General features: G+C 34.3%; 2 protein-coding genes and 1 pseudogene across 2 annotated transcripts; 1 reads left to right on the forward strand and 2 right to left on the reverse strand.

The window, feature by feature from the left end:
- Window positions 1–12,608: 12,608 nt before the first annotated feature.
- LOC114378832 (uncharacterized mitochondrial protein AtMg00860-like) lies at window positions 12,609–13,163 on the reverse strand. The gene has a single exon (XM_028337435.1). It carries the CDS (start codon window positions 13,161–13,163, stop codon window positions 12,609–12,611), a length of 555 nt encoding a protein of 184 aa, XP_028193236.1.
- A 3,807-nt stretch (window positions 13,164–16,970) lies between these two features.
- LOC114378833 lies at window positions 16,971–32,314 on the reverse strand. The gene is made up of 14 exons (XM_028337436.1): window positions 30,981–32,314; window positions 30,742–30,864; window positions 30,309–30,454; window positions 30,020–30,230; window positions 29,632–29,869; window positions 29,386–29,536; window positions 29,000–29,302; window positions 18,960–20,271; window positions 18,721–18,843; window positions 18,286–18,431; window positions 17,997–18,207; window positions 17,609–17,846; window positions 17,360–17,510; window positions 16,971–17,276 (listed from the first exon to the last, which is right to left on the reverse strand). Exons 1-14 carry the CDS (start codon window positions 32,284–32,286, stop codon window positions 16,971–16,973), a joined length of 4,965 nt encoding a protein of 1,654 aa, XP_028193237.1. The 5' UTR covers window positions 32,287–32,314.
- Window positions 32,315–34,320: 2,006 nt separating this feature from the next.
- LOC114378834 lies at window positions 34,321–35,988 on the forward strand (annotated as a pseudogene).
- The last annotated feature ends 36,101 nt before the right edge of the window (window positions 35,989–72,089 follow it).

The following is a 72,089-nucleotide window of genomic DNA, read 5'->3' on the forward strand; positions in this document are numbered from 1 at the left end:
CTCCAATGTTTGCAGGAGAACATTATGATTTGTGGAAAATAGTGAAAAATGGAAGCAATCCAGCTCCTTTACCTGACAACCCAACAGCGATGCAGATAAGATTCCACATTGATGAAGTGGTTGAAGAGGGTAGAGCACTTGTCATCATACAAACAGCACTCCATGATAATGTTTTCATCAAGATTGTGAGTCTTGAAACTACAAAAGAGGCTTGGGACAAACTCAATGAGAAGTTCCAAGGTAGTGAAAGAACTAGGAGGATAAGGTGCTAAATTTGAGAAGAGAGTTTGAAGCAATTAAAATGAAAGAAACTGAAACAGTGAAGGAATTTGCAGATAGGCTCTCTAAGGTGGTGACAAATTAATATAAGATATCTAGGTGAAGAACTTAGTGATCAACCGGTTGTGGAGAAAATCTTGTTGTGTCTTTCGAAGGGATTTGAGTAAAAAATCTCCTCTCTTGAAGAAAACAAGAATTTTTCTTAAATACCAGTTGAAGAGCTTGTAAATGCTTTGCACTGAACGTAGAAGATTCTTGAGGATGGAAGAAAATGTTGAAGGTGCTGTTGTGGCTAAGTTAAGATATGTGATATTGTTTTTATTATTATTTCGTTATATTATATTTTATGAGAATTAACAATTGCGCTTGAATAGCTTGGTTGAAAGATCCTAAAGATATTCTAAACACTAAAAATTGTCAAAAAAAAATAAAATATTATATCCCAAATCCATATTCAAACCCCAAAATGATCAGCCCAAATCCAAAATGTTCCTATACACAATTTCAAATCCAGATTGAAACACAAGTTCAAATTCTGTTAATCCCATTAAATAACCCATTCCCTTTTGCTGTGCATCTTCTTCTTTCTTCCGGAGAGAATCTGAGATCAAGTACGACGAAGGAAGGGGGTTTTCTCCGCTTCTTCACATTCCTCTTTTGCTTTCTTTTCGCGATTCTGAAATGGAGCCTGTTTCAGCTTTAACCAAGTACAAGCTCGTGTTCTTGGGTGACCAATCCGTGGGCAATGTATGGATATTTGGTGAGAAGAGGGACATGCATAGTTCGGGTAATGTATGATGGATGTGGCACAATTGCATGGTATTTTCGTGCTGCTATACTGGCTATATAGACTTTGAATCCGTGCACTGGTGTTTTTAAATTATATATATATATATATATATATATATATATATATATATATATATATATATATATATATAATTTTATATTTATTTATTTATTAAATAAATAAAAATAATAATTTTAAAATATTTATTATTATGCTAAACATAATTATATTATTAATGAGAAAGTTGATTAATTATATTTTTAATTGAGTTAGTTTTATCTTAAAAACTAAGTATATTAAAATTTATTATAATTTTATGTTCATTTAAGTAATAATGGTGATATAGTATCTTTTTAAGAATAAATTCACATAAATAAAATTATTCATTTTAATGATTTTAGGAGTGAAATAAATATATAAATATTATACTTTTAATGAATATATATTGTCTTTAAACTTATTGAGTTGGTTGAATTTCATTATAATTTTTTTTCTGAGTAATAATATTAATACAATATCAATGTAAAACATAGAAGATAAAGAATAATAAATGTGTATATATATAATGTAAAATATTTATTTAAATTTCAGTGTATATTTATAATAAAATTTTAAATATTTTTAATTTTTTTGAAATAGTATAAATTCTATTAAATAGATATGATCATTAATTATTTTTAAAATTATAATTTTACTTATTTTAAATGTATTAATTTTGTGTAATATTTTTAAGGTTTTAAAGTTTGAATTAATTAATTTCACTATGACGTAATATAAATTGAATGATATCAATTTAATAATAATAATAATTATTATTATTATTATTATTATTATTATTTATTTTTCCTTTTTTTAATTTTATTTTTATTGCTTACTAATTTTCAAAAGTTATTTACAAAAATAATTATATGTTTCAAATTTTAAATATTATTGTATACATATTTATTAACTTATTAAAAATATCACCAATTATTTATATTTATTATTAATCTTTAATATGTTATCAACTATTACATTCTATTTTTTATTTGTAATAATAATTATATTGTTATATGTTAGCTATTTCAAATTAATGATATTTAATAGATGTTTCTTATTGTAACACTCTGTTTTTGTAAAATAAATAAAAATAATTTTATTTAAAAATTAATAGTGTTTATAAATTAAATAAATGAGAGGAAAGAGTTTTTGTTAATTAAAATAAGGGTTTCATAATATTAGAAAATAAATAGACTAAAATGATGTTTTATAAAATAAAGGGACGTTTCAATTGGTAATTTATTTAATGACAGAGTAAAATAAAGTTCTTTTATATAAAATAAAAAATAAAGTGAATAATATACATAGAATACCCTAGCTATAAATAGAAGCATACTAGGTCATTTTTTATAATTACTATATGTCTTTACGGTCTTTCTTCCTCTTAAATTCGTTCTCTTTTCTTCCTCTCCCGAAACTCTCTGTTTTTCTTGCATATACTCAAACTTTTCCTAGTAAAACTACATCTTAAAATTTGGACACATCTTTCTAAACTCACATTCGCTTATTCCCATCGTTGGGATTTGCAAAATAATGTCTATAGAGAGAGAAATGACCCTCTCATTGAGACAATGAAATTGAGATTTCAATCCTTTCTTCTTCTCTCTAATGCTTGGTAATGGAGCAACCAGAGAAAAAATTTAAGGAATCTCAAGACACCATTAGAGATATCACTATCATTATCGGACTACACACGTGAGCTCACTTAGAGGTAAGAGATGAATTATTCATAGTTGGAGAGTAGTGAGAACATGTATAGGGATCCTTAGAGGATCAATTGGGATGAGTTTTGGGGTGTTTCTGCAATTTTGATTCTATCTTTACAATTATAATTGTGAATTATATATGTTTGACAGACCATTTGATGTTCCGATGCGAAATCGCTATGAAATTGATGTGTTCTTGTGTTAAGTGTGAATCCTAGAAATTGAATTTTTTTTCTTTCTAATTAATGTGAATTTTATTCTAAATAATCTTCTCTTTAATTGTTTTTTTTAATACAAATTGTTTCCTTTTTCTTGTATCTTCCCACGATGATGATCAACATGTTACATATACATTGTAATAATAAAAGTAATAAAATAATAAATTAAAAAAGTTGTAAAGTTAATGCTTAGTAGAAATTTCTTTTGATACAATTTTAATTTTATTGTTGTAGAAACTCTTTTTAATTGAAGATAATATATTTTGATTTAGTATATAAATATGTGTGTGTGTGTGTGTGTGTGTGTGTGTGTGTGTGTGTGTGTGTTTTGTGCCTAGCAAATATTACTATCGTGTGATGTGTATATGATTCATGAAGCGTGAGAAATTGTTATATTATGATTATGAAATTGTGATTGAAATTATGGGTAAGTGATAAATTGATTGTGTTGAATGGTAAGATATATGTGTATTGAGATTTTGTACACATTGAGTTGTGAGCTATGAATTGTACAATCACATAACTGTAACACCCTATAAGGGCGACGAGTTAATGCACGACGAGTATTATGATGGGTCCACTATGGGAACCTAACGAGTTGAATCACTTTGATGCGCGACGAGTTAAAATGATTTTTAAAACAACAGAATAGTTATGTGTAATGCATAGTTCATAGGTAAAATATGTGTTTGTGTCATGTATATATTAATTATGTGTGATGTGTACATGATTCTTGAGGTGTGATAACATGTTTCTTTTGGATTATAACATTGTGGTTGAGATTGAGTATATGTGATAAATTGAGTATGTGTTGAATTGTAAGATACATTTGTATTGAGATTTTGTACGCATCAACCTGTGAGATATGAACTGTATAATCACACAACTATAAGACCCTTTAAGAGCGACGAGTTAATGTGCGACGATTATTGTGAAGGGATTAACTGTGGGAACCCGACCATTTTAATCACTTTGAGGCGCGACGAGTGTAGCAGTGATGAAAGCACCAAGAAAGGCCCCCCAACAAAGGTGTTATGGTATCTTCCGATCATTCCAAGGTTGAAACATCTGTTTGCTAATGCAGATGGAGCAAAAGACCTTACATGGCATATAGATGGGAGAAATTGCAAGGGAATGCTCCACCATCCAACTGATTCCTCTCAGTGGAAAAAGATTAATAGTATGTATCCGGAATTTGGAAAAGAGATAAGAAATCATAGGCTTGGACATTCCAATGATGGAGTGAATCCCTATGACAGTTTAAGCACTCGGCACAGTTCGTGGCATGTTTTGCTAGTAATTTACAACTTGCCTCCTTGGTTGTGCATGAAGCGAAAATACATGATGTTGTCTATAATGATATCAGGCCTAAGACAACCAAGAAATGACATTGATGTTTATCTCAGTCCTTTGATTGAAGACTTGACAAAGTTGTGGGATGAAGGGATTGTTGTGTTTGATGAGTATCGAAATGAGACATTCAAGTTGCATGCAATGTTATTTTGTATGTAGCTTGTTACTTTCCATCGTGCATGTCCTATCTATGAAGAAGACACGAGCTATGTACAACAAAAATATCGAAGAAAAATAGTATACACTCGGCATCAACATTTTCTAAAAGCTTATCACCCTTACCGGTGATTGAAAAAAGCTTTTAATGAAGTCAAGGGCATGATAGTGCACCGATACCATTAACTGGTGAATAGGTTCTTGATCGGGCTAACAACATCAATACTGTATTTGGAAAGACCCAAAAGAAGGAAAAATTAAAACTTCCATAAGGAAGAAGAGGTCAATATTGTTTGATCTTCCATACTGGTCCAATCTAGATGTCAGACATTGTATTGATGTTATGTATGTCGAGAAAAATGTTGGTGATAGAGTCATCGACACGCTTCTTAACATTCAAGGAAAGACAAAGGATGGTTTAAATACTCGCCAAGATCTAGTTGAGATAGGTATACGAGAACAATTACATCCAAGGTCTGATGGTAACAAAATATACTTGTCTCTAGCTTGTCATACTTTATGGAGAAAGGAAAATATAAGTTTTTGCTAGTGTCTGCGTTGTGTCAAAGTGTCACAGAGATACTCTTCAAATATTAAGAGCCTTGTGTAGTTGAAAGATCAAAGTCAATTGTCTTAAAGCCTTATGATAGCCACATCTTGATGCAACAACTGTTAGTTGTGGTGATACGAGACATTTTGCTTAAGAAAGTCAGGCATGCCATAACTCGCTTGTGTTTTTTCTTCCATGTCATATGTAGCAAATTCATTGATCCTCTCAAGTTAGATGAACTAGAAAATGAGGCTGCTATTATCTTGTGTCAGTTGGAGATGTATTTTTCTCCTTCATTTTTTGACATCATGGTTCACTTAGTGTTCATCTGGTGAAGGAAATTAAATGTTGCAGTCTAGTTTATTTGCGATGGATGTACCTGGTTGAGCGATACATGAAGATCTTAAAAGGGTATACAGAGAATCTACACTATCCTAAAGCATCTATTGTTGAAAGGTACATTGTGGAATAAGCTATTGAGTTTTGTTCCGAGTACATAGAAGGCAAAACCTGTTGGGGTTCTAGAGTCTCGGCATGACAAAAGAGTGAGACGTAAGGGTTCAAGAGGACTGCATGTTATCACTCCAAGTCTAGAAGAATTGAAACAAACTCATTTGTATATACTGAGTAACAGTAATGAAGAAGGTTTAGTCAAGGAAAGTAACCCAAAAATGACCAAGAATAGGGTATTGAAAGAGCATAACAAGACTTTCCTAAATTAGTTTAAAGATATAATCTTTGGTGACCATAATACATTTGAAACGTTATGGAAGTTAACAAATGGGCCTAAAAGAAATGTTATAACTTGGCAATCACATGATATCAACAAGTATTCATTCTACACGAAATCACAAGACAACAACAGTATAATGCAAAATAGTGGTGTAAGTCTAAGGGTTGAATCTCAACACTTTGCTATTGTACATGATGACAATCTCTGTGTAGCTTCCATGCCTTACTTTGGAGTCATTGAAGAAATTTGGGAGGTTCATTATGTAAAATTTAGTGTTTGTGTTTTCAAGTGTAAGTGGGTAGATAGCAGTATCGGTGTGTGAACCGATGATTTTGGATTTACGTTGGTGGATCTAAAGAAGCTCGCTTATCAGAATGAGCCTTTCATCATGGTGGAACAAGCTACACAAGTATTTTATGTTCAAGATCCTTGTGATGAAAGATGGTTAGTGGTTCTACACGGAAAAACAATTGGTGTTAATATTGAAGATGATGATACAATCCTTGATACTTGTCTCACTCCTTTCTCCACACAAATGCTGACTAACGTCAAAAGAGAAGAAGAAGTTGATGATGTCCTCCCAAATCATAATGGTCACGGTGAAGGCGAATTAATTAACATCATATAATGTAATTTGTTTTATATTTACTTGCTTTGCTAAGTTCAGTTACACAATGTAATATAGTTTTCATACGTTGTTTAATTAATGTTGTTTTTAGCAGTTACATGGCTACACTGTCTAGTTTACCTCCTTCCCCTCCTGAGTCAGTAGCACCTTCTTCACTGTCTATGTCAAAGAAGACAAGAAAAGCAACACAACTTTGATCTTTGGCTACTAGATCAGTTAGGGTGGAGAGACCAATGGTTTATGTCAATCCTGTCACTGGGAAAGCCGATGGTCCCCACAGAAAGAAATTAAGAACATATTTGGGGATTGTCACTCGTGATATGGTGAATGTTACATAGGATAATTGGAAACAAGTCTTCATCACGCAAAAGGATTTTTTATCTAGGAGGATATTGAAGTATTTCAATTAAATGTTGAAAGTTGTTGTAATATGTTGTACTAAAAATCTTAATTTGTATCAAATGATGAATTTGATATTCTTGAATCATCCAATTTGAGGATAAAGAAAAAATATTTCATATCGTATGAGAGCGGTGGAGGCAATTTAAGTCAGATTTGACCTCCATATGGGTCTTGGCACCCAGCAAGGAGGACAAGGATGATAAAGTATGTGAGAAGTACGACATAAGCAAAAAGAAGTGGACCCAATTTTGTCAGAGCCGTAGAAACCCTTCATGGGACGTTAGTTGATTTTCATTGTTTTTTAAACTTCATATTTATGTATTTTTGTCAACTGTATTAAGTTATCATTATGTGTTATTGTCACATGATGCTTGAAAGAAGACGCAGATCATTCAGAAACAAAACATTACCCCTTATGTGTTGTCTTGTGAGGTTTGTGATTTTCTAGAAAAAAAGTTGATTTAGGAGAACCAAAAGAAACGATTAGAGGAAGCAACCCAATCCAGGAGCACTAACACCATTGTTTATCCTCCTTCTCCCATTAGGCGACACATGAAGTGGAAGATGGCCCGCACAAAAAAATCAGGTCAAATAACGTCTGAGGCAGTAAAGGAAATTGCAGATGTGATTGTAAGTGACTATCATTTGTTAGTGGTCAATTTTTATAATAATTGTTGGATGTGTAAACCAAATTTGTTCAATATGTTGACTATAGGATTCCCTGGAAGAGTAGACCCCACAGGGAAGCTTTGTCGCCCATGGACGTCAGGATGTATTGACAGTTGCTATTGGGTGACCAGAGCACCCTGGTTGTGTCCGTGATGCTGGAGTTAGTGTCACGATCAAAAACTACTTTGGACTAGCTTCAAAGGGCTTCCGCACCTCTTCATCTACGGCTGCTAAAGACTTAGAGTAGCTGACACAATAGATTAGAGACCAATTGGAAGAGTCGATCACACAAAAAGTAACACAACAATTAATGATATTCTTCAGCTAGATGCAGTCGCAGATGCAATCACAGGGACTCGCATAGCCTCTTGAGGTTGAGGTTAGTCATTTTGTTGCTCGTGTTAGCACAAAGGAAAGTTGTGTCAATCCCTCAGGGTATGACCCAAAAATGGGAGACTCAAACAAATGTGAGTTATATGTCGATGACAATCCTCCCTGACTTATTGCTCTTGGAAGATTTTATAAGGGGTCGACGACTGCCCACAACATTCCTTTGGGCGATGATCAAGTGAAGGTCAGAGTTGAGGAAGTTCGAGATGCTGATGCTCGCGTTCCTGTACCCACTCAAGAGGTTTGGTTAATAGGACATGCACTTAACACCTTCCTTGCTTGGCCGACACATCTTGTAAAGCCTTTTTCATAATAGGTATTTCATTTTGTTTTTTTATTCATAATGACTAATAAAGGATTTTTTGCAAATCAATTTTTGACTGTCATTCGCTTAATTTTATTAATTGTGTAGGATAAAATAGGTAGTTGAAGGATCGACGAAACCTGTAGATATGTTAGATCCTAACGTCGATCCCCTCTACTCGATGACATTGATCATCCCACAACTTTTCCTCAAGTCGTTGTAGGTGTCGTGAGATTCTAGCGTGTTTGGGGGATATAATGATAACTTCCCATTGTACATAAAGCATGAAGATTTTTTTGAAAAAGCTCACAGTGGTCAATGTCTGAGCATCTCTGTTATACAATTAGGGATTATGTAAGTCACTTTACATTATTGTATATTACCTAACTGATTGTTTTATATTCATGCATAATTTACTATATTTTAACAGGGATGGAGACAACTATTTGAGCAAGAAATGCCGATGTGTTTGGATTCCTCGAGCCACAGTCTATACAAAGATATGGGCAATCACAATTTGAATTAGAAAATTATATTAAGAAATTAATGGATGTATAATTCATAAAGAGATGTGTACCTAGGAACCTACTTGAATGGGTAAGTTAAACTAAACAAATCAATTTAAATCATGCATGCTTTATAATAACTTAATGTTCTCAAATGCAGTGCACATTGGCAAATGGTCTCATTTTGGCTAAGGACAATGTTGTCATCTATTTTGTTCCTTGTAGAATAGACCCGACAACTACTTCAAATGAATTATTAATTGGTCAGTTGTATTTGATAATACATTTAATTTATGATTACAATTTGACATTAATATTTTGATTGTATAATACGCATGCATGTTTCTCTTAATCAGTGCTTTGAAGGAATTCAATGACAGTCAAGTAAGTAAATCCAAGGTTACTACTAGACGGATTGTAGTTAAAGTAAGTCATTTATTCAACGACAATCAAGGAAGTAAATCCAAGGTTGTTGCTATATGGATTGTAGTTAAAGTAAGTCATTTAAATAGTGTTTCATGTTGTAAAAATTAAATTTTATTACGCTTCTTTAACTTTGAATATCTAATTATCCTATTCAATTTAGTATAATAAGCAAAAAGGAAGCACTGAGTGTGGTACTACGTAATGCATTGGGGGTAAACAATAGTCCTAGGAGGTTTCAAGGATAAATGGGAAACGATAATTGTTTACTTCAAAAATATTCAATTTCTTATAATTGTTATTATTTACACTTATATATTAACTTATGTTTTATTATATCATGCAATATTTGACTGATCAAAGACCATTGGAACCAGAGAGAAGGAAGATAATTCGCATTCAATGGGCAATATATTATCTGAAAGTTAAGATCAAACACTGGGAGTTTAAATAATTTTAGAATTGTAGAGTAGTTATTAAGTTAATTTACATTATGTTACAAATGATTTTATGTATTGACTTTCATATTTCTTATAATTCAGTGTCAATATTCAATTATATATTATGGACAAAATTTAAATTGCTTCATAAAAATTGTATGGTCTAGTTTTGCTTTTCAATTTGTAGGTCAATTGGGGTAATTACAAAAATAGATAGGATATTAAAAAAATACAAAAAACAACATCGACTTTTTAGAAAAATCGATGTTGTCAGTCAGACACAACATCAGTTTTTTGGAAAATGAATGTTTTTAATGACAACATCAGTTAATATTTTTTTTACTAACAACATCAGTTATCTAAAAACCAATGTTGTCAATAAAAAACAATATCGATTTTCATAAAAAATCAATGTGGTTTTCTACATATTTTATATTTTTTTGTTATTTTTTATGATATGACATCGGTTTTGTTCAAAATCAATGTTGTGTAATTTACTTAACATCGATTTTGGAAAACCGATGTTAACATTGAGACTTTTATTGTTGCTAGTTTCAACTTTGATTAATAACCGATGTTGAAAGTCCTTAATAACTGATGTTAAAAGTCTATTTTTTAGTAGTGCTTTAATTATTCATGGGTTTCAAATATTAGAAGAGTTAAATTTTTATATACTATTAACTAAATTAGAAATCCTCCTAAGCATAATTTTTGAAATGATTATTATAAAAATCAATAATATTATTATAGATTCTATAATTTGATCGTACAATAAACATTATTACATTATTAGTGCGTCCAAATTAAATTCTTATTAAAAGATTCAATTTAGTTCTCAATTTCTTAAAAAAATGAGTCAATTTAGTCATTTCTGTCAAATTGGAGATCACGACGTTAAGGTAAAAATTTTGGGGGTTTCATTTGCAAATAGTGGTAGCTAAAAACCATCATTGTATTTTTTTTCCTTTCCTCCTTTCTCTTCTCCTCTCTCCCCATTTCTATTCTCATTCTTGAACCATGCTTTCGTGTCTTTCAAGATTCAACCTTGTCCGCACATCACAACACTCACTCCCTCTTCCCACTCCTTAAATGACTTCTCCTTGAAGCCCTCTCACTCCGAGGAGGATCCGAGGTTGACGATGTGTAACTTGAATTTGGAGAACTCGACAGTGAGCAAAAGGTACTTCTACTCAATGAGGAGAACCCGACAGCGAGCAAAAGGTACTTCTACTCAATGAGGAGCAATTATGCTTGGCGTTGAAGTTGACGGCGTCCGCCTTGATGTGAACGGTGTCAAACTTGTGGAGGACGCCCTAGATGAAGGAGTCTGCCTGAGGTCACGGAGGTGCCGTTGCGAGAACACCGCAGGAACTCCATGTTTTGTGTGATAATCGGTGAGAGTAATAATAAAAGGAAAAAAATATAACTAAGGAAAAAAAAGGAAAGGAAAAGAAAAAAATATAGTAGCAATTTTTAACCGCTGCTATTTGCAAATGAAACCCCCAAAAATTTTACCTTAATGCCATCATCACCAATTTAACGAAGAAAACCAAATTAATTTATTTTTTTAAGAATTCAAGGATTAAATTGAATCTTTTAATAATTCAGGGACAAAATTGATAATTAATCCTATAAAAAACTCAGCAATTTCAAATCATATAACAATCTATAGTTACACGAGAATATAAAATGAAAAACAAACTTTATATTTTAATCATAATAGATGGTTGCATCTATATATATATATATATATATATACAACATTTCAAATGAAAACACAGTTAATCGTCAATTTTTTTTTATATAATCAACACATAACAATGAATATACAACAAATAGCATCTTTATACATATAATTGAATAGTTAATATTAACTTCTCTTGCCTAGTCTAGGACTGTGTTTGTTTATATAAACTTTTTATTATACAAATAAAATTTGAAATATGTTTTTCGTCTTTAATAAATTAGTGAATTTTGTGTTTATTCTCTAATAAAAAAATTCGTTACATTGAGTCTCTAATAAAATAATAATTTTATTTTTGATTCTTGATTTTTTTTAGTTCATAATAAATTAGCAAATTTTTTTTGTCCCTGATAAAATAATAGTTTTTTTGTCCATGATAAAAGGGACTAATAACAAATGAATTAAAGCAACAATTTTGTTTTTGTTCCTTATGTTTTTTTAATCCCTAATAAATTAGCTGATTTTGTTTTGGATCCCTAATAAGATAATTTTATTTTTGATCCCTGAATAAATGGACTAATAACAAATGAATAAAATTTATTAGGGAGCAAAAATAAAATTTACTAATTTATCATGTACTAAAAAAATCAAGTACCAAAAATAAAATTATTGTTTTATTGAGGACTACAAACAAAGAATTTTTTTTATTAGAAAACAAACACAATAATTAGGTATTTATTAGTAATCAAAAGTATATTTTAGCTTAAAATGAATAATATAAAATCGTATTGCTTATGGATTTTCTCCATTTTGGTAGAGAGAACACCAAAAGAAGTGGAAGATGTGGATCTCTCATTGTGTAATCTGCAAGCAATTGATATTGCCTCAAATGACTTCTCAGAGGACATCAGCTTTGAGAAGGTGGTTTTGGACCTGTATATTAAGTAGTTAGTTTTGTCTTTCTACATTTACCTTTTGCTGCGAAGTATACTGGGTAATTCATTATTATTTGAGCATTATTATTACAAGAGAAAAGCAACAAGACAAGTAATAATATTCCACATAGCATTTAGTAACCAATTGTTGCGTTTAGGGATAAGAACAAATACTTGTTTATGAATATGGCCAACAGCTTCCTAGACTTCCTCAATTTTGGTATAGAATATCGAAAAAAAAAGTTTATATTTGGTTGGACTAGAATTTTATTACTTCAATGATATATGAACATCATATTTAGCTTCTATATGTAATTGTTGACCGACATCTTTGCTTTGAATAAACCAGATGACAAAAGGTATTAGATTGACCTCAGCAGTTTCACATAATTCGTGGAGTTGCTCAGGGTTTCACGTATTGATGTGGGTTTATTCTCTGATTTTGATGAGGGTTTAGATTGACCTCAGCAGTTTCCACCGTAAAGGGCTTAGTGAAGTCTGGGAGAGCAAGCACCGGCGTCGTCGTGACTGCATTCTTGAGCCTCTGAAATGCGCTTTCTGCTTCCGGTGACCATACCAGCTCTGCCTTGGTTAATAGTTGAGAGAGTGGGCTAGCTATCGTCGCGTACCCCTTTATAAACCTGCAATAGAATCCTACTAACCCCAGGAAGCCACGCAAAGCTCGCGTTGTCCGTGGTTGAGGCCATGTTTGAATAGCTTGTATCTTCTCAGGCACGGGTTGAACGCCATCGCTGGACATGACGTGACCCAAGTAGTCTATTTGTTTCTGCGCAAATGAACACTTGGTGAATTTAAGAGTAAACTTGCCACTCTTCAATACCTGAAACGCGATTTCCAAGTGGTTTAGATGCTCATCCAAGCTGCGGCTGTAGATCAGTATATCATCGAAGAAGACAATGATATACTTTCGTAAGTGAGGCTGAAACAACCTGTTCATTGTTGCTTGGAACGATGATGGTGCATTACAAAGCCCGAAGGGCATTACACGGAATTCGTAATGCCCATGATGGTTGAGAAAGGCCGTTTTGCATATATCGGACTCTCTCATTAGGATCTGATGATAAACCTTGCATTAGGTTGAGCTTCGAAAACCAAACAGCGCCTCCTAGCTCGTCCAGAAGCTCATCCACCGTCGGAATGGGGAAACGATCACAAACTGTGATCGTGTTAAGCGCCCTGTAATCCACGCAGAAACGCCAAGTTCCATCGCGTTTCTTAACCAATAGTACTGGAGATGAAAACGGGCTCTAACAGTGTTGTATATGGCCTTGCCTGAGCATAGCTGTGACCTGGGTTTCTATTTCTTGCTTTTGAAAGTGTGGGTAACAATAGGGTTTCACGTTAACCGGGGCTAAGTGAGGAAGAAGGGTAATAGCGTGATCTGTTGGTCTCGACGGGGGTAAGGTTGATAATGGTTGGAAGAGAAAGGAGTGTTTGGTGAGGAGTCTTTGTATTGCTGATATCGGGTGGGGAATAGGTAGTGGCGTCTCCGCGAGAGATTCCATTTTAATATGAAAGAAAGTGTTGGTGTTACCTGTGTCAACCAGTCGTCGTAACTGAGAGGGTGAGATCATATGTAGGGACGTGTCACGATCTCCTATGAATTCAATCAACTGTCAGTTGTAGATGAACTTCATTGTAAGCGCAGTGTAGTCTATTAGGACTGGTCCTAACGCCTTGAGCCATTGGACTCCCAATACAACATCAGCCCCTCGAATTGGCAGGACGTGGAAGTCTACCTGAAACTCATGCTTCTGGATTTTCACAGAAATATTTGTGCATACCTGGTTGCACTGCAATTCTCCACCATTACCAACTGTTACTCGTAGCGTGGAGGTCTCGTGTGGCCGTAATTGAAGAGAAGACACCAACTCCTATTGTAGGAAGTTGTGTGTACTTCCTCCATCTATCAGAATTTGAACTCGATGATCGTGGATCAGACCAGTGAGGCGCAAGGTTTCCGGTGCTCCTTGACCTGATAAAGCATGTAAACTAATCTATGCCGATGATGGTTCCTGCGGGGAAGGAGGTAACAGTGAAGGTCCGGGATCCATATCACGGTTATCGTCATCTTCTCCTATGACAAACAAGAATAAAGAGGATGCGCATTTATGTCCTCTCGAATATTTTTCGTCGCAATTGAAACATAAACCTTGTTCACGGCGGAGGGCGAGCTCAGCTGGTGTTAATCTTTTGAAAGGGATGGAGGCAGAGCGAGGTCTGCTCGCAGAGGGCAATAGTGATGATTCTTGTAGAGGTCCATTCAAGGGAGGTGAAGGGCGCGTGGTATTCATCCCCAGAGTTGACGAGGATGGAGGTTTACTCCCCTGCCGACGACTGTCGAGAAGCTTTTCTTCATGGAGACGTGCAAACGAAACTGCCTGGGCCAGTGAATGCGGTTGCATCACTTGTACCTCCCTTTGAATCGCAGGGCCAAGACCAGATATAAAGCAACTCAAGACAAACGGTGCCGGAAGTCCGATAACTCTGTTAACGAGAGCTTAAAATTCCGAGAGGTATGCCGATACCATGGATCTCTGTGTTAGCTTGCACAAGACTCCTGTAGGATCTTCATAAGCTGAAGACGAGAACCTTGCGTGGATGGCATGTAGAAAGGATGACCACAAGGAGAGTTGGTCACTTCGATACATCCATTGGAACCATGCTAAAGTCGGGCCTTCCATATAGAAGGACGCTATCGTCAGGTGATCATGCTCCGGCATCGCGTGATACTCAAAGAACTGTGCCACCTTGAATATCCACCCTTCAGGATCTGATCCATCAAATCGCGGAACCTCCAACTTCAATCTATAAGCTGCGTTGGAGGTGGCCGCCGTTGAAGCAGCAACAAATGACGGAGGAGCATGGGAGTTGGCGTGAGAAGTTTCTAACTGGTTCATGCGACTGAGAAGTTCATCGAACTTCGAAGTCATGGACACGGAGAGCTTTGCGAATGCATCTTCCCAGCGCATGCTGGTTTTCGAACGTGTAGCTTCAGCCATGGCGGAGAGGATTCAATGAAAGCACCAATGTTAGTGGTGACCTCCACGAACGGCCCTAGCTACGCGAGGAAGAAGAAGTAAGAGAGAGAGAGATTAAGGGAGAGAAACTATACGTATTATTCATCATGCTTTCATAAGCTCATTCCCAGCTTTTATACATTCCGTTAGTTGCGTAACAACCTAACAACCTAACGGCCTAACAGCTTTATTACACAAGTACCCCTCAACTTCTAGAGTATCCCAAGCACCATCCTTGCTTCTGCAAATCCTGCGAGAGCTTCTTAGACTTGAAGCTCGTAGTCCCTCAAGTAACTAGGGATGTTACTCCCTCTCCTGGGCCTTCCTGAAGCCATTCTCGGGCTTCCATCTCCATTGGGCCTTGAAGCTTGCGGTTCAGGATTGCTGTTCGTAACACCTTCCAACGGATTTACAGAGATATATAAGCATGGGCACATGCGTTCCTATTAGCTAAGAAACAGAATATAAATCCAAGAGCATCGTAACAGAAATCTAACAGTTCCCTTCCAGAATCTAGCTGAGTCACTCCATTCTAATTTGAACCATAACAAAAGTGCCTATTTGTAAGTTTCTAAATATATATCAATTACCATATTCTTATTATTTTACATATAGATTACTAACTTAAGCTAATGGGTTTTTGTAGTGGGTACATGGCACCTGAATAAGTTGTCGATGAGTTGTTTTAGGTAAAATTTGATGTCTTTAGCTTTGGCTTTTTATTGTTGGACGTAATACATGGCAAGAGAAATAAAACGTATTATTACATAGATACCGCTCTTAATCTTGTTGGTCAAGAAAGAACTTAAAACAATTTTCAATTTATGATGCCAAATATTATTTATGCCAAATTGAAGCATAACAAATAATTTTGATTTTGTGATACAGGAATGGAGAATGCGGAAAGCATACAGAGCTTTAGAATTGATTGACTCCAACATTGGGGACTCATACGTTGTATCAGAGGTATTCGGCTGCATGCATGTTAGTCTCTTGTGTGCGCAGCAGCACCCAGATCATAGGCCTACCATGGACTCTGATTTTAATGTTAGGAGTGAAATGGAATTGGTTGAGCCTAAAGAACCAGATTTCATTTCAGAAAATGTTTCAAGTGAATTGAGTTTGCGTACAAATCACACGTATCAGAGTTTAACCAGCCAAATGGCCATTTCCTTGTTAGATCCACGTTGAAAATCAGTTTGTGAAATAAATTAAGTAAATCATATATGACATGCACTTTATTATTCCTAACTTGAAAGGTGAGTGAGCTTGGTTCATAACAAGGAAATTCTATTACTTTAAGATGTATTGCTATATTTTATGAATTATTTTATACTTTATATGGCATGTACTGTATTACCCAAACAGACCCTTACTCCTTAACATTAATAAAAACTAAGGTCATGGAAGGTCTATTCTTCCAGTACTGTCGCACCATTAAGAGACTAACATAGAATTTGTGGCGATGGTCCTCCCATGTAGTAATGGACTGCGCTTGATGAATGGAGAGTGAAGCATCTACCATGACATGAATCAGTCTTTTTTTCCCAAGAAAAAAGATAATATCACTTTTAAAACCTTTTGTAACCAAATTTTTATACGTAACTATCCAAATACATCAAAACAACTGAACAGGTTTGAAACCAAAATCCTTTGGTACTATTTAATGTACTTGCAAGTCAAATTGTGCTTAAGCGTAATACATTCAAACGATTCAATAATTTTCACCGGCCATTTAACGAGGTAATGGTTAATTCTTCATTCGAAGACATATGATTAGGAATTGTGCTTAAATTTCCTTCATCTGAAAACCTCCTTGGAAAGAAACCAGGCTCTTTTGGCTCAATCAGGTCCGTCTCACTCCCTAACATTTGAATTACCAAGGTCATAGATGGCCTATCCTCTGGGTATTGTTGCACACACAAGAGACTAACATGGATGCATCGCAGTACTTCTGGAATGACACACGAGTCCTTTATGCTTGAGTCAATCAACTGTAAAACATTTTGCTCTTTCCAAAGTGTCCATGCCTGAGCATAAAGGAGGAAAGAAAGAGTTAATTATACATGTTTAAACTCAACATAGATAAACAATGAGTTATTTGAGCGCTTACATAACCAACAAGGTTAAGTGTCTGGTTTCCATGACAGAGAGCTCTATTTTTGTTACCACATATAATCTCCAACAACAAAATACCAAAGCTAAAAACGTCAGATTTGATTGAAAATAGCCCATCAACAGCATACTCTGGGGCCATGTATCCACTGGAAGAAAAATTAGAGAAAAAAAAATTCAGATCACACAAGTTGAATAAATAAATAAACTGATGAATGTGCTGCAGTATAGTTAGTCAAACACTCACTAAGTCCCAACAACTCTATTTGTGTTTCCTTCAGTTTGGTCTCCTCCAAAAGCTCTAGCCATTCCAAAATCTGATATTTTTGGATTTAACTTTTCATCAAGTAAAACGTTACTTGCTTTGAGATCTCTATGGATAATCCTTAATCGAGAATCTTGATGAAGATACAGAAGTCCTCGAGCTATTCCAAATATTATGTGGAAGCGTCGAGGCCAATCCAGAAATTTACCCTTTATTTTATCTGTGTTTTTACAAAGCAAGCTATTCATTCAATATAAGATATTCAAGATTAAAGAGCCGCTAATTGTGACTGGAATTAAAAAGCAAAACAAACAAACAAACATGCAAGTCCACTTAATCGAATTATGAAATCATTCTTCATATTACGTACCAAAAATAAAGGAGTCTAGGCTTCCATTAACCATGTATTCATATACTAGTATTTTTTCTTGTCGTTTAATGCAAAAACCAAGAAGCTTTACAAGATTTCGGTGTTGAAGCTTTGCAATCAATTTTACTTCTGTTACGAACTCCGTTATTCCTTGCCCAGAACTGCTTGAAAGTCTCTTCACAGCAATTTCTTGTCCATCGGCTAATTTTCCCTGTGTGATTGGATTAATATGAGTAGATGTTTTCAAAGCAATTTCGTTTTTGTGATAGGTGCTTAAATTTTAAATTACCTTGTATACAGGTCCAAAACCACCATGTCCAATTTTACTATTTGACGAGAAATTGTAAGTGGCAGCAGTGATTGTTAGCAGATCAAACAATGGCAGATCCAGATCTTTTAGCTGTCTCTCGATGTTCTCTTTTGTCTTGAAGTTATCTGGACAGTGGAACAAATTACTTGAGCATTCAATGATATTATGATAAGTTAGAACGGGTTAGAACTAGTTTTAAATATAGAAATATACAATATTCAATTAGAGACGAAAACATCAAACATATTGTGTGAACTCAATTTCATTAATTTGTAGCGAGTTGAGACTCCTTTTATTAAACCCATGAGATTCATTGCAATGTTAAAATGCCACCTGGCCTTAAATTCTCCAACCCATATATATAGAAAGGAACTGTCATGACTTTAGTGGCAGGAATATGGGTGAACAGTTTACCAGCAATGCTCCTTCGGACTCTGTATATGACAAAAATGCAAAATGAAAGTATCCCACTGATTCCAGCAATTGTTGTAGCAATTATTATCTTCACGCTGTTGTGTCCATGTTCTTCTTGGTTGACTATGATCAAACATAAAAGCATGAAATTAATTCTCAGATCTAAACAATTATCTTGTATTTTGCTACAAAATAATTATGGAAGTATTGAGGAAAAAGATTTGTAATAAATTCTTTACTGGACTCCTTAGCAGGCATCCGGATATATAGATCTTGCTCGCCAGTTGGATACTGTCTGATGTCAATTAGATCGCCAAACCAAAGGACACAACCACTACCTCCTCCTCTTATGTCTGAATTAGCAAAGGCCATGCAAGAGCAATTATTGAAGCATTTAAGTCTGCATTCCTCTAAATTAATATTCTCATCCAGCCAAGTATATGTAGTATCTGGTACCTTAAGTCCTACATATTTAACAAAGTGATCCATGTAGTCGATTTCTTCGCAGCTTAATGGTTTAGGTCGGACACATCCTTGGCTCCAATCCATTGAGCTCCATTCTTGTGGTGACTTTGGTTTGAATCCTTCTAAACAATTGCAAGCAGGCGCGTCTGTAATCCTGCAATTCGCGTTGGCTCCACAGACTGCATACACATCACAGTAATCTCTTGGGGTAGTTTCATAAATCAGCAACTTTTGCCTGACCTCCGACCATACTTGGGTTCGGATGTCAGACATGGTTTCATTTATGTTGACTATCATGACGATAGAACTATTCTTGATGAGGCTAAACGAGTAGAACATCTCAACCTTATTGGAGGCGTAAATGAGATCATTTGTAGTGACATACTTGAACTCATACAGCGGATTTAGAGTTCGGTTTGATGATCCACTGAAATGAAGTCCATTCCATGGTCCAGTGCGGTAGTACTTGTGTGTTCCATTCATCAGATAAAACTCAGGATAATTATGGAGCATTAGACCCCAAGAGAAATCTCCAGCAGATGGATCATCAGGACTCTTCCAAGACGTTAGTTTGCGTTCCAGACCGGTTCTGAGGTCCCATCCCAACTTCATTCCGGGCAAAAGTGTATCTGAAGGATAGTCAAAGCTTTGCCACGAGTACGTTTCTGGATCTGTGTCTCCCTCATTTCTTACCACAAAATTTCCAGTGTCTAAGAGCTCTGCTACTGGATTCTGTGCTTCTTCTTTATAGTTAGCAGACCAAACAACGGAGTCATTTTGTCTGAGCTCAAGATTGCCTGTGGTGCTCAATGTTAAGATGCCTGAGGAATCATTGATAGGGTTTTCCCGGTTTAAAACCCAAACAGCTCTATCACTAGTAATATTTTTATACCAAATCCCCAGGTAACGCTTTGTGGATTTTCCCGGGCTGAAAAAACCAAGCTCAAAAACTCCACTGTTGGACACCAAGGTCTCACCGTCTGTGACATACTGTGACACACTGAGGGTAGCTGCCGAAATTTTGAGAGATGGAACGAGCATATAAGAAACAATAAAAATCAAGAAAGAAAAAATTTCCATTGGATACTACTGATACTGATTCAGCTAACCGTGTCATCATCTATAAGTGTGCACAATTCAAGATGAGCGGAGACTGTTCCTCGTTCCCATTTAGTCAAATGTACCTACATCAAGATTCTTATATTTTTATAAAAATTAATTTAGTTCTTAAACGAAAAAATATGTTAATTTAGTCGTTCCTAATTTTTTAAACTATGATAATTTTTTAAAAAAGAAAGACTAAATCTACATTTTTTTTAGATTTAAAGACATTTTATATAAAAAATAAAACTTTGATCACATTTGATTAAAAATATAAAGACTAAATTCGTATTTTTTTATAATTTAATTTATACTTGCAAAGTATCTTACCCATGGAAAAACACTATGTTACTGTCTTGATCAACCACATCAGCCATGTTTAAGTCAGTCAAAGTCAACACGTCGCGGGTGCTAAAATATTTTACTTTTCATAGCTTTTGTATGCTGAACGGGTCATTTTGCAATGTGTCATGTATAGATTGATTAGGTGCCGGACTTTATAATAACCTGTGATTTAAATTTTATTGCTAATGTGACAGTACGAATACAATGACATTAATTTTTAGTATATGATAGATGATAGAAATTAAAGTTTTTACTCCACGTAGTTGTACTTGTATATTCAAACTTCAAATTTTGCATTATTTTTTTAGTAAAATATGTTTATTATTTGATATATCTTAATAAAATTATTTTTCATTTGTGAGTGAATACATACTTATTAGAGTTATAGAAGGTAATTTGATAATAAATGAGCTCATATATGAAATAAGTTATATTTATTTAATAATAATTTATTAGTTGATCAATAATTTATATTTTTGTAATTATTTAAATTTAATATATGACAGGTCATCAGTAGTTACTCTGTCCAGCACGCCAACGCTGAAATTGGAGGTTGATTTGGACTTTGGTGAGTGGAAGAAAAAAACATGTGCATTTACTTTGGAATTGAGTCGTGTTATGAATATTGCAATGTGCGGTTTTGGGTTTTTGGTGACCTAGGATTTGAAGGTGTGAAAGAGAAAGGGAGGAGATGTTTTTTTCGTGATTTTAATTTTTAAAATAATATAAAATATTGATAATTTTTAGTCATCATTATTTTAAAATTAAAAAATTAACAAAACATTAATATTTTTAACAAAAAATTAGAAAAGAAAATCAAATTAAAATATTTTTGAAAATATTAAAAATCAAAATAAGACATTTTAAATTCAATGTAACAGAACAAAATACACCAAAATAAAATTAAACTTCAAAGAAATGATCGGATTTGTACCTCACTCCAGTCCCCCCTCCAAAAAAAAAAAAAGAGTAAAATTGTGCGTGACAATTGTTTGGTATTAAGAGATGGGACATTGTGTTTTTGCTTCGTGATCCAGTGGCTATGAATTAAGCTTTATTAGGAACGGTTGATTGAGTGACAAAAAATAACAGATTTAAATAACTTAGAATTGGCATAAACAGTTGAGAAAAGTCCTGAAGAATTTAAAAGGAGTCAAGATACGGTAAGTGCAGTATGGATTATGGAAACTAAACGTAAATTTAACTAGGAATTTCAATTTGTTTTTGCATGATTGAAGAACATGGTGAAAGAACTCTATGCAAACATCCTATAGTTCTCAAAGATGATGTAGAAAAGTTTGCTTTAGATTGGAACCATAGAAGATAAGAGTTATTTTTAAACCACGGTTGAGAATATTACTCGTCTATCATTCTACTCATATCTAGGTGTTTAAGAAATGAACCCGAGAATTTTGACTAGTACACAAGTAGTGATATAACGTGGGTGGGTCTTACTTTTAAAAAATTAATAGAAAGTTTAAATATACAGGTACGGCAATGGAGTAAAGACTTTGATTGTCTATCAAATGCTCTACGAAAATAATGTCATTGTATTCCTACCGTCAACCCTAGAGAAAAGTTTAAATTATGCTGTACTATTACGTTAGATATGATTCCAATCAAACAGTAGAGAGATTCTACAAGATAGAGAAAATTGTCACTTGTCATGTGGTGATTGGCTAGAACATGGCTGATGTGGTGCTCCTTGTCATTAATTACACTGGCACTATGTTAGATTTGCACGTCATCTAGTGGTTGTGGTAATAAAATTTGAGGGATATATCAAAAGAAAAATCCAAACATATTTAAGGGATAAAAAAAATTGAAAGTATTTGAGGGACCACTTAAATGGCCCAACGGAATTTTAGGGACAAAATACAAAAAGTTCAAGAAAAATCATGACTCAATAAAAAAAATTATTAGGAACCTAAGATAAAATTTGACAATTTTTCAACGAATAAAAATATATTAACTGAAAAAAAATTATATCAAAGAAAAATCATGTGTTGCTAAACGCGTGTGTAGGTTGACTAAGTGGGAAGGAACATCCTATAATATGCGTTTATGAAGTACGATTGACTTACCTGAAAATGTTTTTCGTCTTGATTATTGTTGGTTACATGTTTGTTCCTTCTCTAAAAATTTCCGCAGTTATCGTCAGCGTGTCACAGTCAATCAGTGACGACAAGACCTTAGAGTTCACCATAGGAATGTTTGATCTTGATTTTGTTTAATATTCTTTACCCCAGCATACATATAATCAAGAAAAATATATTAAAAATTTAGAATTTAATTAAACCAATTTTATTTAAATTACTTAATCCAATTCACATGATTAAAAGAATCACATTCATTTCACTATCAATTAAAACTTATTAATAATATTTTTGACTCAAAATAAAATCGTTCAAGTTTACAAAAGAACTCAAATTAAGTAATATAATAAATTAAAGTAAAATACATGTTTAGAACATCATGCAATTAAAACATAAACTCATGTCTTAATGTCACATTTTATCAGAGCATTGTGTCTCAATATCCTCTAACACGAGATTTTTTAAAGTCATTCACCCAGTAATCTGCTCCCATGAACACAAGATTCAAGATCATCATAAGATTCAAACACAAATAACACGTAAGGAGTGAGTTATCATATTTCTAAATAAAATACACATAAACAAACACAAGCAAAATACATTATAAATATATTTATCACATAACTTAACTTAATACAATTCACGTAAGGAGTGTGTTATTGTCACAGGATGTTCGAAAGAAGGCACGTGCCATTCAGAAAGAAAACACTACCCCTCACATGTTGTTTCATGGGGGATTTTGATTTTCAAGAAAAAAAGTTGATGGAGGAGAACCAAAAGAAACAATTGGAAGAAGCAGCCCAATCCAGGAGCACTAACACTGTTATTTATCCTCCATCTCCCATTAGATGACACATGAAGTGGATGATGACCCGCACAAAAAAATCAGGTTAAATGACGTTGGAGGCAGTATAGGAAATTACAGGTGTGATTGTAAGTGACTATCATTTGTTAGTGGTCAATTTTTATAATAATTGTTGGATGTGTAAACCAAATTTGTTTAATCTGTTGACTACAGGATTCCTTGGAAGAGCAGACCCTACAGGGAAGCTTTGTTGCCTAGGGACGTTAGGATGTACTAACAGTTGCTATTGGGCAACTAGAGCACCCTGGTTGTGTTCGTGATGCTAGAGTCGGTGTCACGATCAAAAACTACTTTGGACTAGCTTCAAGGGGCTCCCACACCTCTTCATCTATGGCTGCTAAAGATCTAGAGTAGCTGACACAAAAGATTAGAGACCAGCTAGAAGAGTCAATCACACAAAAAGTGACTTAACAATTAATGATATTCTTCAGCTAGATGCAGTCGCAGATACAATCACAGGAACTCGCACAACCTCTTGAGGCTGAGGTTAGTTATTCTGCCACTCGTGTTAGCACAAAGGAAAGTTGTGTCAATCCCTCAGGGCATGACCCAAAAATGGGAGACTCGGACAAATGTGAGTTGTATGTCAATGGCAGTCCTCCTCGACTTATTGCTCTTGGAAGAGTTTATGAAGGGTCGATGACTGCCCACAATGTTCCTTTGGGCGATGATCAAGTGAAGGTCAGCGTTAAGAAAGTTTGAGATGCTGATGCTTGCATTCCTATACCCATTCAAGAGGTTCGGTTAATGGGACAGACACTTAACAACTTCCTTGCTTGGTCGACACATCTTGTAAAGCCTTTTTCAGAATAGGTATTTCATTTTGTGTTTTTTTCATAATTACTAATAAAGGATTTGTTACAAAGCAAGTTTTGACTGTCATTCGCTTAATTTTTATTAATTATGTAGGATAAATAGGTAGTTAAAGGACTGTCGAAACCTGTAGATATGTAAAATCCTAACGTTGATCCCCTCTACCCGATGACATTGACCATCCCGCAACTTTTTCTCAAGCCGTTGCAGGTGTCGTGGGATTCTAGCGTGTTTGGGGATTATAATGATAACTTCTCATTGTACATAAAGCATGAAGAGTTTTTTGAAAAAGCTCACAATGGTCAATGTCTGAGCATCTTTGTTACACAATTAGGGATTATGTAAGTCACTTTACATTATTGTATATTACCTAACAAATTGTTTTATATTCGTGCATAATTTACTATATTTTAACAGGGACTGAGACAACTATACGAGCGGGAAATGCCGATGTGTATGGATTCCTCGAGCCATAGTTTGTACAAAGATATTGGCAATCACAATTTGAATTAGAAGAATATATTAAGAAATTAATGGATGTATAATTCATAAAGAGATGTGTACCTAGGAGCCTACTTGAATGGGTAAGTTAAATTGAACAAATCAATTTAAATCATGCATGCTTTATAATAACTTAATATTCTCCAATGCAGTGCACATTGGCAAATGGTCTCATTTTGGCTAAGGACAATGTTGTCATCTGTTTTGTTCCTTGCAGAATAGGCCCGACAACTACTTCAAATAAATTATTAATAGGTCAGTTGTATTTGGTAATACATTTAATTTATGATTACAATTTGACATCAATATTTTGATTGTATAATACGCATGCATGTTTCTTTTAATTAATCAGTTCTTTGTAGGGATTCAACGACAGTTAATGAAGTATATCCAAGGTTACTACGAGATGGATTGTAGTTAAAGTAAGTAATTTATTCAACGACAATCAAGGATGTAAATCCAAGGTTATTGCTATAAGGATTGTAGTTACAGTAAGTCATTTACATAATGTTTCATGTCTAAAAAATTAAATTTTATTATGCTTCTTTAACTTTGAATATCTAATTATCCTATTCAATTTAGTATAATAAGCAAAAAGGAAATACTGAGTGCGGGTGCTACGTAATGCATTGGGAGTCAACAATAGTCCTAGGAGGTTTCAAGGATAAATGGAAAACGGTAATTGTTTACTTCAAAACTAATTTAGTTTCTTACAATTGTTATTATTTACATTTATATATTAACTTATGTTTTATTATATCATGCAATATTTTACTGGTTAAAGATCATTGGAACCAGAGAAAAGGAAGACAATTCACATTAAATGGACAATATATTATCAAGTGAAAATCAAACACTAGGAGTTTAAGTAATTTTAGAATTGTAGAGTAGTTATTATGTTAATTTACATTATGTTACAAATGATTTTATATATTGACTTTTATTTTTCTTATAATTCAGTGTCAATATTCAATTATATATTATGAACAAAATTTAAATTGCTTCATAAAAATTGTATGGTCTGGTTCTACTTTTCAATTTGCAGGTCAATCAAGATAATTACAAAAATAGACAGAATATTAAAAAAAATATAAAAAATAACATTTTAGAAAAATTGATGTTGTCCGTCAAACACAACATTGGTTTGTTGGAAAACTGATGTTTTTGGGGGCTTCTATTTACAAATAAAACCCCCAAAATTTTTACCTTAATGCCATCATCACCAATTTAATGGAAAAAACCAAATTAATTTATTTTTTTTTGGAATTTGAGGATTAAATTTAACCTTTTAATAATTCGGGAACAAAATTGATAATTAAATCCTATAAAAAACTCAGCAATTTCAAATCATATAACAATCTATAATTACACGAGAATATATAATGAAAAACAAACTTTATATTTTAATCATAATAGATGGTTGCATATATATATATATATATATATATATATAAACATTTCAAATGAAAACACAGTTAATCGTCATTTTTTTTATATAATCAACACATAATAATGAATATATAACAAATAGCATCTTTGTACATATAATTGAATATATAATATTAACTTCTCTTGCCTAGTCTAGGACTGTGTTTGTTTATATAAACTTTTTATTATACAAATTAAAATTAAAATATGTTTTTGGTACTTCATATATTAATGAATTTTATGTTTATTTTCTAATAAATTTGTTTTTTTCATGATAAAATGGACTAATAACAAATTAACTAAAACAATAATTTTGTTTTTGTTTTTTGATATTTTTTTAATCCCTATTAAATGAACTGATTTTGTTTTGGATCTCTAATAAAATAATTTTATTTTTGGTCCCCGAATACATGGACTAATAACAAATGAATAAAATTTATTAGAGAGAAAAAATAAAATTTACTAATTTATGATGTAATAAAAAAATCAAGTATAAAAAATAAAATTGTTGTTTTACTAGGGACTATACACAAAGAATTTTTTTTTATTAAAAAACAAACACAATAATCAGGTATTTATTAGGGGTCAAAATTATATTTTAACTTAAAATGAATAATATAAAATCATATTGCTTATGGATTTTCTCCATTTTGGTAGAGAGAACACCAGAAGAAGTGGAAGATCTGGATCTCTCGTTGTGTAATCTGCAAGCAATTGATATTGCCTCAAATGACTTCTCAGAGGACATTAGCTTGGAGAAGGTGGTTTTGGACCTGTATATTAGGTAGTTAGTTTTGTCTTTCTACGTTTACCTTTTGCTGCGAAGTATATTGGGTAATTCATTACTATTTGAGTATTATTATTACAAGAGAAAAGCAACAAGACAAGTAATAATATTCTGCATAGCATTTAGTAACCAATAGATACAGGGAAAATTTGCTGATGGATAACAAATAGCTGTGAAGAGACTTTCAGGCTTCTCGGGTCAAGGAAGGACTGAGTTCATAAATGAAGTAAAACTAATTGCAAAACCGAAATCTTGTAAAGCTTCTTGGTTGTTGCGTTCAGGGATAAGAACAAATACTTGTTTATGAATATGGCCAACAGCTGCCTAGACTTCCTCAATTTTGGTATTGAATATCGAAAACAAAAGTTTATATTTGGTTGGACTAGAATTTTATTACTTCAATGATATATGAACATCATATTTAGCTTCTATATGTAATTGTTGACCGACATCTTTGCTTTGAATAAACCAGATGACAAAAGGTAAATTATTAGATTGACCTCAGCAGTTTCACATAATTCGTGGAGTTGCTCAGGGGTTCACGTATTGATGTGGGTTTATTCTCTGATTTTGAGGACAGAGGGCCTCCTAAAGAAAAGGGAAACAAGAGGCGAATAATAGACTTAATTTCTCATTACCCTTCCAACGGATTTACAGAGATATATAAGCATCGGCACTTGCGTTCCTATCAGCTAAGAAACAGAATATAAATCCAAGAGCATCGTAACAGAAATCTAACAGTTCCCTTCCAGAATCTAGCTGAGTCACTCCATTCTAATTTGAACCATAACAAAAGTGCCTATTTGTAAGTTTCTAAATATATATCAATTACCATATTATTATTATTTTACATATAGATTACTAACTTAAGCTAATGTTGTAGTGGGTACATGGCACCAGAATAAGTTGTCGACGAGTTGTTTTAGGTGAAATTTGATGTCTTTAGCTTTGGCTTTTTATTGTTGGACGTGATACGTGGCAAGAGAAATATTATTTATGCCAAATTGAAGCATAACAAATAATTTTGATTTTGTGATTCAGGCATGGAGAATGTGGAAAGCGTACAGAGCTTTAGAATTGATTGACTCCAACTTGGGGGACTCATACGTTGTATCAGAGGTATTCGGCTGCATGCATGTTAGTCTCTTGTGTGCGCAGCAGCACCCAGATCATAGGCCTACCATGGACTCTGATTTTAATGTTAGGAGGGAAATGGAATTGGTTGAGCCTAAAGAACCAGATTTCATTTCAGAAAATGTTTCAAGTGGATTGGGTTTGCGTACAAAACACACGTATCAGAGTTTAACCAGCCAAATGGCCATTTCCTTATTAGATAAACGTTGAAAATCAGTTTGTGAAATAAATTAAGTAAATCATATATGGCATGCACTTTATTATTCCTAACTTGAAAGGTGAGTGAGCTTGGTTCATAACAAGGAAATTCTATTACTTTAAGATGTATTGCTATATTTTATGAATTATTTTATACTTTATATGGCATGTACTGTATTACCCAAACAGACCCTTACTCCTTAACATTAATAAAAACTAAGGTCATGGAAGGTCTATTCTTTCAGTACTGTCCCACCATTAAGAGACTAACATAGAATTTGTGGCGAAGGTCCTCCCATGTAGTAATGGACTCCGCTTGAAGAATGCAGAGTGAAGCATCTACCACGACATGAATCAGTCTTTTTCCCAAGAAAAAAGATAATATCACTTTTAAAACCTTTTGTGACCAAATTTTTATACGTAACTATCCAAATTCATCAAAACAACTGAACAGGTTTGAAACCAAAATCCTTTGGTACTATTTAATGTACTTGCAAGGCAAATTGAGCTTAAGTGTAATATATTCAAACGATTCAATAATTTTCACCGGCCATTTAACGAGGTAATGGTTAATTCTTCATTCGAAGACATATGATTTGGAATTGTGCTTAAATTTCCTTCATCTGAAATCCTCCTTGGAAAGAAACCAGGCTCTTTTGGCTCCATCAGTTCCGTCTCACTCCCTAACATTTGAATTACGAAGGTCATAGATGGCCTATCCTCTGGGTATTGTTGCACACACAAGAGACTAACATGGATGCATCGCAGTACTTCTGGAATGACACACGAATCCTTTATGCTTGAGTCAATCAACAGTAAAACATTTTGCTCTTTCCAAAGTGTCCATGCCTGAGCATAAAGGAGGAAAGAAAGAGTTAATTATACATGTTTAAACTCAACATAGATAAACAATGAGTTATTTGAGCGCTTACATAACCAACAAGGTTAAGTGTCTGGTTTCCATGACAGAGAGCTCTATTTTTGTTACCACATATAATCTCCAACAACATAATACCAAAGCTAAAAACGTCAGATTTGATTGAAAATAGCCCATCAACAGCATACTCTGGGGCCATGTATCCACTGGAAGAAAAATTAGAGAAAAAAAATTCAGATCACACAATTTGAATAAATAAATATTGATGAATGTGCTGCAGTATAGTTAGTCAAACACTCACTAAGTCCCAACAACTCTATTTGTGTTTCCTTCAGTTTGGTCTCCTCCAAAAGCTCTAGCCATTCCAAAATCTGATATTTTTGGATTTAACTTTTCATCAAGTAAAACGTTACTTGCTTTGAGATCTCTATGGATAATCCTTAATCGAGAATCTTGATGAAGATACAGAAGTCCTCGAGCTATTCCAAATATTATGTGGAAGCGTCGAGGCCAATCCAGAAATTTACCCTTTATTTTATCTGTGATTTTACAAAGCAAGCTATTCATTCAATATAAGATATTCAAGATTAAAGAGCCGCTAATTGTGACTGGAATTAAAAAGCAAAACAAACAAACAAACATGCAAGTCCACTTAATCGAATTATGAAAGCATTCTTCATATTACGTACCAAAAATAAAGGAGTCTAGGCTTCCATTAACCATGTATTCATATACTAGTATTTTTTCTTGTCGTTTAATGCAAAAACCAAGAAGCTTTACAAGATTTCGGTGTTGAAGCTTTGCAATCAATTTTACTTCTGTTACGAACTCCGTTATTCCTTGCCCAGAACTGCTTGAAAGTCTCTTCACAGCAATTTCTTGTCCATCGGCCAATTTTCCCTGTGTGATTGGATTAATATGAGTAGATGTTTTCAAAGCAATTTCGTTTTTGTGATAGGTGCTTAAATTTTAAATTACCTTGTATACAGGTCCAAAAGCACCATGTCCAATTTTACTATTTGACGAGAAATTGTAAGTGGCAGTAGTGATTGTCAGCAGATCAAACAATGGCAGATCCAGATCTTTTAGCTGTCTCTCGATGTTCTCTTTTGTCTTGAACTTATCTGGACAGCGGAACAAATTACTTGAGCATTCAATGATATTATGATAAGTTAGAACGGGTTAGAACTGGTTTTAAATATAGAAATATACAATATTCAATTAGAGACGAAAACATCAAACATATTGTGTGAACTCAATTTCATTAATTTGTAGCGAGTTCAGACTCCTTTTATTCAACCCATGAGATTCATTGCAATGTTAAAATGCCACCTGGCCTTAAATTCTCCAACCCATATATATAAAGGAACTGTCATGACTTTAGTGGCAGGAATATGGGTGAACAGTTTACCAGCAATGCTCCTTCGGACTCTGTATATGACAAAAATGCAAAATGAAAGTATCCCACTGATTCCAGCAATTGTTGTAGCAATTATTATCTTCACGCTGTTGTGTCCATGTTCTTGTTGGTTGACTATGATCAAACATAAAAGCATGAAATTAATTCTCAGATTTAAACAATTATCTTGTATTTTGCTACAAAATAATTATGGAAGTATTGAGGAAAAAGATTTCTAATAAATTCTTTACTGGACTCCATAGCAGGCATCCGGATATATAGATCTTGCTCGCCAGTTGGATACTGTCTGATGTCAATTAGATCGCCAAACCAAAGGACACAACCACTACCTCCTCCTCTTATGTCTGAATTAGAAAAGGCCATGCAAGAGCAATTATTGAAGCATTTAATTCTGCATTCCTCTAAATTAATATTCTCATCCAGCCAAGTATATGTAGTATCTGGTACCTTAAGTCCTACATATTTAACAAAGTGATCCATGTAGTCGATTTCTTCGCAGCTTAATGGTTTAGGTCGGACACATCCTTGACTCCAATCCATTGAGGGGATCCATTCTTGTGGTGGCTTTGGTTTGAATCCTTTTAAACATTGGCAAACAGGTGGTTCTGTAATCCTGCAATTTGCGTTGGGTCCACAGACGGCATACACATCACAGTAATCTCCTGGGGTAGTTTCATAAATCACCCATATTTGCCCGTCCTCCGACCATACTTGGGTTTGGATTTGAGATAGGGTTTCATTTATGTTGACTATCATGACGATAGAACTATTCTTGAGGCTAAACGAGTAGAACATCTCAACCTTATTGGAGGCGTAAATGAGATCATTTGTAGTGACATACTTGAACTCATACAGCGGATTTAGAGTTCGGTTTGATGATCCACTGAAATGAAGTCCATTCCATGGTCCAGTGCGGTAGTACTTGTGTGTTCCAATCATCAGATAAAACTCAGGATAATTATGGAGCATTAGACCCCAAGAGAAATCTCCAGCAGATGGATCATCAGGACTCTTCCAAGACGTTAGTTTGCGTTCCAGACCGGTTCTGAGGTCCCATCCCAACTTCATTCCGGGCAAAAGTGTATCTGAAGGATAGTCAAAGCTTTGCCACGAGTACGTTTCTGGATCTGTGTCTCCCTCATTTCTTACCACAAAATTTCCAGTGTCTAAGAGCTCTGCTACTGGATTCTGTGCTTGTTTTTTATAGTTAGTAGACCAAACAACGGAGTCATTTTGTCTGAGCTCAAGATTGCCTGTGGTGCTGAATGTTAAGATGCCTGAGGAATCATTGATAGGGTTTTCCCGGTTTGCAACCCAAACAGCTCTATCACTAGTAATATTTTTATACCAAATCCCCAGGTAACGCTTTGTGGATTTTCCCGGGCTGAAAAAACCAAGCTCAAAAACTCCACTGTTGGACACCAAGGTCTCACCGTCTGTGACATACTGTGACACATCGAGGGTAGCTGCGGAAATTTTGAGAGATGGAACGAGCATATAAGAAACAATAAAAATCACGACAGAAAAAATTTCCATTGGATACTACTGATACTGATTCAGCTAACCGTGCCATTATCTATAAGCGCGCACAATACAAGATGAGCCGAGACTGTTCCTCGTTTCCACTTAGTCAAATGTACCTACGTCAAGATTCTTATATTTTAAATAAATTAATTTAGTTCGTAAACTAAAAAATATGTTAATTTAGTCGGTCCTAATTTTGTAAACTATGATATTTTTTTTAAAAAAAGAAGACTAAATCTACATTTTTTTTAGATTTAAAGACTCATTTTATAAAGAAAAATAAAAACTTTGATCACATTTGATTAAAGATATGAAGACTAAATACGCATTTTTTAATAATTTTATTTATACATGCAAAGTAGCTTACCCATGGAAAAAAATCATTTTACTGTCTTCATGTTTAAGTCAGTCAACACATCACGGGTGCTAAAATATTTTACTTTTCATAGCTTTTGTATATATGCTGAACGGGGCTATTTTGCAACGTGTCATGTATAGATTGATTAGGATCGTGCCTGACTTTATAATAACCTATGATTTATAATTTATAGCTTATCTGACAGTACGAATACAGTGACATTAATTTTTAGTATATGATAGATGATAGAAATCAAAGTCTTTACTCCATTTAGTTGTACTTGTATATTCAAATTTCAAACTTTGTATTATTTTTTTGTTAATATGTTTGTCTTCTTTGACGTATTTTAACAAAATTATATTTTTTTTAGTGAACGCATACTTATTAGAATCGTAGAACGTGATTTAATAATAAATGAGTTCGTTTAGGAAGTAGGTTTTGTTCATTTAACATTAACATATTAGTCCATTAATAATCATTAATAATGTACACTATTGTAATCATCAAAATCTAAGATATATATAACAGGTTACCAGTGATCAATAAACCGCCTAGACTTAACAACAGAAAGCACGGAAAGCATGCCAAGGCTGAAATTCGAGGTTGATTTGGACTTTGGTGAGTGGAAGAAAAAACATGTGCATTTACTTTGGAGTTTAGTTGTGTTCTGGTTGATGCGTGGTACTGTTTTGGGTTCTTGGTGACCTGAGGATTTGAAGGTGTTGAAGAGAAAGGGAGATGTTTTTTTTTCCAGTGGTTTTTAATTTTAACAATAAAATAAAAATAATGATAATTTTTAGCAGTTAATATTTTAAATTGATTATTTTAAAATAAAAAAATTAACAGAACACTAATATTTTTAACCAAAAATTAACAAAAAAGATCAAATTAAAATATTTTTTAAACATAAAAAAATGAGGCATTATAAATTTAATGTACCAAAACAAAATAATAATAAAACATCATATATCAAACCTTAAATAAATGATCAGATTTGTACCTCACCCCAGTCCCTCTCCAAGAAAAAAAACGTGCCAGTAGTTTGGTTTTAAGAGATGGGGACATTGTGTTTTTTCTTCGTGATCCAGTGGCTATGAATTAAACTTCATTAGGAACCGTTGATTGAGTGAGCAAAAAAGATCGAACAGATTTAAATAACTTAGAATTGCAAGTGCAGTATGGATTATGGAAACTAAACGTAAATTTAACTAGGAACTTCATTTTGTTTTTGCATGATCGAAGAACATGGTGAAAGAACTTTATGCAATCATCCTATAGTTCTCAAAGATGATGTAGAAAAGTTTGCTTTAGATTGGAACTACAGAAGGTAATAGTTATTTTTAAACCACGGTTGAAAATACTTGTCTATCATTCTACTCATATCTTGGTGTTTTAGCAATGAACCCGAGAATTTTGACAAGTCCACAAGTAGTGATATAACGTGGGTGGGTCTTACTTTTAAAAAATTAATAGAAACTTTGAATATACAAGTACAGCAATGGAGTAAAGACTTTAATTGTCTATCAAATGCTACGAAAATAATGTCATTGTATTCCTACCGTCAACCTAGAGAAAATTTTAAATTCTGCTGTTCTATTACGTCCGATATAACTCCAATCAAACAGTAGTGAGAGATTCTACAAAATAGTGAAAATTTTGTCACCAGTCAAGTAGTGATTGGCTGGAACATGGCTGATGTGGTGCTCCTTGTCATTACACTGGCACTATGTTAAATTTGCACGTCATCTAGTGGTTGTGGTAATAAAATTTGAGGGATCAAAAGAAAAATCCAAACATATTTAAGGGATAAAAAGTTTTGAAAGTATTTGGGGGACCACTTAAACGACCCAACGGAATTTTAGGAACAAATTACAAAAAATTCAAGAAAAATCATGACTCAATACAAAAGTTATTAGGAACCTAAAGCAAAATTATACAATTTTTGAACGACTAAAATTATATTAACTGAAAAAAAAAATATACCAAAGAAAAATCATGTGTTACTAAACGCGTGTGTGGGTTGACTAAGTGCGAAGGAACATCTTGTATTATGCGTTTATGAAGTATGATACACTTGGCTGAATCCATATTATCTGTGTCCAAATAACCTGTCATTCAATGGGAAATTTTTCGTCTAGATTATTGTTGGTTACATGTTTGTTCCTTCTCTAAAAATTTCCGCAGCTATCCTCCATGTGTAATAGTCTATCAGTGACGGCAAGACCTTAGAGTCCACCACTGGAGTGATTGAGCTTGGTTTCTTCATCCCTGGAAATTCCAACAAACGTTACCTGGGGATTTGGTATAAAAATATTCCTACTGATAGAGTTGTTTGGGTTGCAAACGGCGCAAACCCGATCAACGATTCCTCAGGCATCTTAAACATTCCCCAGGACATGAAATCTTGAACTCAGACAAAATGATTCTGTGGTTTAATTTGGTCAACAAGCAATAAAAAAACAAGCACAAAATCCAGTGGCAGAGCTCTTGGACAATGGCAATTTTGTGGTAAGAAATGAGGAAGAAACAGACCCAGATGCGTACGTGTGGCAAAGCTTTGACTATCCTTCTGATACACTTTTGACAGGGATGAAGTTGGGATGGGACCTCCGAACCGGTATGGAACAGAAAATAACGTCTTGGAGGAGTCCAGATAATCCATCCCCAGGAGATTTTTCTTGGGATCTGATGCTCTACAATTATCCAGAGTTTTATCTGATGAACGGAACACAAAAGTTCTACCGCATCGGACCATGGAATGAACTTCATTTTAGTGGCGTATCAAATCAAAACTCAAATTGGTTATACGAATTGAAGCACGTTTCCAATAAGGATGACATGTTCTACTCGTATACCCTCAAGAATAATTCAGAACCGTGAGAATCAAAATAATCAATTCCAGTTTCCGAAACCATGAATGGAAGAGGACAAACCAAATTGGAAAGATTTATATAACTACCCCGGGTGACTACTGTGATATTTATGGGCTATGTGGAGCCTACGGTAATTGTAGCATTACAGACTCTAGAGTATGCCAATGTTTAAAAGGATTCAATCCAAAGTCACCACAAGAATCAAGTCAAGGATGCGTCCGCAATAAACCGTTAACCTGCAAAGACAACTACAAAGATGGGTTATGCAGACCTGAAAATACCAGATACTACACAAACTTGGCTGGATGAGAATATTGATTAAGATGAATGCAGAATAAATTGCTTGATTAATTTCTCTTCATGGCTTATACCAATTCATACATAAAAGGAGGTAGTGGATGTGTTTTTTGGTTTGTTGAACTAATTGACATGAAAGAGTTTCAAACTGGCGGGCAAAGATCTTTTATTAATCTTTTTCCTTAATACTTCTGTAACCCTTACTATTTTGGAAAACCCAAGACCATTCTTTAAATCGGAGATTAAATTTCATGTTTATTGTTTGTTTGATCTACATCAACAATGAAGAGGCTCTACACAACAAAAGCGTGACGATCGATAATAACGGCCACCACAGTTGCTGCAAGTACTGGGATACTTTTGTTATGCATTTTTGTCGTATACAGAGTCCAAAGGATAATTGCTGGTAAATTACTCAACCATGGTATTTTTGTCACTAAAATCATGGCAGCTCTTCTCTATATATATCTCTTTTATATATTGAAAATTGGAAATACTTCAATACTGTGAAGCACTCTTATAGTGTAGTCTACCTAAACAGCAAAATTGAATCCCAATGGCTTTTTAACATTCTCATGGATTTAATGATCCGAGTTTCAACTCCCTAGATATTAAATAAATTGAGTTCACACAATCTATTTTCTATCTCCTTCTATGATAGAATATTGCATATTAATACATTTAAATCACTTCCAATCCGTTCTTATGTTTTTTTTTTTTTTTGTAACAATCCCTTTTAATGTTTTTGAGATATTCTGTAGGAGTGCAGAACGGGAAGGGTAGAAACATATCATCCATAATAAGCCATAAAAAGTGAATACGTACGAGAGCAGTTTGAGGAAAAACTATGGTCATGGTAGGCCTATTCTCCGGGAATTGTCTTACCAAAAAAAGACTAACATAAAATTTCTGACTAAGGTCGTCCCACACATAGTGATAAAGTTTGTAGAGAAAGGAATCTACAACGGCATATATTGGCTTTTTTCCCTAGAAAGAAAAATAGCATCACATTTTAAACAGATTAATTTTTTTATATGCCATTAAAGTAGAATAAAACCTCAAAAATCTAGAGTGACTTGTTCACCTATTGTAGTTTTTTCATAGAAGTCATGTCTAGTCATGAAACTTGTCACATAAGATTTCTTATGTTGTGCTGTATTTTAATATTCTTGTTTCTTTGTCTAACTCATTTGTTCATGAGTGTATGAAATTCTTTTAGCCTATTAGTTGATTTGAGTCAAATCTTGCATGTTAATTAGTCCTTAACATGTTCAAGCAAAATTCTTAGAGAGTCTTTGATTGTGAACCTTTTCTTGAACTTTTAGGTTTCCTTATGGTTGTGTCTATTGTGAATTTGAGTTTTGGTGATTGAATTGCTGGCTGAAATGTTGATCCTACGTGAATATTGAACTCCTAAAATTGTGGTAAACAAGCCTAGTGAGTTCAACACACATAGGAAGGTTGAAAGTAAGCCCAATGCAATCAATATACCATGCTTAAAAAAAATTCAAACTCTGAAATCGCTGGTGTTGACAGCTTGAACATACGAACTTCTAAAAATTGCTGAGAATTGGTCACTATGAATTTTTAGCTAAAATGTTTATTGAATTTTCTAGACATCTGGAAAAAAAGTTATAAAAAAGAACCATGTGATTTGGATAAAAGGAAAAAATATGAAAAATCACACAAATTGGCGGAAAAATTAGTATTCAGGAAAAAAAAGGTGAAAGGGAAGTGTGCTTGTTGTTTTTGCTATAAATTTATTCTATAATTGGTGCCTATTTTATACCAATCTTAGTTCTGAAATTTCAATTGAAAATTAGTGTGAAAACAAGTGTCAAAGCTAGAGGTTTGTTGAGTTTTTTTTTATAGTTTTTTTACTCTACTCTAGTGCCATTCTAAGTCTCTCTTTGAGTCCTAGCTTGCTTCTATGTCCTTTTCATTGCATTAATTGTTGAATAATCCTTGAAAAATTGTCTTGTTAAAACTCCATTGGTTTAGCTTTCATTTAATTTTTTTTGGTATTTGGTTATTGCTTGTCTCTTTGTTTCCTTGTTTGTGAGTTGCCATATAGGGAATTGGAAAAGAGGATTGGTGCCATCCCTTGAAGAATTTGAGTCAAGAAGCAAGGGAGAAACCACCTTAAAAGCTATTGGACTAAGAAGCACTCCAAATTGAGTGAATCACCAAAGAGAGAAAACCACCAAAATTGAGGACCTTTTTGTAATTTTGTAATTGACAATTTACTTACCTTCATTGCTTTCAAATTTTGTAACAAGAAGACCTTTCATTGGAAGTAAGTTGGGAGCCTCCAATAGGTCACCCTACTTCCATTTGTGTGTAATAATTTTAGACAATTTTACCTTAGGATTGTGAGTGTTTTGTTGGGAACCTTAAATGTGGTCATCCAAACACTCTTAGGATTCACCTAGTTTACATTTCTTGCTTACTTTCATAGCTTATTTCCTTTACCTTCCATTGTCAATCCGCCTAGATAGCTTGCCTTTTACCAATTAGTTTTTACCTTATCTTTCACATCTCTTTTAGTGTTTATTTTGGCTAGTTTCAACCATAGTTTCTTTTACCTTTTGTTTTCAAACCCCCAACAAGAAAAAACCATAACTTAGAAACCAACATGAGTCTGCATTCTTCATCTATTATTAATGGCAAGGGTTCTACTCCTAAGGACCCCTTGTATAAGATATTAGATGAGTTGAGATGCCTTAAATTATGGAAAGAAAAACAAGAGAGAAAAGAAAAAGGAAAAAAAAAGAATGGAAGAAATAAATCAAGATGAAAAAGAGAAAATAAGGGAAGAAGAAAGAAGGAAAATACTAAAAGAGTTATGAAAAGAAAAACATGCCTCGTATAGTAGTCATAACTCTTGCAAGAGCCTAAGTGAAGAACTTCGTGACTATTGTGAAGGAAGACATAGGTCACATCTTGGACCTCACTCCCATAGGAGAGAAAAGGAAAGAAAGCCTCAAGAGGCTAACATTAACCTCCCATACTTCCATGGGAAGGACAATGTAGAGGCTAAGTTAGATTGGGAAATAAGGGTAGAACAACAACTTAAAAGGAAGTCTACTTCAAAATCTTATGGCTTTCACTCTTATCCAAAGAAAGACCAAGGGCAAGGCATCTTAGGGGTGACACCTTCTAAGCCCAAAGATGATAAGGGGAAGACAATAGAAAAGCAACCCCTTAAGGCTAGTATGCAAGAGAAGCCTAGCTCCATAAAGTGCTTTAAATGTCTTGGAAGAGGACACATTACTTCTTAATGCCCCACCAAGAAACCCATGATTATGAGGGGTCAAGACATTTATAGTAGCCAAGATAAGGCTACTACTTCACCTTCCTCAAGTGAAAGTGAAGAAGCAAAAGCGGAAGAATCTAGTGAAGAAATCTAACCCCAAGAATAAGGACAACCATTAATGGTTAAGAAAGAGTGTAAGGAGGTAAGTGTCTCCTCCAAGAGGAATCTAGTGAAGAAATCTCACATGACTTTTATTTTCCCATGCTCTTAAGGAGTTTTTTTTGTAGGGTGCAAAAGAGGAGGGGTGTCGGGTGCAATTTGGAAAAAACATAGGGGATCTGAGTGTAATTTACTCGAGGGTATTTTAGACATGATTTTTCATTAAAAGTCATGTGATCAACATGTGCCTACTTTCTGATAAATTATTAAATGGTGTTTAGGAGCAAGGGTCTAGACGTGACGTGAACTAAACAATCAAGGGATTTTTGTAGGATACAAAAAAAAAAAAAGAAGAGTGTCAGATACAATTTTCAAAAAACACACGGGTGCAAGTGTAATTTACCTTTTTTTATCAGCAAATAATGATAATATTAATTAAGTGGTACTAGAGATACCAAAGTCATGAATTCAAAAAGGTTACTCAGTATGTAGGCCACAAAGACTAAAATAATGCATAACCTGGATACAACAAAAAGCACTAATGTGGAAATGATCTTAAAAACAAATACATAGTACTCCTACAAAGTTCAACTAAATCAAATAGATAATATGACTTACGGTTTAAGATCTTGTTATTTTTTAATTGCTAAATGACATGTACACATATTTTTGTTGTCTATTCTCAAGAGTGCATAAGAAAGGAAAAGGTTAGATTTTCAGGATTTCAAAATTAAAGTTGACAACTTGTTGGAGATTTGCTTTGGGCACCAACAGAATTGTTGGTACACCCAACAATTACTTTGAAGTGGATAAAGTGCTCGTCACTTCAAATTTAAAAAACCCATCCTCCCTCTTTCTCATTTCGTCCGTATGTGGCACCTCCATCATCTTCCTTCTTCGTTTCTCCTTCTCCCCATGTCATCGTCTTTCATGCCACCAGTGTTCGCCAACATCGCCGTCTTCATCTTCTTTGGTTGTCGTAAGTTTCTATTCATTGCGTTTGTGCGTTTGTTGCAAGGATTGGGGGGGCATTGGGGCAATCTGTATAAGCCACACGAATTGCGAATCTGTATGTTTTTTAAAAAATAATTATTTAATAATAAAATAACTTATTTTTAAAAAATAATTTAATAATTCACATGTAATAAAATTTATTTTATGAAAACAAATTATTGGATTTTTTAATATGTATTTATATAATTTTTTTTAATTAAGTTTGTTTTTAATAATTAATTAATTCCAAAAAAAGAAATTGATTTTTTTTGTTTAAGAAATTAAATTATATTTGAAATTTGAAATATTTATTTGTAAAATATTTAAATATAATTGATAGTTAATTTTTATAGGTATGTATTGTACAAATTTATTGATGTTGTGATATAATTTTTTTGACAATAATAGTAATAAATAAATATATAAATAATATTTGGTAGTGTAAAAATATATTCATTTATTGGAAATTTGAGAAATTTTCGTAGGATTTTTATCATATATTTAAGTGAACATCAATTAGTAATGTGTAGTCTAAAAGAATTTAATCATGCTTTTAATGTGCAGATTATGGTTAGAACTAGAGGTTTGGGTTGAGCTTTAGGCAGGGTTATAGGAAGAGCTTTAGATGGAGAAGTAAGTCATGATGCTGATGAAGGCCCCCAGCATAAAGGCCCATAACATCTACGCATAGGCAACAAGAAGCTGCACTTGCTACTGAGGATGTTGAGCATGTGGATCATGCTGCTGAAGAGGTCCATGAGTAGCCTCAAGAGGCACCTACTGATGATCTAGTTAGTGATGTGGAGGCGGGCCTCACAACACATCATTTTTGATGGACTATGTTCACCATGTGGTTGTGACAATTTGGAATGGAGAGGTAGTTATATTTTGAAATTAATAATATTTTCATATGTATTTTTTATTATTATTCAAATGATTTATTTTTTTTATTTTCAGGAACATCCTGAATTGAAGTTGTCCTCCCATGTAAGGAAGGTAAAGAAATTTGGTAGGCCTTCACCTGAGATTGAAGGCTTAGTGGTTGTCACAGGATTAAGTCCTTTGATCACATGTTCGTTGGACATTGGTGAACGGGGACTTGTGTCTACTTTTGCAGAGAGGTGGCATAAGGAAACTAGTAGTTTCCAGCTGTCGGTAGGAGAGGATACTATCACCCTAGATGATGTGACATTGTTGCTACATTTGACCATTACAGGTGCCTTTCATAACTTTGAGGCTCTTCATGTGGACGATGTCGTCTTCCTCTTAGTTGAATTGCTTGGAGTTTCGAAGAGGCAAGAGATGAGACGATATAATACCACAACCCAAAACCCACATGTTCATTTTTCCTGACTGCGAGACATATATCGAAGCAAATGTGACGTAGCATAGTGGACTGTGGCAGCTCAAGCATATTTGTTGCATCTGCAAGGTAGCACACTTTTTGCTAACAAGAGTGTCACACACATGCATGTGGTATTCTTGGACGCATTTCATGACCTGACACAGACTGGAAGCTACATGGGGGGAGCTGCTGTACTGGTCCATCTATATGACAATTTGAATGATGCATCAAAGAGCAATGTCTGGCAACTTGTAGGATATATCACACTTTTACACATAATTTAAAATTTTGTTTTTAATTTATTTTTAGTTCTTTAGTTTTTATTGAGTATTGTTTTGTTGTTTTTAAAATATGTACAATGTTGGATCTACGAGCATTTTCCTTTAGTTGCTTATGCTATTGCTGCTGGAGATTATGATGAGAGGAAACCACATGCTTGTCATTGGAAGTCTAGGAAAGCATTTCCAGTGTCGATGTATCTTAAGCGTCTAGATAGATTGATGTCTGATGCCATGTGTTGGATTCCCTATGGTGACCACCATGCATTAGAGAGTTTCAACTAATGTCTTAATTTTCCAGATACGTCTGTTACGAGAGAAGGTTGTGCGACAATTTGGGTATGTGCATACCATCCCACTACACCTTGCTACTCCATGTCTATTTATAGAAGAGATTGATGATAGAAGGATTCATTTTTCTAAATACCTTGCATCAAGTAACCATTAACCCTACATAGGATAGTAAACCTAAACCTTAATTAGTCACGTGACCTTAGACCCGAGGTTGTCTAGCAACCCTAATCACTAATTAGGGATTAGTGACCCTAAATCCTGATTAGTTAAATGACTTTGTAGTACAAACATTAAAACATAAATAATTATAAAACGTTTGAAACTTAAGTAAAGTACATAATTATATGAATGTCCTGTGAAACACCCGTATATTATAGTATTACAACCCCATAAGTAATCTAGTTTAAAGTTCAATCTTCACCTAAATCAACAAAGTTTGTTTTCAACCTTGACAAATTTGTATACTGCTGCATTCTACTAATATATGGTGTAGGTCATTATTTTGCCTGATGATGACAATGTGTAGACCATAACAAAGCTATTGGTGGTAATGGACAATGGTCTCTTAGAAATACCTATTACATAAGGACATACCCATTCAAATTATCAGAAAATAATTTTTAAATAAATTACACAAACAGGATGATCATGCTTTTACTTGAACAAAATGATTGTTAAACACATGACTGATACATATAATGCGATGCACAAAACAATCTGTTGGTGGTTAACTTCTAAGAGGAAAAAATGTCATGCTTTGTTGGAGAGAAACAGAAATAAGAATGACATTATAACTTGATGCAATAACATATCCCATATCGGTTATATTCATCTACTTATCCATGGTAACCTGCATGTAACAGTTATAATTTCATTTATTTAAACCAAATGTAATCCAAAAAAACATAACAATAAACTTATATACCATGGATAATCCATCAACAAGTAGGGACCCCTTTAATTTCTCAAATATGTCTATGCCACCAAGTAGGTTGATATACTCATCAGACCATATTGCAAGTTCTTTAAGAAAATTGTTGCACACAAAAGACCATGAATCTTCACCCATACCTAATAAGACAACATTTGCACGATATCCATAATTACCATCAGATTTGACATCAACAATGTTTTCAATGGAATCAATAATGCATGGATGAGATTGATCCAACATCGGCATGGTCCTTCTTGGAATTGCTTGTTCAGATGACTAAAGAATTACTATTTTGCACCTTTTGTTTTCACATTTTCTAGAGAAGGACACATAGATTTTAGATAAGGGTAGGTAATTTTCACGAATTTACTCGTTTGAGAAACTTTGCCTTAAAACATCAAGCTCTTCAAACCACTTGGATATGGTTTCCATCTCTTTGGTTATGCTGACTTTAGACTCAGATAACCCTTGGTCTGAAAAACTTAGCCTCCGCCAAAACATATGGATTGTGTCAAGTGGTATGATACCAACAACATATCTAGCTAGCTCACATGCACATGGAAGACCATGGGTAGTTCTCATGATACACCCCCAACGAGAAGGGTTTTTGCCAGAATTATGTACACACTCATACATGGTTTAGGGTCAAGTTTCTACAAGATATGGCCAAGAGGATTAATAATGGACTAATCATCAAAGGAAAGGAAGGAGAAAATCACAAGGAGCTGAATTGGAGCACGTTGAAGATTGCTGAACAACACACCTGGGCTTAGGGCACGTTGCCAGGCTTAGCGTGAGCTGTCTGGCTTAACCCAATTCCATCCTAAGAAGAAATTGGGCTTAGCATGAGTTGTCTGGCTTAGCCCAATTCCAACCCAAGGAGAAATTGGGCTTACCGTGAGCTGTTTGGCTTAGCGCACACCTTTAGTGTGAATTTACGAAAATTCCTATTTTTTGTTTATTTGTGTAATGATCATGAGCTTGATGTAAATAGGCCTTATTAGAGGCTTAATTATCCTCTTAAGCTACTTCAATAAATACTTTGCAACTCTTAATTGTAGGAACCTTTGACATAATTGAAATTAAGCTTGTGCTTAAAGAGAGCTTAGCCTCTTCTTTGGTTTTTGACTAAAAACAAATTTGATTCTTATCAAGAAAGTTATTCCTTTGTGGCAAATCCTCCTTCGGCTTATCAATTCTCCATGGATCGTGGTGTCATTTTGTTCATATTCTTCATCTAATCCATATTTTATGTTTTTTTGTTCTAGAGTTCTTGGAAGGTCAACAATGGTGGTTCTTGAATTTGCATTAGGAACAATCCGAGCCAAGCGTCCATGGCTTGGATTGCATCACATGGTAATCAGAGCATGAATCCAGAGAGGAGTTCAAAATTATGTCCATCAATTAGGTGCAGTTCCTTCATTTTCATTTTTGAGTTTTCCGGGAAAAAAATGAGAAACTGATTTTCATTTGATTCTTGTTTGTTTGTGTGTTTTTGAGTTAGTTTTGCATTTGCCTTCGATTTCCCTATCTTTTTGCTGAATTTGGAGTTGATTTGGTCATAATCTGAGTTTGGGTTGTTCTTCATGACATTCATAGCACTGCTGGAAAAATTATGAGTTTGATCCAAAAGAAATTCTAACTCAGAGGTGAAAATAGGAGACCATATTATCCCTCAAGTCACACGGTTTAAATATCTTGGGTCTGTAATACAGGATGATGGGGAAATTGAAGGGGATGTGAATCATCGCATTCAAGCAGGATGGATGAAATGGAGAAAAGCATCGGGGGTGTTATGTGATGCAAAGGTACCGATCAAGCTAAAGGGAAAGTTTTATCGGACTGCGGTAAGACCGGCGATTTTGTACGGAACAGAATGTTGGGCGGTCAAGAGCCAACATGAGAATAAAGTAGGTGTAGCGGAGATGAGGATGTTGCGGTGGATGTGTGGTAAGACTCGACAGGATAAAATTAGAAACGAAGCTATTAGAGAGAGGGTGGGAGTAGCGCCTATTGTAGAGAAGATGGTGGAAAATAGACTTAGGTGGTTTGGGCATGTAGAGAGAAGACCGATAGACTCTGTAGTGAGGAGAGTAGACCAGATGGAGAGAAGACAAACAATTCGAGGCAGAGGAAGACCCAAAAAGACTATAAGAGAGGTTATCAAAAAGGATCTCGAAATTAATGGTTTGGATAGAAGTATGATACTTGATAGAACATTATGGCGGAAGTTGATCCATGTAGCCGACCCCACCTAGTGGGATAAGGCATTGTTGTTGTTGTTGTTGTTGATCTAAAAGAAATTCTGTTGGATAGTGTTGGGGTGTTTTTGCAAATATAAAGAGTTTCTAGTCCTAAAAGAGAAAATTACAAGGCGCCAAAGTGAAAAAAAACAAAAATATTTTGGAGATTTCATCTTTTTTAATCTGGAGAACATTGGTTTCTCAAATCTTAAAGGTAAATTGTCATAAATACAGTCTAATTTCAAGTCTCACCTTTTTGCTCAAAAACATTATCTTTTGATTGTTCCTTATTGTCAGACACTTTTTTCTTTTCTTCGATGGCATCAATTTCGTCTTTCTTTCTATCTCAACCCTTCTTTCGATGACTTCAGTTCCTATCTTTTGATGCAATCCTACCCTGCAAGGGCATTGGATAGAAGACTCCAAGTAGATTGGGCTAGAGATGCAAGAGAAGGCCCTAGGGTTCTCATGAGCCTTAGGGTAGATTTCGGGCCCATGGGCTAAGTATAAACCCACTTATCTTTGTACATATTAGATTGAGGTCTGATTATTTTTTAGCCTTGTATTTAAGGCTCCATAATGTAAGTAGGATACCCTTGAAATGTAGGATTTTTCAGCCCTTGTATTTTAGGGCACCTAGACTAGTTTTTTTTTATTAGGGGTAGTTTTGTAATTTCACATGCATTGAGTGAATATTTGATGTGTGTGTTGTGAAATAAATTTAATTGAATTGGGAGAAGCCCAATCCAATTAAATTTTAGAGGAGGAGGTGAGCATTTTCTTGCTACACCCCATTGTCACATCATATAGTCACACTTTGTGCATGTCCTTCATGCTTTACATGCCTCATGACACCTAAGCACACTTAGTGGAGAATCTTGGATTCTGGGCTAAACCATATCTGAAATTCACTAATCATAATTAGTGAAATTTTGGCTCCAAAATTTGGCTCCACAAATTCAATTTCAAATTCAAGTGAAATTTGAATAGAAATTCAAATTTTCCTCCAATTTTGTGTGACACATAGGCTATAAATAGAGGCTATGTGTGTGCATTTTTTTCAACTTTGATCATTTGAGAATTAAACTTCAAAGTTCAGACTTCTTTAGAGGCACTAAATTTCATGTTGTTCTCTTCCTCTCCCTTCATTCATCTTCTTCTACCTTCAACCTCTTATCCATGGCTTCCTATGGTGGTAAGCCTCTTCTAGACTCATCTTCTACTTGAAGTGGCATCTCCATTCATCTTTCTCCTTCTCTATTTTGCTGCAATCATACCACAAGAAGCAAAGGAATCCATTGATGAAGAAGATCCAAGGCCTACAAGTTCCACGGAGCTACATCATCTTTGATTTTAGTGGTCGTTGTAGCTGCTTCCTTGATTTTGACAGCTGCAGTAGTCATTTCTCCCATTTTGGTAGCCGCAATAGTCATTTCCTTGTTTTCAACAACCGTAGTAGTCACTTGTTTCTAGTTATCTACTATGTAATCTGAAAATTGAGCCATAAAGCTTGAGTATGATTCTAAGGAAGTCATAACTCTTCAACCTTGGTTTGAGCCATAATGCAACCCCTCTGTCCACCAAAATCTTATTAATGATTTGATCTTCAACCATAGTTGTCAAGTGGAGTGGCTTAATGTGACACCTCAAGTCAATAGTAGGAGGATCAGAGACTGCAACATTCCAATGAGGAGTAAAATAGAAAACCTAAGTAAATCAAATGGCCTTTAGCCTTAGAGAAGGATCATTAAAATAATCTTCTTTGGCCTAATATCTTAGTATGTGCCAATTTTGATAATCTTTAACATACTATACGAGTAATATTGAAATTACTCCACAAATGGCTTCCAAGGAATCCTCGAAACCAGACTCAAAGTAATCAATTATTATCTCTTTATCTTCCTACTCTTTCCTTGATATTTTATTTTCGAAGCCTAGTGGTGGGCCTTCAGCTACACTACTAGAAAATAGATTTTTTACATCGAACTTTCAACATCGGTTGTTAACAAATATTGAAACTATCGACATTCAAGTATCAACATTAACATTGGCTGTTCAAAAACCGATGTTGTTTTACGAAAAAACATCAATTTTTTTATTAAAAAAAACCAATGTTTTCTTCTCACCAACATCATTTTTCAAAAAAATGGATACTGTCAGGAAACAATAACATCGGATTTTTAAAAAACCGCGGCTTTTTTAAAAACCGATGTTGTTTTTTGGGGTTTTTTTAATAACATATTTGTCTATTTAATTACCAACAAATAATTATTCATATGACAACTTATCATTTAAAGTTGTATAAAACTCATAAAATAAGCTAAATTTATAAACAAAATATACCACCAAGACTTAAAAACAAAAATTTACACAAACTAATATATCACTAAGAGTTTTAAACAAAATATACCATGGATCAAGAGTACTTATTGTAGAAGCCAACTTTCATGATGATGAATCAAGTTGATTCAAGAAGTTTTGATAATGACAAAGATGATGACAAAAAGCCCAAAGAATGATTTCAAGATTAAGTCAACAAGTTCCAGATCAAGTTTTAGAGAAGTTTGATTTCAAGATTCAAGAAAAGATGAGTTCAAGTTTCAAGAGAAGAATTCAAGAAGACTTCACAGGGGAAGTATTGAAATGATTTTTCAAAAAACAAACACAGCACAGTTTTGTTTTTCAAAAGAGTTTTCACAAAATTTTCTAAGTTACCAGAGTTTTTACTCTCTGGTAATCGATTACCAGTTTCTTCTAATCGATTACCCGTGGAAAAGTTTGATTTCGAAAGCTTTCAACTGAATTTGCAACGTTCCAATTGATTTCAAAATGGTGTAATCGATTACAAGCTATTGGTAATCGATTACCAGTGTATCTGAACGTTGAAATTTAAATTCATTTGTGAAGAGTCACATCCTTTCATAAAAAGCCTTGTGTAATCGATTACAAGGATTTGATAATCGATTACCAGTGACAAGTTTTGAACAAAAATCAAAAGATCTAACTCTTCCAATGGTTTTCTTGACCAGACTTGAAGAGTCTATAAAAGCAAAGACCTTGATTTGCATTTAAAAAAAAAACTTACAACCTTTACAAACAACTTTTCCACATATTCTTTTACAACCTTTGAATCTCTTTGAACATCTTCTTCAACTTCTTCTTCTTCTTTCTTTGCCAAAAGCTTTCTAAAAGTTTTCTGAGTTTCCAAACCTTGAAAACAAAAGTGTGCTATATCTTTTTATTCTCTTCTCCCTTTGCCAAAAAGAATTCGCCAAGGACTAACCGCTTGAATTCTTTTTGTGTCTCTCTTCTCTCTTTTCCAAAAGAACAAAGGACTAACCGCCTGAATTCTTTTGTGTCTCCCTTCTCCCTTTTCAAAGAATTCAAAACGACACAGTCTGAGAATTCTTTTGATTCTTCCCTTTCCCTTAAACAAAAGATTTCAAAGGACTAACCGCCTGAGATATCTTTTGTTTCCCCTTCACAAAGTTTCAAAGGACTAACCCCCTGAGAACTTTGTCTTAACACATTGGAGGGTACATCCTTTGTGGTACAAGTAGAGGGTACATCTACTTGGGTTATTGTAACTGAGAACAAGAGGGTACATCTCTTGTGGATCAGTTCAAGTGGAGGGTACATCCACTTGGTTGTTCAAAGAGAACAAGGGAAGGTACATCCCTTGTGGATCTTTGCTTGTAAAGGATTTTACAAGGTTGAAAAGAAATCTCAAGGACCGCAGGTCGCTTGGGGACTGGATGTAGGCACGGGTTGTTGCCGAACCAATATAAAACTCTTGTGTTTGTCCTCTTCTTCCCTACACTCTTTAATCTTCACTGTGCACTTTAATTATCGCTTTTACTTTTGGTTAAGTTTTTTTTCCTATTCTTTACTTTCTTAACAACATAGTAAAAGCCTAAGAAGGATTAGATTTTTATTTAGTAAAGGTTCATTTAATAATTAATTCAACCCCCCTTCTTAATTATTCTGAGGCCACTTGATCCAACAAGTGGTATCAGAGCAGATATCTTGTAGAAAGTCTAACCACTTCAAGATTCATGGCCTCTTCAAATTCTTTGTTTCCTGAAGGAAATTCCATCCATAGGCCACCTATCTTCAATGGTGAGGGTTACCACTATTGAAAAACCCGTATGCATATTTTCATTGAAGCCATAGATTTAAACATTTGGGAAGCAATAGAAATAGGACCTTACATACCCACAGTAGTAGATGCAAGTACTAGCACCACAACACAAAAACCTAGAGACAAGTGGACAGAAGAAGATAGAAGGAGAATCCAGTATGATCTTAAAGCCAAAAACATTATTACTTCAGCCCTAGGAATAGATGAGTATTTTAGAGTGTCAAACTGCACAAATGCCAAGGAAATGTGGGATACTCTCCAACTTACACATGAAGGAACCACTGATGTAAAAAGATCTAGAGTCAATACCCATACACATGAATATGAATTGTTTAGGATGAACCCTAATGAAAACATCCATAGCATGCAGAAAAGATTTACACATATAGTCAATCATCTTGCCTCTTTAGGAAAAATCTTCCCTAATTAAGATTTAATTAATAAAGTTTTAAGATGCTTAAGTAGGGAATGGCAACCCAAGGTAACTGCTATTTCTGAAAGTAAAGATCTTTCATCTACGTCTCTTGTTACTTTGTTTGGAAAATTGCAGGAACATGAGATGGAACTCCAACGTCTTAATCAAAATGAAGAAACTGACAAAAAGAAAAGAAGTATAGCACTTAAAGCCTCTTCATCAATGCAAGAAGGAAAAGAAGAAGATGAATCAGAAGATGAAGAAGACTTCTCACTCTTTGTGAAGAAGTTTCAAAAATTTGTCAAGAAGAGAAGAATTGAGAGGCGTCAAAACTTCAACAATGGAAGAAAATCTCAAGAAGACTCTCAAATTCTTAGATGCTACAAATACAATTAACTTGGTCACATCAAATCAAATTGTCCCTCAAATGAGGAATGGCCTGATAAAAGTGACAAGAAAAGGTATGAAGAAAGAAGGACCAAGAAGGTCTACATTGCATGGGATGGCAATGACTCATCAGACGGTTCAGAGAAGGAGATCAACCTTCTTACCAAAGACTATGAGAGTGATGAGAACATCTCTCAAGAAAATTAAGCACAAAAGTAAAAGTATGACGTCCACCTTTGAAGATCTAGATACCTTTAATCATGAAAAAGGTAACATCAAAACCATTCTCTTTTAAAATTTGTTTTGGTTGAAATTTTCCTTTCAATTAATTTTATTATGATGACTAACAATTTTATATTATTTATTTGTCTAGATTGATTGAATTTGTGAGTATATGTTCTTGATTGAGTTATTTTCTCTTTCTCAAAGCATGAAGTTTCCTCTTAAATATTTTGATTATGTCTATGATTATTATTCTTAAATACTTCTGTTGATTATTTTGATACTTGATTAAAGTTCTTTCATAAAGTATTTTCAAAATTTAAAGTTATATATTCTTTTAAAAAATTATATATATTTTGATATCCATTCAAATTTTTTTCCCTTAAAAGTCTTTCATCATTTAGTTTTTGACTGAAATGTTCTCTGGTAATCGATTACAATAATAGTGTAATCGATTACAGGCAGTTAAAAAGGGTGTAATCGATTACCAAATACTATAATGAATTACAATATGTCCCTGCCCCTATATATTCAAAATTCAAAATCAGAAATCTGCAACTTCTCATTTTTTCGAAAACCCTCGTTCTCAATTCTTCCTTCTGTCATATCTCACTCATTTGTTGTCCAAATCACTCCCCACAAAGTCCAAACTTCATCTTTTTTTCATTCTTTTTCATTTAAACCGATTGAAATTTCAAATAACCCCTTCAAATGGTGGAACCATCAAAGAAGTGAAAGGGTTCTTCAAGTTGAAGCCAATGGCATTCCGAGACTCAGGAAACGCAGATTCCTTCCACCATTCCTCTTCCTCATTGTTCTCATCCGAAGAACAACAGATACAATACACAAATCTTTTCTCTTCTCGTTCCATTATTGATCCAAAATTCATTAATATGGATTTCTTTTCCAATGAGAGTTTTGAATGCATTCAGACATTTGAAAACTCCAATCTCATTCCTTTCATGTCTTTAAAAGTGCCTGTTTACACTGAATTGGTTAAAGCCTTCTATTCTAACCTAGAAATTCAAGAAGGCACTTTGATTTCTGAAGTTTATGGAATTAAAATGGTCATTGACCAATCCCTATTCTATGACTTGACCCAATTATCCAGTGAAGGTGTACCATTTGAAGGTACACTGAATGATGATTGGAAATTTGACTTCTCTGTGCATGATGCTCGCCGGTTGGTTTGCACCAACCAAGAGGATATGACCGGAAGGCTTCTTGCCGATTTATTGGCTTTTGAGAGCCGCATCCTTCATTATCTCATTGTGCGTATCTTGCTTCCAAGATCTTCAAACCTTGCACAGGTTTCTGAAGAAGATCTTATTGTCATGTGGGCTTTTCATAAAGGCCGACAAATTGATTGGGCACACTTAGTCCGATATCGCATGCATAAGGCATTGCGATTAAATGCTCCATTGCCATATCCACACCTAGTCACTCTCTTCCTTAAACACTTTAACATCCCTCTTGATTTTGAACCTTATGTTCCAATCAAGAGATCCTTCTTAATCGGTGCCACTGTGATTGCATCCTTTGGTTACATAAAGAGCATGATGGCTCTTGGGTGAAAAAGGGTGCTCAACCCATTGATGAAGAAGGACATTTACATGGTGGAGAAGATTCATCTCTTCTTCAAAAGATTTTGGACAGGTTCGATGGTCTTCAAACCTTTGTTGGTGAAAGGTTTGATACTTTGGAGTTACAAGTGGACATGCGATTCGATGAGATGGAGTCAAGGATCACCAAGGTCAAAGAAGATGTTTCTTACATTCGTACAAGCTTTGATCTACCACCACCACCGCCACCATCATCTTAGTTTTCTATTATGTTTAAATATTATTAGTACTTTGATTTCTAGCCGTGTATTTGGCTATATTATTATGACATTTGAACAATTTAGTATTTCTTTTATTTGCATAGTATGACTGAACAATTATGAATATGACTATGTGGTTTTTATATATTTGATCTATTCATGTTTCTTGCTTCATGATTGGTTTATATTTTTCAATGAATGTCTTGTGAATGATTAGTAATTTATGTATGTTTTATATTTGTTACTCACTTTGGCTTTTTGTTGATGCCAAAGGGGGAGAAAAAATAGGGATTAAATCAAGAAACTCACATATTAAAATAACTTAATTTCAAGTGAAGCTTAAACTCAAAAACAAAGGAGGAGAATATGGAGAATTAAGTGAGTGATCGACTAGGAAAAAGTATGTGTGTATGTTTCTTGATTTCAGGGTTATCATCATCAAAAAGGGGGAGATTGTAGAAGCAAGCTTTTATGATGATGAATCAAGTTGATTCAAGAAGTTTTGATAATGACAAAGATGATGACAAAAAGCCCAAAGAATGATTTCAAGATTAAGTCAACAAGTTCAAGATCAAGTTCAAGAGAAATTTGATTTTAAGATTCAAGAAAAGATGAATTCAAGTTTCAATAGAAGAATTCAAGAAGACTTCACAAAGGGAAGTGTTGAAAAGATTTTTCAAAAAACAAACATAGCACAGTTTTGTTTTTCAAAAGAGTTTTCACAAAATTTTCTAAGTTACCAGAGTTTTTACTCTCTGGTAATCGATTATCAGTTTCCTGTAATCGATTACCAGTGGCAAAGTTTGATTTCAAAAGCTTTCAACTGAATTTGCAACGTTCCAATTGATTTCAAAATGGTGTAATCGATTACAAGCTATTGGTAATCGATTACCAGTGTATCCGAACGTTGAAATTCAAATTCATTTGTGAAGAGTCACATCCTTTCATAAAAAGCCTTGTGTAATCGATTACAAGGATTTGGTAATCGATTACCAGTGACAAGTTTCGAACAAAAATCAAAAGATGTAACTTCCAATAGTTTTCAGGATTTTCTAAAAGTTATAACTTTTCCAATGGTTTTCTTGACCAGACTTGAAGAGTCTATAAAAGCAAAGACCTTGATTTGCATTTTAAAAAAAAAACTTACAACCTTTAGAAACAACTTTTCCACATATTCTTTTGCAACCTTTGAATCTCTTTGAACATCTTCTTCAACTTCTTCTTCTTCTTTCTTTGCCTAAAGCTTTCTAAAAGTTTTCTGGGTTTCCAAACCTTGAAAAGAAAAGTGTGCTATATCTTTTCATTCTCTTCTCCCTTTGCCCAAAAGAATTCGCCAAGGACTAACCGCCTGAATTCTTTTGTGTCTCCCTTCTCCCTTTTCAAAGAATTCAAAATGACACAGTCTGAGAATTCTTTTGATTCTTCCCTTTCCCTTAAACAAAAGATTTTAAAGGACTAACCGCCCGAGATATTTTTTGTTTCCCCTTCACAATGTTTCAAAGGACTAACCGCCTAAGAACTTTGTCTTAACACATTGGAGGGTACATCCTTTGTGGTACAAGTAGAGGGTACATCTACTTGGGTTATTGTAACTGAGAACAAGAGAGGGTACATCTCTTGTGGATCAGTTCAAGTGGAGGGTACATCCACTTGGTTGTTCAAAGAGAACAAGGGAGGGTACATCCCTTGTGGATCTTTGCTTGTAAAGGATTTTACAATGTTGAAAAGAAATATCAAGGACCGCAAGTTGCTTGGGGACTGAATGTAGGCACGGGTTGTTGTCGAACCAGTATAAAACTCTTGTGCTTGTCCTCTTCTTCCCTACATTCTTTAATTTCCGCTGTGCAATTTAATTATCGCTTTTACTTTTGGTGAAGTTTCTTTTCTATTCTTTACTTTCTTAACAACATAGTAAAAGCCTAATAAGGATTAGATTTTTATTTAGTAAAGGTTCATTTAATAATTAATTCAACCCCTCTTCTTAATTATTCCGAGGCCACGTGATCCAACACTTATAAACAAAAATTTCGCACAAATGTGTTTAGGATGTTCCAATTCCCACAAAATATATACCACCAAGACTTATAAACAAAAATTTATAGATCGATAATTTTATAGTATAATGTACTTTAATTATAAACAAATCCAAAATAAAATAAAGTTAGAAGTTGCATCTAGAACTCAAATATATTTGAGTTCTAGCTTGCAAATGTTGTGATTGTGCAAAATTCCTCCATCCATTTCCAATTTTTTTCGTCTTTCTCCATTGATTATAAACAATCCTACACTCCATAATCCCTTCCAAGTTCAGATGGGTGAATCTTGTAGCTTTCATAAATGAGGACATGGTACTCAGCACATCCTTAAATTAACATTAAATTGATATTAGATATGTATATGATTTAAAAATTTGACAGACAAAGTAATGCTTAGTTACTCACCAAGCTGCTGCAATTCACTTTGTACTCACTTAGCAGGACTTTAAAATTGACTGAGTTAGGAACTTGGTGGTACAAAGAGTGTCATTTAGGATAAGCTTTTGGTTTAGAGCTGCTTTTGAAGATAGTGTGGAAGAAATCACTCTGACCGAAATAGGTCATAGTCACTTGATGATTTCCAGTGAGTCCATAGAAATCTCTGAGTTTTGTCCATCCAGCCAGTAGAGTTGAGCTCACCAGATCTTGGTTGTATGTAACAAATTCATGTTGCAATTACTGTCTAATAGATGTCGAGTATGCTCTAGTTCATCCTTCCATCTTATAGCAAATGAATTACTGACTTCATCATAAGACTACATTTAACAAGCAAACTAATATAAGAAAATGTGCTATATCACATCATGTTTATTTGAGAATAGTCTTGAAATTTCTAACCTGATCCATAATGTGAATTGTGTTGAACATTTCCTTTGGTTTTTTGTTAATCTTAATTATTGTATTATCCATTTCCTTCCAGTTCTATTGATCTTCATCCATCGTTTCTAAAATCCATTTACAATATTAAAGTTACTATTAAAAATAAATATGAATGCCTACCTACTAGTAGTAAACCAACACATGAGTTTGGTCGAGTACTTGCCATGGAGTTGAAAGACACTATAGTGCATATAGCCATTTTTGAAAACCAAAAATGATATTCCTAGCACGAAAAAAATTAGGGGCCTAAGGCTGTGACAGAATTCCCACACTAGCACAAAGTCCCATTAACAAGCATTTTCATGACAAAACATAGAAACAACCAAACAACGAAACAAAGAAACAACCAAACACAAAAATAAAACTAACCTTTCGTGACCAAGATTGAGAACCAGATTGAGTAGAGCTGTGAGTGAGAGCGAGAATGAAAGCGCGAGAGTGATAGTAAGAGTGAGAGCGAGAAAGACAGTCACAGAGAGAGAATGTGGTGGTGGCACGGTGGGCACGTCGCAATACAAGGAGTTGAGTCAAAGTGAGAAAGTGAGAACACGGTGGTGGCACAGTGGGCATGTCGCGCCAGGAGGAATTGAGTTAGGTGAGAGTCGCGAGGAGGAGGAGGAGGAGAATATGAGCACTGAAATGATACAAAAAGGGTTTGGGCACCAGAACCCTTCTTTTATAAAAAAAAAAACCAACAACATCGTTTTTTTAAAAAAAACGATGTTGTCTAAGCAAAGACAACATTAATTTTTTAAAAACATATGTTAAGAGGGATATTAACATTAGTTTTTCAATTTTCAAACTTTCTAAAAAAGCTTTTTAAAATAATTTTAATTCTGGTAATCGATTACCAGTGGAAAAATGTATGTTCAAAAAATGTTAAAAATATTTTAAAACCTTTTTAGAATCAATTTAAAAACTATGTTGTGAGGCCAAACCTTTGTAATCACTAAGAGACTCTTTTAACAAAGATAAACTAAGACTTAGCTTTCTTCTTGATCTTTGTTTTCTTGGTCTTGATTTGGACTTGAAATGAAACTTGTGTTGCTTTTGTCTTGACATCATCAAAACCTTGATACACATTCATTCACATTCTCCCCCTTTTTGATGATGACAACCAATTGAAATCATTTATTGAAAAATATTTCTTTTGCAAGACGAAACTCCCCCTTAATTTTGCAATCATAGCTTAGCAGAAAATATTTTCAAAAAGGTTTGCAAAAAAAAAAAACATAGACCTTGTACCTTACATGATTCTCTCCCCCTTTGGCAACATAAAAAAGACGAAAGCATCAAAATAGAAACAATCATTCACATAATAACCAATCATTCATAGAGGAATCAACCAAGTGCTAAACATACCTAATTGAGCAAGTCCAAAACAATATTTATAAATGACCAAAGATTTCATAAAAGAAGCAACCAAGTTTGAAATATATCAAGTCTTAAACAGTAGTATAAATGACCAAAGCATCCACAGAAAAATAACCAAAGAAGAAATAAATAGCAAGTCCAAAACAGAAATATAAAGAACCAAATCTGAAATAAACCCAATGCATAAAGTTTGAAATATCAAGGAAATTAAAGACAAATAATGCTAGATAAAAATAGGAGGAAAAAGCTTCACAGATCCGTCGGAGGATCAATATACAATTATGCAATAAAAAACATTTATGAGTATGAACAATCATGAAAAACAATCGTCAAATGAAATTATCATAAACATTCAAAGTAATCAATCATAAACAAGAAAAACAACCATTTCACTCAACCAAAGTAAACAATAATCATAATCAATCATGATAAACAATCAAAGTTAAACATTCATCATAATCATCATATAATCAAGCATGAAAATTAAATAGTATAAACATCCAAAGTGGCTAGGATTCTAAGTTATTTAGGTCTATGAGTCCTAATTCTAATATGTCAACAAATTCTAATATGTAATCCTCTTTTTGAACATGATCTCGAAGAAAGTGATGTATTGTTTCAATATGCTTTGTTCTAGAATGCAAAATAAGATTTTTGGACAGATTAATTGCACTTGTATTGTCACAGTGGATAGGTATATGATCAAGTTTTAAACTATAGTCAGAAAGTTGTTTTCTCATCCAAAGGATTTGTGCATAACAACTTCTAGTAGAAATATATTTTGCTTCTGCAGTTGATAAGGAAACACTATTTTTCTTTTTACTATGTCATGATACTAGAGCAGGATCAATGAAATGACAAGTGCCACTAGTACTTTTTCTATCAGTTTTGCATCCAGCAAAATCAGAGTCAGAGTATCCTACTACGTTATAAGAAGAAATCTTAGGATACCATAACCCTAGATTTATAGGGCCTAAAATATATTTCATTATTCTTTTAATGGCACTTAGGTGAGATTCTTTGGGATTTGCTTGATATCTTGCACACATACAAACACTAAACATTATATCAGGTCTACTTGTTAATAAATAAAGAAGAGATTTAATCATACTTTTGTATTTCTTTATGTCTATTGACTGAACGGATTCATTTTTTATCCAGATAGGAAGCAGTGCTCATAAGAGTGGCCATGTATTTAACATTTTTCATCCCAAACCTGTTAATTAGTTCTTTGCAATATTTTTACTGACTAATAAATATTACATTCTTTTTTTGCTTTATTTGTAATTCAAGGAAGAAATTTAACTCACCCATCATGGACATTTCAAATTCATTTTGCATATCTTGAGAGAATTCTTTGCATAGAGAATCATTAGTTGACCCAAATTATGATTATATCATCAACATATATTTGTACCAAGATAATATCATGCAATTTTCTTTTGACAAAGAGTGTGGTATCAACCTTTCCTCTTGTAAAGCCATTTTCTGAAAGAAATTTACTCCATCGTTCATACCAAGCCCTAGGGTCTTGTTTCAAATCATATAAAGCCTTTTTTCAATTTAAAGACATGATTGGACTTTTCTGAGTTTTCAAAACTAGGAGGTTGATCAGCATAAACTTCTTATTGGGTGAAACCATTTAAAAAATCACTTTTAACATCCATTTGATAAAGTTTAAGATCCATTATGGATGCAAAGGCTAATGTTCATCAATTACGGCTTCATTTAAGTTTTTAGGTTCAATTAAAGAAACAAAAGTCATATTATTGCATGCATCTTTGAAAGAGTGTCTAGTTGTTACCCTTTTTGATATGTCATCGATGACATTTTCAACAGGATGATATCTTGAAGTTCTCCACTCTTTTGGAATATTTGTATTTGTACTTGTTTTAGTTTCATCAATTTGAGAGTCTTCATTATTTTCATTTTCTTTTCCTTTGTGCCCTTTCTCATCAATGTGCATGTCTTCAAATGAATCTGTAATATCATCTAGTGTTTCCTTTCTTGACCTTATAGGGTTAATCTCATCAAAATCAGCATTGATAGATTCTTCAATAATCATAGTTCTTTTGTTATAAATTCTAAAATCTTTATTATTCAAGGAATATCCAAAGAATATACCTTCATCAGATTTTGCATCAAACTTACCTAAGTTGTCTTTCCCGTCGTTTAGCACAAAACACTTACATCCAAAAATATGATGAGAAATGTTAGATTTCCTTCCTTTGTACAAGTCATATGGAGTTTTCTTTAAGATTGGTCTAATTAAAACTCTATTCATTATATAGCATGCATTATTAATAGCTTCAGCCTAAAAATATTTAGGAAGATTTGTATCATTAAACAAAGTTCTAGCTATTTCTTCTAAAGATCTATTTTTCCTCTCAACTACTTCATTTTATTGAGGGGTTCTAGGTGAAGAAAAATTGTGTTCAATGTCATTTTCATCACAATATGATTCAAATTCTCCTCCATAATCACTCCTAATAAATGCAATATTGAGATTTCTCTTGTTTTGAATGATTTTAGCAAGTTTCTTAAAAGCATGAAAAACATCTCTTTTGTGAGTGAGAAATAATGTCCATGTGAATCTTTAATAATCATCAACTATAACAAGAGCATAGTAATTTCCTCTAAAACTCAGTTCTAGAGGGACCAAAAAGATCCATATGCAAAAGTTGTAAATGTTGAGTTGTAGAAACTATTATTTGATTTGAAAGAAACCCTTACTTGTTTTCCTTTTTGACATGCATCACACAATCTATCTTCTTCAAATTTGAGTTTTGGTAAACCAATTACCAAATCCTTACAAATTAGTTTATTTAAATGTTCCATGTTTATATGAACAATTCTTCTAAGCCATAACCAAGAATCATCATATTTACTAAAAAAAAACATTGAACATGATTTGATGTTTTATCTAAATTTTTAATGTATACATTATTAGTTCTATAGTCTATATTTTTTATATTTTTATCATGTTTATTTTCAATAACACAATTATGAGAGTCAAATGATACTAGAAATCCTTTATCACATAATTGACTAACACTTAGCAGACTATGCTTAAGACCATCAACAAGCAAAACATTTTCAATGGAGGTAGATGGATTTGTACCTATTTTTCCGATTCCAAAAATTTTACCTTTGTAGTTGTCTCCATAAGTCACGTGTCCACTTTTCTTGGGAGATATTAGAGTAAATTTTGATGCATCTCCCGTCATGAGTTTAGAGCATCTGCTATCAATGTACCAACTTTTCTTCAAGAAATCCTTCATTCACATAATTATGTTTTTGACTTAGGTACCCAAATTTTTGTGGGTCCTTAATTGTTAGTTTTGATAAAAGATTCTTTTGGAACCCATATCATTTTAATGTTACTACTATTTTTCTTAAAATAACATGTTGATGCACTATGTCCTTTCTTTCCATAGTAAAAACATGTTAAGAAAAGAGAACTATTCTTTTGAGAATATGCAAAGAAGTTTTTATACATTTTCTGTTGATTTTCAGGTCTATATCCTAATCCATCCTTATTAAACACATCTTTGCTTTCCTAGTATAATGTCTAAATTATTTTTGCCAAGAGTAAATTTGGCAAGAGAATCTTTTAGATCTTTAATTTCTACTTTAAATTTATCACAACATTTACATGAGTGAGATACTTTATTAATATCTTGTATGGTAGAAGATTCATTTATATCAATTTGTTTTAATGTTTTGACTTCAGTTTTAAGGTTTTCTAGTTCTATATTTAATTTCATAACTTCTTTTTCTAAATTTGAAATTGTTTTCTTAGAAACTAAAACCAGTTTGGCAAGTTTGACTGATTCTTTATGCAAGTCATTAAATGCATCTTGGAGTTCATCAAAGGAAATAGATAGGTTATTGTTAGAAGATGTTACCTCTTCTTCGCTATCATAGTTTTTGGCCATGAGACTTAGATTCATGACTTAATTTTCTGAATCTCCTGATGAATCTATATCGTTATCTTCCCAAGTGATGTAAGCTTTCTTTGTTTTCTTGTCTTTGAAATTTTTCTTGTCAGACTTCTCCATTCTTTTTCTTGAAACTGGCCCAATCAACTCTTGGATGTCCAGGTTGATTACTGTTAGTCGGTGAAAATGACTAACTTTTGTGTATAAAACTTGTATAAATTTTATCAAACTCTCCTAATTTATGGTTATTTTGTAGTGTTATAAGTATTTTCTATTAAGTATAGGTAATAAATACTTAGTACTTCCATTTTGTGTGTTTAATAATCATTTTCACTCAATTTCAAGTTAATTAGGCAAGCTTTGGAAAGTGTTGTTTTTCACCTTCTCGCTAAGCCAATCTACTGGCTTAGCGAGCGTCCGCTAAGCGCAACACTCATGGGTTAAGCACGAGGAAGACTCTGGAAGAAGATGACCTGTATAGGTTCGCTAAGCGCACCGCTTCAGTTCATCCGCAAAGCGAGAAAGGCACACGCTAAGCTAGAATTCACTAATGTGCGCTAAGCGGTCCATAAGTGTGCTAAGCGAACGAGCACGAACAAGGCCACCTATTTAAGCCTAAAATCAGATTTTAGAAGGGGAGTTTGGACTGGGATTCAAAGCTTTGCATGTCTAGGGTTTCTAGAGAAAGAAAGGTCCAAGTTCTAGAGAGTTCTAAGAGATTTTGTTGTGTGAATATCTGCAAAGACCAGAGCTTGAAGCAGGAGCCGGTTTGAAAGCTTGAGATGAGTTTGTGAGTGATTGTGAGATCCTAGAGGTGAAGGAGACATCCTCACCACTTGTATTTTTGCAATCTTTCATCTTGTTCTTCTCTTTATTGTAAAGAAGGCTTCCTAGTATGGAAAGCTAAATCCTTTGTTGGATCTTCCCTGTAGGTACCTGATGTAAATATATTTCTATCTATTTAATGATGTTTTGTATGTTCTCTGTGCTATCTGCTTTTCACTCTAGTATCCCTTTACCAGGATCACGTAAATGCATGCTTTGTTAGGGTCATTCAACAGTGGAAACTGGTTTGACTCTAAAGTCCATGATAGTACAGGGCTAAGTTTACTATCACGAGGAATCGGGGTGCGATAATTTAGTTGTGTATGTGTGTCTTAATGCAGTCTTGGTTGAGTTTAGTCTTACAAGAGGAATCTGCGGACGATGCTTAATCAGGATTAGGCTAAACGATCATGGGGAATCGGGGTTTAGTATCTCAAGAGACACCATAAGAACACATGAGCATTGCTAGATAGAGAATATCTTTTTAGCATCAGACACCTATTAAGAAGGCCAACGTGTTCTCTACTTGTTTTTACACATCATTTCTCTCGTGTGATTTTCTTTCTTTTTGCACAAATAGTTTATACACCTGTTCATATTCACACTTACCTTTACACACCAAACACCTATTTTCTGAAATAGCTTACCAAATCACATAAGTTCCGCGAGTGTTCGATACTCGGTTCTTACTGTTTTATACTACTTGTGCGATCCAGTGCACTTGCCGGAAGCTGAACAAGTTTTTGGCACCGTTGCTGGGGAACTTCTTTTTATTTGGGAAGTTAGTTTGTTTTTAGGTGTCTATTTTTTATTCTTTTATTAATTGAGAATATTTGTTTTTGTTTATGTTTGTTTTTCTCTTGGCTTGGTGACTGCTGCTCTTGTTAGTGCTTTGTATGCATAGTAAATCTTTTGCAGATGATTTAGTTCCATGAGATTTGGAGCTTTTTAAGGGGTGAAATGAATTTCTTGACGGCACACAATAAAGGGTGGGAACAGGAGTTAAGTCCTTACAATCAATATGAAGAAGAAAGAACTCCTAATCTTGAAAGTGTGTTTGAAGAATTCAGGGCATACCATGCTAGCTTAAAAGCTAATCAAAATTCAATGAAAAATCATGAAATTCATTTTGGTAAGAGCTACTCAATAGAAAACTTTCAAGGGAGACCAGAGTTACAACCTTACTATCAAAATGAAGCAAAAAGAGGTCCCAAACTGGATAAATTATTGATGCAATTCATGGAAACAACTAAATCAACTCAACGAGCACTCCAAAGTGTAGAAATAAAGGTTGGTGAGTTGGAAGATGCAGTGACTCAATTTATGTCCAGACAAGAAAAATAATTTGTAGAAGTTGAAGCTCAAGAGAAAAGCCCTGTAAAAGAGCATGAGTCAAGAGAAAAAGATGAAGAGAAAGATGAGGAACAAGCACAACAACAACGGGAGAAGTACTCAACAGTAGAAAACCAACAAGAAAATGTTCTCCAAATCAATAACCTTCCTCATCAAATGATTGTCAAGAAAGGAAGGCAAGGAGAGCATGAGGAAATTGTAAGTGTCATTCTTTCTTTAATCACTAACACCTTTCTTGAAGTGATTTGGAATGTCCTTCTAGACTATATGAAGTTCATGGAATTTCTAGCTAAAAGGCGAAACTTCAAGGAAGATGTGTTCTATGTGACTTTCATGCCACCTTGAAGGTATTAAGCTATGCGTCAAGCTAATGACGTTAAAGAAGTGCTTCCTAGGAGGCAACCCAGTTTTAATTTCTGTTATCTTTGTTTGTTTTTCATGCATTTAGTTATTTGGAACTTGCTATATGATTTGTACATAGGAGTATACAGCCTATCTTTGAATGTTTAACATAAGGGTTTCAATTTCTTGGAAAAAGGATTGAAAATTAACTCAGAAAACATTTTTCTGGAAAAAAACAGTCATTTCGCTAAGCACAAGCCTCACGCTAAGCACATCTGTGTTCATGCACTAAGCCGTGAGTCTCAAGCGCGTAGTGCTTAACTTCAATTCAATCTGAATTCGGCTAAGCTTCAGCCTTATCACTAAGCGCGAATCAATGTCGCCCAGCACAATTCCTTACGGCCACAACTGAGGTCCATGAAGCTAAGCGCCAGTCATGGCAGCTAAGCGAGATTCATTACGGTAGTGTGAGCGCTAAGTGAGTCCTTATCAGCTAAGCGCATGCTCCTCTGTACTTAAGATGCATCATTTTTGCTAAGCCAACCAGAGCCTGGCTTAGCGAGAGTTGTAGCTTTTCGGATCTGCAAACCTCGCTAAGCGGTCTGATCCTTGCGCTAAGCCAAACCTGTGTGTTAAAAAAAAAACTGATTTTGAATTTGAAACTTCGGCTAAGCACGCGGTTCCGCTAAGCGAGCCTCTTTGAGAAACCAAACATCTCTCTGACTCAGTTAGTGCAGTGGTCCGCTAAGAGAGAGTGTCAAAATATGCTTAAGTGAGTGTAATGGCAGTTACACTCACAATTGCCAAATTTCGGAAACCCCTTCTCTGCACTCTCTCTCTCCAAAAATTTGCACATTTTGCATCTGTGCTTTCTCTTTGCATTGTCTACTTCCAATCCCAAGCATTAACAATCCAAGTAAGTTCCATGTTTCCTTATCTCTTTTTCTTATCTAAACTTTAGGGTAGAAGACTTAAACTGTAGTTTTAGATTTTTAGGGTTTTTATGTTTTGTTAGAATTAGTTTAAGATTAGGACTATATATGCTTGTATACTATATTAAGTATGATGTACACATTGCATGTCTAATATACCTTTTAGAGGCTTGAAAAGTGCAAGAAAATGATATGTGTTTTCTGGAAAACACGATGAACTCTCTAAGCGAGCATGCTACGCTAACCGAGTTCATTAGTACTCATTGTATATAGGCGTTCTCTGAAGAACTCACTAAGCGCGCTTACCACGCTAAGCGAGTTCATCTTTTGAGGATGAACACTTATCCTCTTGTCGAACTACCTGTGGCTAAGCGAGGCTGAATCGCTAAGCCCAGGTAACTTAACCAATTTTTTTGGTGATAGCCGCGTGCTAAGCCGAGCTTTCCTAGGCCAAGCGCGATTTTTTGCAGCATCCGTTGAGCTAAGCGAGTTTTGCTCACTAAGCTCCCAATACTTAGTGGAATTTTTGAAGAGTTGGTGCCGCTAAGCGCAGCCTTTAAGGAGCTTAGCGCATATCCTTGCGACAGATGTTCAGCTTAGCGGACACTTTCCAGCTAAGCCAATTCTGCAAAACTTGAATTTCTGCAACTTCCGCTAAGCGGCTCCACATGTTGGTAAGTTGTAGTTTTTTTTTTTTTTTGCAAAGGCCAGCTAAGCGGACCATGTCTCGCTAAGCGGCCAGTGTCCTTTTCAGTTTTTGAAATATGAATAACTTGTGTCCTGATTAATTGTTTGGTTCCTTTGTCTATAGATGGCTTCCAAAAAGAGAAAGAGTATTGATACAAGGCCCACATCTCAGTATGACACAAGGAGATTTTCTTCCTTAGATGCTTGGACCAGATACATAGATAATGTTCTGGGGAGAAACATTTTACCTGAGAGGAAGGTAGAGCTCTATCACACTGAGCTAGATCACTTTAAGGCTAAATTGGAGAGGCGTAATTTCCATAAACGCCTCACCAATTTAGTCGATGGGAATATAGACCTGGCTTTGGTGAAAAATTTCTATGCAAATTTATACAGTTTTGAGGATCATCCACCAAAGCAGTCCAGAGTCAGAGGTCATTTGGTGAAGATTGATGCTGACAGTCTCAACACATTCCTGTAGACACTTGTGGTATTAGCTGAGGGAAAGACTCTACCCGTATACTCTAGATACTACAGGTTGCCTACAGACTTTAGAGAGATAGAGGCTGCCTTATGCATACCTGGATGAGGGTTCATCTTGAACTCTAAGGGCCATCCTGGGAAGATTCTCAGGAAGGATTTGACTACACTAGCTCAGGTGTGGAGTGTCCTCTCATACTCCAACTAGGCCCCCACATCACATACCTCTGATCTGATAGTGGACAGAGCTAGGCTAATCTTTGGCCAAGTCTCTCACTTGGATATGAACATAGGAGCACTGATCTCTAGCCAGATGACCTCTATTGCCCAGTCTAACACTTCTAGACTTGGGTTCCCTGCTTTGATCACCGCATTATGTAGGGCCAGAGGGGTTGTCTCTGACAGCCTTACCTTTGAGTGCCTGAGCCCGGTCATTAACTTGGCCTACATCAGGAAGAACTATTGGAATCCCGAAAATCTAACAGTTTCTATCTGAGGGGCTAGAAGGGCGAGGGCAAGGCCAACTGAGCTTCCTTCTACTTCTGCAGCTCCTACTCCAGCATCCACCTTAGCAGCCCCTTCTGTCCCAGTTTAGACCGATTTTCAGTGTTTTGAAGCTATGCTTAAGAGCATTCATCAGGGACAGATCATTTTACTACAAAGTTTACAGATGGTGGCACCTCCAGACTCTATCCCTTTAGTAGAGCAGCTTAATGAGATGGTAGCCTGGCCCGAGACCCAACCTTCTCTTCACAGGGAATACGAAGGTCCCACAGCCTAGGTACCTTAGCATATGGAGGATGAGTCATCTGAGGCCACCATCCTAGGGCCATTTGATATAAGAGAAGAGGCAGAGGAGACACAAGTGAGACAGGTAGTTGCTGCCACTCCTGAGCGATCCCTTGAGGCGAATTTAGAGCCTTCTGCACCAATGGTAAACGTACCGTCACCTCATCCTGTAGCAGACCCCTCCACTCCTCTTCTAGAGATGCCAGAGGACTTACTACACTAGTCCTAGCTATGGACATTTCTCCTCCAACTACTCCAGTGCTTCAGTTGACAGATAAGGAGGATGGTCAGACACAGGACACCTAGGACCAGTCACAGGAATTTTGATTCCTGATGATACTTTTTGCTTTTTGATTTATTATTATTTTAATTTTGGTTTTAGTACAATAATTCCTTTTTGCTAGTTTTATTTATGAATAGTTGGTTTGCTTATTCTGAAGCATTTTGAATAGTTTAACTTGGTTTTCAATGACATGGCAGTAAAAGACTTTTATCTTTTTGTGAAAAATGGGTGTATGTTTTTATTTTGGAATTGAGTGAATGATTTTGATGGAGTTTATGTTCCTTTTCATGAGTTTGAGCAAGTGTGTATGTTAGACAAAGAAACAACAAGAATGTGAACTTGCAATTAGAATTGTTAGTCAGTAGAGAGATTGATTGTGAAAGAAAAGCTTGAACCAAAACTGGTGAGAGTGTGACCTTAAACTGTGAGTGAACGACTAGCTGTGAGTAATAATCTTTGCATGAATCTCTGAATTTTAGAATGAAATGTATTAACGAGAACATGATGAAGGCCATGATTGTACGTACACAAGCCTTTTGACCAAAAAGCTTACCTTGAATTATAATTCTATCATTTGCACCCTTTTTGAGCTGAATGAGTTTGCTAATAAATTGAACCCTGAACCTGTATGATTCTCTCCAGATACCTTGTTTAGATTCTAGGAGAGCATATAGTTCAAGGAAAATTTACCCCAAATTTGGGGGAGTGGAACTAATTGGGATGCCAAGAAAGAGAGAAAGCATCAGCACACACAACACACAAGTTGTCTGTTAAAAAAAAAGAAAAAAGAAAGGAAGAATAAAGAAGAAAAGTGTGTTGATATAACAAGGTCAAAAGCAAATGAAAGTGAAAAGCTAGTGAGCAAGCCAATTATATTAAAAAGACCATTGGGATAAGTCTAGGATTTGTGCTCTCTTAGAATATAAGCTTTTGAATCCTAGAAAAACCAATGAATTTTTGTAGCCAAGCCTCACTACAAGCCTTAGAAAGTCCTTCTGATTCTGTTTATATATTTTTGACTTTATGTCATGAGATGAAATTCAAAGATTGGACCTCTTGCTAGTTGTTATTAATGAATAGCTTAAACACTTGTGCTTGAGTGAAACAATAGCCGTGAGACTGTGGTTTAAACTACTTTCCTTGATATTTGTCTTATGCCTAAATCCATATAATTGTTCAGGTTATATTTTATTCTTCTCTTTGGATAACTGCATACCTTGTGAAAGACAAGTGATGAGGCCATTTTACTCCATTATCTTATCATGCAATCAGTAACTTTTGTTGCATACACCTTTGTACATAGTCATTGCATGTCATTGTCACTTGAGGACAAGTGAGGTATTCTCTTTTTGCTTGAGGAAAGCAAAACTATAAATTTGGGGGAGTTGTTAGTCGGTGAAAACGACTAACTTTTGTGTATAAAACTTGTATAAATTTTATCAAACTCTCCCAATTTATGGTTATTTTGTAGTGTTATAAGTATTTTCTGTTAAGTATAAGTAATAAATACTTAGTACTTCCATTTTGTGTGTTTAATAATCATTTTGTCTCAATTTCAGGTTCATTAGGCAAGCTTTGGAAAGTGTTGTTTTTCACCTTCTCGCTAAGCCAATCTGCTGGCTTAGCGAGCGTTCGCTAAGCGCAACACTCATGGGCTAAGCGCGAGGAAGACTCTGGAAGAAAATGAGTTGTACAGGTTTGCTAAGCACACCACTTCATCTCACTAAGCGCACCACTTCAGTTCATCCGCTAAGCGAGAAAGGCACGCGCTAAGCCAAAATTCACTAATGTGCGCTAAGCGGTCCATAAGTGTGCTAAGCGCACGAGTATGAACAAGGCCACCTATTTAAGTATGAAATCAGATTTTAGAAGGGGAGTTTGGAGTGGGATTCAGAGCTTTGCATGTCTAGGGTTTCTAGAGAGAGAAAGGTCTAAGTTCCAGAGAGTTCTAAGAGATTTTGTTGTGTGAAGATCTACAGAGACCAAAGCTTGAAGCAGGAGCCAGTTTGAAAGCTTGAGATGAGTTTGTGGGTGATTGTGAGATCCTAGAGGTGAAGGAGACATCCTCACCACTTGTATTTTTGCAATCTTTAATCTTGTTCTTCTCTTTATTGTAAAGAAGGCTTCTTGGTATGGAAAGCTAAATCCTCTGTTTGATCTTCCCTGTAGGTACCTGATGTAAATATATTTCTATCTATTTAATATGTTTTGTGTGTTCTCTGTGCTATCTGTTTTTCACTCCAGTATGTGTTTACCTTGATCACGTAAATGCATGCTTTGTTAGGGTCATGGAACAGTGGAAACTGGTTTGACTCTAAAGTCCTTGATAGTACAGGGCTAAGTTGTCGTACTATCATGAGGAATCGGGGTGCAATAATTTAGTTGTGTATGTGTGTCTTAATGTGGTCCTGGTTGAGTTTAGTATTACAAGAGGAATCTGCGGGCGATGCTTGATCAGGATTAGGCTAAACTATCATGAGGAATCAAGGTTTAGTATCTCAGGAGACACCAAAAGAACACATGAGCATTGTTAGATAGAGAATATCTTTTTAGCATCAGTCTACTTGTTTTTACACATCATTTCTCTCGCGTGATTTTGTTTCTTTTTGCACAAATAGTTTATACACCTGTTCATATTCACACTTACCTTTACACACCAGAAACCTATTTGCTGAAATAGCTTACCAAATAACACAAGTTCCCCGAGTGTTCGATACTCGGTTCTTACCATTTTATACTACTAGTGCGATCTGGTGCACTTGTCGAAAGCCGAACAATTACATTCATAGCACTTTGGAATAGAAGGAGAGTCTTATCATTTTTTGTTTGGATTTAAATTTGTTTTTCTTTGATTTTCTTTATTCCTTAGAAACTTGTTGAATCTCTTTACGAAGAAACTAAAATCATCATTTTCTTCTATTTCACTCAAGTCTTCTCTATCACTTTCTTCTTGAATAGAAGATAAGACTTTAAGTGCAATTCCTTTCTTTTTCTTGTCATTTTCTTCATGTTGATTTAGTCTCATAAGTTTCATTTTGTGTTCCTGAAGCTTTCCAAAAAGAGTTGCAAGAAACATGTTAGTGAGATCTCTTGATTTTGCAATTGCGGTTACCTTTGATTGTCATTCCTTACTTAAATATCTTAGAACTTTGTTAATGAGATCCTCGTTAGGAAATATCTTTCCTAATGATGCAAGATGATTACGTATATGTGTAAATCTCTTTTGCATATCTTGTATGGTTTCGTTTTGATTCATTCTAAAAAGTTTATATTCATGTGTTAGGGTGTTTAATCTAGATCTCTTTACATCAGTTATTCCTTCATGGGTTACTTGCAATGTATCACACATTTCTTTTGCTTTCTTACAATTTGGGACTCTAAAGTATTCATCCATTCCTAATGCAGAGGTAATTATATTTTTAGCCTTTAAGTTATATTGTACCCTTCTTCTTTCCTCTTCATCCCATTGTTCCCTAGGTTTTTCCATAGTTGTATTTCCTACAACCATTGTAGGGATGTAAGAACCAATTTCAATGGCTTCCCGAATGTTTAAATCTATAGCCTCTATGAAGATTTGCATGTGAGTTTTCCAGTAATGATATCCCACACCATTAAATATAGGAGGCCTATTAATGGAGCTTCCTTCGGGAAATAGGAAGTTTGATGAGTCCATAATTATTCTTGAAGTTTCTAAACTTTATACAAAAATCAAGCTTTGATACCACTTGTTGGACAAGTGGCCTCAATAACTTAAGAGGGGGTGAATTACGTTAAAAAAAATTATCGTTTAATTGACTTTTAAGTCCCTTTTTAAATCTATATGTTAAGAATATTGAAGATGAAGATGAAATTTATATCGATAGAATACTTCAAGTGTGCAAGATAAATAAAATATGCAAGATATAGTAATCAAGATAGGAAAGAGAAGAATGCAAAATCAGTTTATCCTAGTTCGGCCACTTCTTGTGCCTACATTCATTCCTTAAGCAACCCACTTGAGATTTCCACTAACTTTCTAAAATCCTTTTTACAACTTCTAAACATCCAAGGGATCTCTTTCTCTTGTGTTCAAGAAACTCACAATTCAAGAGACGAATAGCCTCTTGATCTTAATAAGTCTTTAAAGAAAGTACAAATGTTTTTCTCTCTTTTAGAGAATAAGATACAAGATGAAGTTCTTAGAAGAATCCTTAATTGATTTGCAAGTGTTTGGCCAATGATTTGTTTTTGAGAGGATAAGACAATAAGGTTTTGAAAAAATCTAAAAACTTTCGTAGATAAGTCACATATTTATAGGCCCTAGTGGTTTTTCAAAAACTTATGAAGGGATGTGACTTTTCAAAGTAACTTTTAAAATTTCCTCACTGTTAATCGATTACAACTCTTTGGTAATCGATTACACATATATGTAATGAGGATTCATGACTTTTCAATTTGAATTTTTGTAGTTCCATTACTTGTAATTGAGTACAGACAAGTAGTAATCGATTACGGCTTTCAAATTTCAAATTTCAAACTTTCTAAAAAACGTTTTTTAAAATAATTTTGCTTTTGGTAATTGATTACAATGCTTAGTAATCAATTACTAGTGGAAAAATGTCTTTTTCAGAAAATGATAAAAATATTTTAAAATCTTTTTATAATCAATTTAAAAACTATGTTGTGAGACCAAACATTTGCAATCACTAGGAGACTCTTTTAACAAAGATAGACTAAGAATTAACTTTCTTCTTGATCTTTGTTTTACTGGTCTTGATTTGGACTTGAAATAAAACGTGTTGCTTTTGTCTTGACATCATCAAAACCTTCATACACATTCATTCACAATCACTATGGGTGATTTTTTTTATCTTTCAATAATACAACAGATATTTTATCTGCCTTAGTAACATTGAAACTATATTTCGAATTAGTACAGGTTGTAACTCTTCCATGCATATTTCATCTTCTTCTTTATTAACATATAGATCTTGATAATTTATAGAATTATCATTATCTCTATATGTTTCCACGTATGTTATTTTCTCCCTTCCACTTTTATCAAATCTTTTGTTCCTTTCTTTCTCATATTTTATTTGCTTACTCTATCTGCTATCTTTTCCATATCTTTGACTTATTGATTTACAATTTCAAGCAAATTGAAAAATCTAAACCTGCAAATGCAATTCTAACTAATTCTTGTTCAGGAATTTGAGTATAACATCAAGACTTCATTTATCAAAATCTATTTAAATAATCTTCAATTTTTTTCACTATTTAAATGCTTAGTAGTTACCAAATTTTTTAGACTAACCTTAATTTATACTCTAAAGAAATGTTCATGCAACACTTTTCAAATTGTGTCAAAGTATATATCAAATTCATAGGAAAATATTTCATTTTAAGAAATTCATCAATAGCTAAATCACCACGTTCTACTTGAAAATGAGTTACATGTTCTACAATAGATTCTTCTAATTCACCTACAAATTTTGAAAACTTAGGCACCTTATAACCCCTTTGCAACTAAAATTGTAAAACATAATTAGGGAAGGCAGAAACAAAATAAGGTAGATATGCATTTCCCATTTCAAAACCATGCATATTCAAGGCCTGTTTAATCATTTGATTGATCTGAGAATTTTGAATTGCCTCAAGGTCTAAACCTCTGTTTGGGTCATTTTTCCCTCGAAGCATCATATTTCATTGCATATTAATCAAAACTTCATTTGCATTATGATTTCTATTCACCCAAATAGGGTTTGGTTGTTCTCCATCATTCATTAACCATGTTGGGACATTCACTACATTTTCAGAATTATTATTATTATTAATTGGTCTTTATTGTATTGGTATTTCCTGAATTGGTAGTTCTTAGCAAATGATTTAAAATTGATG

This window comes from Glycine soja, chromosome 12, assembly GCF_004193775.1.
Source record: "Glycine soja cultivar W05 chromosome 12, ASM419377v2, whole genome shotgun sequence".
Lineage (NCBI taxonomy): Eukaryota > Viridiplantae > Streptophyta > Magnoliopsida > Fabales > Fabaceae > Glycine > Glycine soja.

Coding starts and splice junctions, on each gene's coding strand:
- LOC114378832 (XM_028337435.1), bottom strand. CDS start 13,163: ATGAACAGGTTGTTTCAGCCTCACTTACGAAAGTATATCATTGTCTTC.
- LOC114378833 (XM_028337436.1), bottom strand. CDS start 32,286: ATGGAAATTTTTTCTGTCGTGATTTTTATTGTTTCTTATATGCTCGTT. Junction 30,231..30,308: donor CTTTTGGACCTGTATACAAG/GTAATTTAAAAT, acceptor CCAATCACACAG/GGAAAATTGGCCGATGGACA. Junction 18,844..18,959: donor GATGCCTGCTAAGGAGTCCA/GTAAAGAATTTA, acceptor GTTTGATCATAG/TCAACCAAGAAGAACATGGA.